The following is a 71140-nucleotide window of genomic DNA, read 5'->3' as shown; positions in this document are numbered from 1 at the left end:
TGCTGGTGCGTTCGCCTAAAGGTTTCGGTAGCAACGTAGCCATCTAAAGCTAGGTTTCAAGTTTTTCAAGACTAGAAAAAGAATGCAAGAAATGTTCTCTAGAACCTGCATAGTGTTTAGACTGCCTTGCCAGATGTCACTATCAGCGTAACTGTAGCAGGCTACGTCAACATATTCCTGCGCACCGACAGCACGTACATGATCGTACGTAAAGTTTTTGCCAATTGGAGTGAAATTCGGAACCAGACCTCGATGCTGAAGGCCGCACTTATCAAATATTCCTGAAGTGATAATTGCGTCTGCCCATCTGTGTCGTTGTGAGAAAAAAAAATACCCTTTCTTTCCAAATAGAGGCCTGCGAGAGATGGATTGCTGGGTTGTTCCGTTTGTGCGTCTCTTCCTTTCCTTTTTTTTTTGTTCGAGGTGGCAGTTGTGACGGAACTGGGGTGTTACGGGGCCCTGATGCGGGCGCGCAGAGGGAAGCTGACGGCGGGCGACGGTGGCGTCTGTGGTCGCTTCCGGCTGGGGCTGCAACGATTCAGGAATTCCAACTGCTGAATCTCCTCTAGAACAACGCCAGCAATTGAGGCTCTTCCAGGCTGCATCGAAGAAAACACCCTGCGCAGTCTTTCGCTTACAACGGTTCTGATGGTCTTTCAGAGTACGTCGGAGCCTTGTACTTGGATTTCGCTTTTTGGCGAGAGACTTTGGCGGTTATATTACCGAGGGCGCATTTCCAACGTCTCCTCGATGCCCGTGGCTTCCGTTAAAAATTACGAGATGGCCTTGAGTAGGTAGTGAATCAATCGGGCGAAGAGCTCGTGCTGTACACCGCGCATAAGGAAGCGAACATTCTTGCCTTCAAACTTGTTCGGGTCGGCGTGGTATAAGAAGCGGATCATCTCTTCAGTGTAATGTTTTCGGCAATGTTTCGATTCGGGAGCTTCACTCCAGCTTCTAGCAGAGCTCCGGAACTTTCATTGCGCACGATGCTTTAAAGGTGTGCAGAAAGCTGTTCCTAAACAGGTCCCACCCCGATAAGGTCAAGCGCCAATTCTCGAACCAGGCCCTCGCGGCGTCTCCCAAAGCGAAGTATAAACGGCATAATTTGTCCTGAGAATTCCAGGTGTTGAACTTCGCGACCCTTCCATACGTCTCCAGCCATTTTTCCGGGTCTTCAGCCAATGGTCAGTGAAAGGTCGATGGCTCCCTGGGTTGTTACACCATGATGGGGGCGAGGCTGCTGTCATTTCAGCTGTTGAAAGGGTTTGATCCTCCTGGAAGGTTAAGATAGAAGTAATCTATGCTCCGGGGTTAATTTTTGCAGCCTCTGCGACTAGCACGACGGTCCGTGACGACGTTGATGATGTCCTCACGGCTTTAGCTTGCAGGGGGTTTCCGGCGCACTACGAAGCACTTCTACCAAATGTCACATTTTAGTGATGGTGAAGAGCACAGTAGCCAAAACTGAATCCCGAAACTAACTTAATTTGGTGAACCTGTGCCCTGAAAGACAGGTTACATCCAAAGCACAACGATAGAGGTGAGAACCGTCGGCGATTCTACAAAATCTGATCAGCGGGTGAAGCACGTCGGCCTTTGTACATGACTCGACGAAAGTTCCAGTGTAATCGCTGATTCCCGCATGCCTTCCATAAAGTACTGCGCAATTCGCGTCATGCCTACAGTCAGATTACACAAGGTTCGGTGACGACGGAGAATGTATAGAGCCAGTGATAACATTCTGGAAACTTCCGATCCACAAAGGCGCGTCTTGCACTGAGCGATAACATTGGAACATAGACTTGTGAAAGATCATTCACCGAAAATAGAAACAATTTAAACGCGTGTCAATATAATCGCGAAAATGAAACGTTTTCAGGATCGGCGATAGCTTTTGATCACGCGGGCATGCAAACCGAAGTGGGCGCCGTAGAAAAGAGGTGTTGCTTGTGACGTGCTACTTGAGGCCTGAAGAACAGTGCGCGCACAATTTCGAGTCTGCACTATCGAATTTCTGTACAAAATTGATGCTGTTCCCCAGTAACCATTATTACATCATTCAAACCACCATATTCTAGTTTTAGTTCAAAGTATTTGTTTCCCCGGAGTTGAACCGGGACTGAACAGTTTTTAATAAATTGGGACAAAAGAAAGCTCCGGTTCGGGAAATCAGCTTAATATTACCAATGTGGTGCATTTAATACTCATGGATCTGAATTCAATCCGCGCTTATTCTCCCAGGATATATCCTGGGAAGGAGCACGGTCTACAAGTTCAATTAACTGAACCAGGCCCATCCGCCGCGGTAGCTTAGTGGCTATGGCATTGCGCTCCTGGGCTCGAGGATGTGGATCCGGCCACGGTGGTCGCGTTTGAATGGGAGAGGAACGCAAAAACTCTCGTCTACTTAAATTTAGGCTCACGTTGAAGAACCAAAGGTGGTCAGAATTGCGGCACTCCGATTGAGGCACACCCCGACTACGACGTGCCTCAATCAAATTGTGCTTTGGCACGTAAAATCCCAGAAGGCAATTTGTGACTATGTGCGTAGACCCCCTATACAAAGCAGTTGCGTACAATAAGACGTGGACGCACGCATTTAAAGTGCACTGCGCTTTTAAATCATTAAGTAAATAGCAAATTGTGCATTAATTATGCCACTAAATAATGTGCATAGCCGTCTCACAGGACACGGGGCACACAAATAGAAAAGCAATAATCCTTTCTCGAGATGAGTGTAAGCTAGGGTGGTTGCTTGGGCTAGTTGGTAATTCATGATAAAAAATGACGTACAGCGCGAAGGACAAGGACTGCGAGAGGCGACACACACTGCGCTGTGTAGGTCGTCTGTTGCAGTTCTTGTCCTTCGCGCTGCGCGTCATTTTTTATCATGAGCGTAAGCCTTTCTGCGCAGCGCTCACCTTCATTCGCTGCACGTAGAGCCATAGCTCCTCCTTGTGGCCGTCGTCCAGCTCGACGCCCCTCTCGGCAGCCAGTTTTCCCACGCGCTCGAAGGAAAATTCGAGGAGCTCTTCCATCTGGACACCTTCATCTGGAACAGGGCACAATGCGCGCGCTTTGACACCGCAGTTTCTAACAAACGCGCACCCATTGGCGTAAATAACCGTCGAAAAGCTTGAAGGTCAGCGTGATTGTCGCTCTTTGAACCCTATACGCTAACTCGCGCTTATACAATGCAATTTCGCCTAACGGCCTACCGTGACACTAGCAATTCATCAAATTTTTTAAAATATCACAAGCAGACTACCAGGCGAAGCATTCAATAAAACCCGGCGTAGTGTTTTTGCTAACAAGAGCTTGTCAGACGCACGGAAGGAAAGATAGCAGAGAGGGCCGACAAGCTTACGTATTCTCTGAAATACGTAAGCTCGTCGGCCATCTCTGCTATCTTTGCTTCCGTATGTGCACTCGGTGCGTCCTTCCGTGCACTCGGTGCGTCGCATGCTTGACACCGCGAAGACAGGATAAATCAAGCAAAAATTAAGAATGATGCCGTACCCCACAGAATCTGCAGTATCTTCTCGTCTAAGCTGAAGCATGGAAGCGAAGCAACGCTGACGTCGGCCATTGCTCGAAGGAAGGGGAGTGCTTAACGCCGAGATGCTTTTTGCCGCGGCCACGAGATGAAGTGATAGCTGGCCGTCTTCGGATTACTCTGGATTCTTATGTCCCGGTGCTGATTCATGGCATTTAGGCGCTTCGATCGTGTATCTTTGTGGCGGAAACGGTTGCGCCGCGTTCCAAAATGTGGTCATGTTATTTTTTTACGACATTAGCCCTTCCATGCCTAATATCCCATATATGTTGGAGTTGTTAGATATGTTTTCCTCATAGTCTGGTAAGCCAGAAACATTTGCTAAAGTAATATTAACAAAAAGTAAAAAAAAAACGATCGGGTTGCTGTTCTTTAAAAGCGATAATGGCAAGCAAATCTCGCACGAGAGAAACTGCAGCCCTGTCTTTTTTTTCCCTTACCGATGTAAATGTCCTGTGCCTGTAAAGCCAGAAACAGTGTCTGTTGTACTTGAAATGAAATAACGAAAAGTTAGTATCTTTGGTCGAAATAACTGAAAGATGAACGAAAGTAAAAGAATTCGTCGTAGAATAAATGGGCCGGATAGGAACATTTAGAACACCATAAAAGCGGGGTGGTTCAAGTTACAGTATAGACCAGAAATATATGTCTGGCATCAGTTACGAAACATTTATTCTTGATGTGTATGACATACTTTGGTTTTTCGTACAGACTACCGAACTTTTGAAATTGCAATTTCAATGACGAAGCAAGCATGGTAGCGGTATATTAGGAGCTAAAGCCATTAACTTTGGCTTTCGAAGCAAGCGCTTGAACTGTAAGATGGGTGCTGAGCGTTACGCTGCTATTTTTCTTTTTCAGATAATATATGACCGCTCTCATTTGCGTGCGGTATGCAAGTATAAGCGTTTTTATGCCACATTTAATTTTTTTAATTTTCCCTCTTCAACTTTCCGGAGAAGAACGACATACGAGGACAGTTCATGCTGCAATTTTCTATTTCACTGAGTGCAATTTTTCATTCCCTTGATTTGAGCAGATTATTACCACTCTATGATCTTGTCCCCAACCTTTATCTTCTAGTTCTTCGTTTCATTATATGCGCGTTTCTTACAACTACCCAGGGCACATCACCATCACGATTATCGAAATGACAGCAGTATCGCATGTCTTTACGTGTACGTCAGCGTATTTTGCATACCATAAATTAGGATAGAATACATGTGAATACAAAGCGAAAAACAGCAGCAACAACAAAAAGAAACGTTAACTACATTCTCCTATATGAATGACAGAAAGGAGCGAAGCGGCTGTGTAAACAGGACAGCGTAATTCAGTGTATCCCAGTGTTCAAAAAGAAATGAAAGCAATAATACGGTGATTACCACGCTGGTGGAAAACTCTTTATTAGATACCACTGGTGGCTGGATTAAAAAAAAGAAGGCACGCATGATAAGAATGAATACTAAAGAAAGCAACGCAAAAGAGTAAAGAAAAACAAGGTATTTACGCCGATTCCTAATTTTGTATTCAATGCAGCACTCATCAACTCAGGCTTTTCGGGGTTCAAGCTGCGGATATGCAACTGATACAGAGTGGCATTGTATTATTTTGCTGAGCTTCTGCGCAACCACAAGTTCCTTGTATGAGCAATCCTATATGAGCATTGAGTCTGCTGCAATAAATAGGAGAACTGGTAATAGTTTTCGTGTGTTTTATTGAGGTAAGCACGCTTTACATTGTCATGTAAAAGTGACAATACAAATGTACATAACGATGGTCTAACAATTAAACGCAGTCATGCGTGGCTTGCGGAATCAAAAATGCGCGCTACACGCTGGCACAATCCGTGGGTTTTTGTAAGACTCGTCAGCAAGGGGTATTAAACATACCGGACTGACTGGCGTGCATAAAAATAAACACAGATATGTACATTTGCGCAGAGCAAGTATTTCACCGTGATGCTAACAGACATGGGTGCTGTGCTTTAGGAACTGGGCTATTAGCTGCAGGCGTAGGTCATACCTTCAAATATCGAGTGCTAGGCAAAATGAACTGTCTTAATTGCTTTGTTTTTTTGCCATTAGCTCAACTCAGTAGCGAAACGTTTTGAACACCGATCGTCTTCGAAAAGGGCCACTTTTATGTGACCTTCTGAGTGCCTAATATAGACACCAGTAATATATAGTCGATACACAGTGTTACAATGTTGAGAAGCTTGAGCTTGGAAGCGAAGTGCATACTTTTTTTGTGCCTTTTGAGCACGGTAACGTCTACGGCAAATGTGAGCGAGGATTCTGTACACGGTAGGATTTTCGTCTGAAGGAGCGTCTGAAGAAATCTGGAAAACGTTCTGGCAGTGGCCGATGTTGAACACTCCGGGCTCGGCAGGTAGGCTGAAACAAAGGAAAACAATGCAATTTATTTAACACAAGAACAAAGAATGACACTGAAAGAAGATGGCATCGAGGTGCGCATTTGCTGCACTTCACGATAGAAAAGAGTATCCGCATTTACCGTTACTGAAATGAGTGTGAAATATTATTGAATGGAACATTTGAGCTTGTGGTAGAAATGTTCTTACAATGTAGTGAAAGAAGCGCCGTGAAAAAAAGAAAGACTGAAGCATTGAAACACAAGTTCAGAGAGCGGCGTTATCCTGTCGCATGCCGGAACCGAACCTAGGCTGCCTCGGCGCAAAGTATTTCGTTTTTTTTTTTTTGCAAATCTTCTTTGAAAGAAACCTGGCGCGCTTACACTTTGGTCACCGCGAAATGAGGGGCCTGCCTTTATCACATGGTAGTCGACGTTACAATCTCTCGGCGCTATGCGTCGAATGCACAGAAGGCATAATCGAGGTGCACCACTCTTTGACCGCTCTGTTGTCATACGCTCTTTTCAACACTGCAAAGTGCAACTTGAATGCGACAGGTGAAGACACAGCATTGTGGGTGTCGCTTCCGAAAAATACCTGGGAAGGCTTTAGGTCATGGCCAACTTCACTGCCGCTTATTAAAGTGCACGTGAAAGGCAGAAATGCATTTATGAGACAACCGTTGGACCGACATGAATGCAATTTGTTACCTTTGAAAAAGAAACTGACATTGTAGTTACTATAGCGATGAAATTTTGGTTTGGGAGTATGCAACATTTAAAAAAAAAGCTTCAAAATATTCGTAAGCTTGAAATAAACTGAATAAAATTGAAGCCCGAAGTTTGCCCCCTCCCCCCCTAACCCTATATTCATAACTCTGCAACGAAAACATATCGCAGTTCTGTAAGCTACATTCATTAGGCTATCTAAAGCTAACAAATCTGATGCACAAATTTACAAGTTGCGTGAACTTGCTACAATTTTTGCAAAAATTTTGCAGCGTTCTACTCGCAAATTAGTGGTACATTTCAAGGCGGTGTACATTGATAAATTTTGTCCTCTTTAGATTTATTATGAGGTGCAGTTTATCGAGTTGTCGTGTTCTTTGGCTAATTTGGTATTTTAAACTTAACAGTTCATTTCTTTAAAATTACCTACAATCTTCAAGAGTTACAATAGGTCATGGTCCAAATATAAAAAGAAATGTACTTTCTACGGTCAATATACTTGACCTTATCTCTTAAGTGCAACAAATCTAATCAAAATAAATGCAGTCGCTGCAAACAAAAAAAAAAAGATTCCATTCTCGTGTATTTAGATGTCATTGAAGCAGGGCGAAGCTGTATACCAGGCTCTCACTCGTATTCTCTATTTCGGCTTGCCATGGTACCGGGGAATCTCGTGTTTTGCGCGAGATGACGCTACTGTCACTACGCTCTTTTGATGTGAAGCTGTCTATGCGGACCCTGTGCTGTCATTGTCGGAGTTCGCTAAAACTGTCACCATAAGCAATGGCTCGATAGTCGTCGTCTACTTCCACAGCTGGCTGCGTTGCCGCTCGTCATTCGAGCGTAGAATTTCACTTCTGTCGTCTTAATGGGGAGGCCGCGTTTGCGGGGGTATGAGTCATTGCTTAAGGGAGTATGAGCGATTCATTGCCTTACGTGACGGACAGATTTAGTTTTGAAGCACAAGGCTGCGATTGTGAAATGTACACGCCGTCATCAGACGTCAACTCAAGAGCAAGCAATGCAAGCTTCAACGTGTGCAGACAAAGCACTGCAAGCGGAGGAGGTACACCGAGCAGTGCAGACACAAGAGATGACAACTAAAGATCAAGTGGTAGAAGAGACAACACAAGACCAAGCAAATACAAGATTACACACAAAATGAATAGTGAAAACAATTAGATGGTTTTCATTTCACGCCAAACCTTGCTCTCATGAGGGTTGTGATGTGGGATTGTTGGTAACGCATCTTGAGTAGGTGTACGGTGGCGAGACTAAAAGACAGGGCAAAAGACACACAGGGACTGTGTGTGCCCCTGTGTGTCTTTTTTTGTCCTGTCTTTTAATCGCACCACCATACGCCTATTCAACTTGCTCTCATTACTGGCGCGTAAAAAAGGGGCGGAGCAACTAGTACGCAAAAAAAAAGCGCGGCAAAACACAGACAGAAACCTCACGCGCAAATAAAGAAACTGGAAGGACCGCAAAAAAAAAAAGAAGCACTCTTAAAGCATGCTCACCACGCGAAGCACGCAAAGGCGAAAATAAGGTGAACGAACAGTGAAACAAAAGATTTACGATATAGACTGCTCGCCAAGTTTGACTTGCATGGTGTAACACTCGGTTTAACTAACACAGCTTCGCTGTTCAACCATCTTCATGCACTGGAAGAGGCGGTGATATTTTTTTTTTTTTTTCAGTGCCTCGACTTAGCTGCTTCGATGAATTCCACTCATCGTCGTACATTTACCGGAGCTATAGCCACAGGAACTACTTTAAACGCAGAGTCGGCGGCTTTCATTTAATGGCAATGTTCACGTAGAAAATTTACCTCTGCACCAAGTTCAATGGACAGCTTGAATTAATGACTGCACACACATACCTTGAAAACATGCTTGTCTTAGGAACTCTGCCAAAGTGCTACTAGCATGCTTTGCCGAAGTGCACGCAAAACAGTGCGACTAGGCAATGAAAATGAAAATAAATCACGAATGCTATAATTTTTGGCAGCGATTCACTATCTATCGCAAATAATCACTTTTGCGCGATTGTCCTTTTTTAGTTTTAACTGTGTAGTTCTTATGTACTTTAGCCACACCGATGCGTTATGCTCACGATTCGCGAGTTCACCTAGCTTTCATAGGCCTTCGAGGTGCGAACGGACAATTCGACAGGTCTAAAAAAATAAATTTGCACTTACTGTCCACATATCGCCTGTCACGTACGTGGACGACAGCTCCAGTTCCTCCTCCTCTCGTCCACCATTGCGCCTGAACATGTCGATAACCTTGTTCTTGAGCGTTGACGGGGATTTCGAGGTATCCCTGGCCAGCTGAGAAGCGCATTTCGTTTGTTGCGCGGGAAGCGACCTACGACTTGGTCGCGGTGGCGTCGGAGCGGGTAGCTCACACAAGCTGGGCGCTTCGCTCGCGGTCGGCGCCGAAGCGCGCGTCGACTGATCTGCGGTTGCGCTAACCTCGTTGTAAATTGCCCACAGGCCGCTGTCCACAGAGCTCGATCTTGCGCTTTTCGAGTCGCGGTCTTGGAACAGCCGGCGGTTAGTCTTTTGCCGGCAGGTGGTCGCCATTATGGTGCACTCAGCAAGAGGCTTCGTCGTAGGCGTTTACTCACAACAGCGTTTACTTCGCATACTGGCACGGAAAACCAGTGCTACGTAAATTAACTGCGCATGTGCGGAACGATAAGGTGGTGCAGAGAACTTTGCTTGCGTTGGGCCGATAAGACTCAGTATCTTCGGTTAAACGCAAGACGCCTTTTCTGAGTTATCTTATTTTAGAGACCATGCAGGGCCGCTATTTTGTAGCGATGCCTTATGCCTTATTATATGCTATTCTTATCATCCACCACACATGGCCACCTGAGCCCTTTGATAACGTGGACAGACCGCCGCTCTGACCACTGGCCAAGCGCGAAAAGCCTGAAAAAGCATAGAATCGGAAAAGGCATCGCTACAAAATACCGGCCCAACATTTGCCGCCTTCTAGTGTATGTTCGAAAACATGCTTGCATGGGATCCCTTGGAGCCGGAAGACTGGCACCGAAGGAGAGCAAGCACAAAAGGCTTGCAGCGGTGAATTGTAACGTCGGAGGACAACGAATGTACCCGCAATGCAAAGACCATCACAGTACCAAAAGGATTGAGCAGATCTGCGCAAATAGCAACAGGTACACTTGACAAAAGCGAACAGCTGTTATATTGCAGGCTCAACAATGGTAACACATTGGAATTAGTGGACATCGAAATGTTCTGGACCACGAATAGCATGGCAAAGCCAGTTTTACTATCATAACATGCTACATATAGGGTTTGAAGCTGCTGTGGTAGATTAGAGTGATGATGACCTCGAAATTGTGGCACATAGCCCACTAAACAAGTTAGGAATCGAGTGGTGTAGACACAATTAAATAATTGAATATTGGAAGATAATTGCGAAGCTGATATTGCTATGTTGTGTAGCCCGGGAATAATTTGCAGGCGCATTGTGGCCTTACTTTCTGAAACCGCGCCTCCGATCTAAAAAAATAATTATTTATAGTCCATACCCCCCTAGCTTTATAGTTCCCAACTTTTATAGTCAAATGACTACAGTGCGGAAAATACGGTATTCGAAAGTGACATTCAAACGCACCGAAAGCTGAGCACCCACGAAGTACAATTAGGATATATTGCCGAGCAAGCTTCCATGAAAGAGGACGCCATGGAAAATTGGCTGACAGAAGTTTTACTTGCAGTGCTAAACGGGAAAGCTTTAATTGGATGTTCTGATAGCGAATAAAAATTGAATAGCTATACACCTAAGGCTCGAAATGGCTCTGGCAGGTAAGCGTTAAGCGTCGCGAAACTTGCAGTCCTGCCGATACAACGTCCGTTCGACGACGCAAGCGTATCAGGCCAATATATACTTGGGCCTCCTTTCGGGGGCGCTATCCACGCACGTCCTCCTGCAAGCGGCCTCCGAGAGGAACCGGTTGGAGCCAATCAGGCAACGATGGTCGAGCAGACGTGAAGCAGACGACTTCAGGCAGCGTACGCGGCCGCTGCCGGGCGAAATGTCCGCGAAGTAGGGAAACTTGACCACGCCCACGTCGCAGGCAGCGCCCGCCTTGGGCCTTCTGCACGGAGCGCGGGGCCTCCTGCCGGCGTGCCTCCGGACCGACACGCGGCGCAGCGGGAAGCAGCGGCGCATGCACTCTTGTTGGCTGGCGAACACGTCCGTCTCCGCGAAGTCCGGACAGAGGCCCTTGGGAAAGTGCCACGGCCGGCAGTGCTTTCCGTCGAACGACCACCAGGTTGCGCTTACGTCTTGCCTGCATTGCAACGTACAGGCGATAGTAGCTGTTGCTGTAATACGAGCCAATGATGGAACGTGCTTCAATGAAATGTACTTCCCATTATACAAAGCTGCAAGCGGTAGAAGCGAGCGCATGGATCCGAGAAGCAGTGGGATTTAAAGACTCCCCTGTGGGAAGATTATTACATGCAATAGATAGGCTCGTGGTGAACTATCGGGGTGTAAACTAAGTAAGCGCGGTCTGTGAGCAGGAAAATGAAACATCTATGCGGTTTGGTAGCAGCTCCGCTGCATCAATCTCTAAAGGGATGTGTGGTATTCGCAAGGTAATTGAAGGAATGCTCTGGTAACAAGCAATTTTTCTGCAGACATTTATTGCCACCCTCAATTTTCTTCCTTAAAAGTACGAGCTGCGCGTTTTGCATAAAAATTGTTTGGCTCGACTGCTTCGAAGCACTTCCACGCAATTGGATTTTTTGTTGTGAGTGCAGAATCTCACAAAATGACAGTCGGTGTGACACGAACATCTGTTTGTATGTGGTGTCTGTGTTCTGAGTATAGCGTAGGCAAGTGAGAGTGTCCTAACTTGGAAGGGAACTTGCCGCTCGTCTAAAAGAACATGTGCAACTTGACAAACACAGCCATAGCCAGGCTTGGTACGAACTCATGGGCTTCACATTACATTTAATGCGATGGTGTATACTTCACGAGACTAACTTGATTGCCTGCTCTCTGGGCCACCATAAAGGAGTGGTCTAAAGCGCTCGTAGATGCTTATTTGCACTGGGACGGAGCATGGAAGTAGTGAATGCAGCGCGGAAAACTGACTTGCACTTTCGATTTAACCCCGCAGAAGAAGGCTGAAAATTCTGATTCGAAGTGGCTAGAAAAGCTGATTCTTCAAAGCTATGATAATAGAAAACAGTAAACAACAAGTGGAAGAAAAAGAAAGTTACCGCCGTCTACAATCGGAGCTTCGACGGTGCTGTAGTGGCGCATACTATGACTGCAACGGCATTGTACGAGGGACGTTCCGAAAGAAAGTTTCGTCACTTATTTTCCCACGGAAACTTTCTTGCGAAAAAAAAAATACACCATGGAATCATGAACTATGAACCTCTCGCTATTTTTTCGCATAGTCGCCACCGACAGTGATATATTTGTCGTAGCGTGCAATCAGTTTGAAGAAACCACTCTGGTGAGACTCAGTGCCCTGCGATGCAAGGCCTCAGACATGACCTTTTCACCATACACAATTTGTAATCTTTCATGGATGATGGACACACTAGTCCCACGTGTCCATTCATGCTGGATAACAGCATGCACTTATATTGGCGACCACGTCATCACCACACGTATGTCTGCCATCGTGATTTGCACTCGAATAACCTCGGGCACGCCGGTCTGCTGCTACTCTCTCTTCTTCGGCACTCTGCGCATGTGTTATTCCTCCTCCGCTGACGCTCCTTTTGTCGTTGAACGAGAAACTGGCGTGGATTCTTATGGCTATTGTTTGATTCACCTGGTGTAACACCTTCTGTTTAAAAAAATGACGGAACTTACTTTCTGAACGTCCCTCGTAGTATGCAATATAAGGCGGAAATGTGACAGCATTTTGTACGCGTTGTTCCCACACAGCTGCCATGATATAACTTACGGCCCACTTTCACTGCTAGTTGTTCTAGAAGCTCCGACATTGCCAATGGCACATATTGTAAAACCGACACGTCCTCACCACTCAGCCTAAACAATATAGCGCATTCAGCTCGGCCTTTCACATCGGTCTCGCAGCATTTCCCTAGAGCAGATTGCGTTACACTCAAGAGATAGAAGAAGGCTATACAATGAAATAGAAGCGCGGCCGCAACTCCACTATGCAGAAAATGCAATTCGAGGTTCAACTTTTGGTCGACTCTACGGAGAAAGACAGCGTCGGCCCCTGACATTGGGTTTCAGTAGCGACAATGGTCGATTTCCTCAATGAGAGATTGCTTGTGAATCAGCTTCAGACTTCTCTGCCACCATGTAAGCGCTGTACAGGGATGGACAATGTGTTGGTAGCACTTATCGTACTTTTCGCGACGAGGAGTTGCTTGAAGAATGCGTCAAGACTCCTCTGCCACTCAACAAACGCTGAACGTGGAGGTTTTGCTAGGCTGAGAAGTGCTACTAAATATAGCAGCGCCCGCTTCAGCAGCTGGGTGGTGGCTAAGTAGCTGAATTGAAATGTCAAGTAGAGGGAAAGCACACGTAATAGAAACTGGTGTGAAGACTTCTGTCTCAAGCGATATCTCGTAACAGGAATCGCTATATAGAGCGCGTCAGTGAAGCACCGACGTTATTCAACGAAGAGCTCCAAGTTGAGATCAGCTAATGCACTTGACATTCCTTGGGTAATTCACGTATTTTGCGGGGCCTGCCTATCTATGACCCTAAGCGTTTTCACGCCCACATGGGCCATCGGGTAGTCCATGGTTAAATGGGTAGCACATTAGGTTACTAGGGTGGTTGCTTGGGCTAGATGGTTATTCATGATCAAAAATAACGTACAGCGTGAAGGACAAGGACAGTGATAGACGACATACACAGCGCTGACTTCCAACAATATTTTATTGCGTTGCCACATCGTGTGTACCTATACAAGAAGAGGCATGCGCAGAAAATGTACGACAGTCACATGGGGTGTTCTAACAGCAAGTCAGCAAGTCAACAGTGAAGCTGATTTCATCAGAAAACATGGTAGTATTTGCGTTAGTGCGCCCTCAATCGCGCTGACCCCTGGTGAAGTCGCGTATCTAAACAGATAGAAATCGTAATGCTTAATTTCTTATTTTCATTTTTTTATTTTTTCAGGTGACCATGTTCTTAGTTCAATGACTTGCTGTTAGAACAGCCCATGTGACGGTCGTACATTTTCTGCGCATACCTCTTCTTGCATATATAAACACGATGTGGCAACGCAATAAAATATTGTTGGAAGTCAGCGCTATGTATGTCGTCTATCACTGTCCTTGTCCTTCGCGCTGTAAGTTATTTTTGATTAGGTTACTGTTCTGAGGGAACAATGGTCGAAACCAACCGTCGGACCAACTTGGATCCCTTAGCATGTCCCGCTGTTCAACGAACCCCTTTGACCCAAACATCTGGGCTGCTCTTCGATGAACCTCTGATACTAACTTCGGTCACTGGGTATGCGCCTCGGGTGTGTGCCGGTCTTCAAGGAAACTTTTGACGTTGACTTCGATAGCAGGGTATGTGCCAGTATACAGTGAGAAAACTGATCCTTTAAATTGTTGCGTAGCTCGGCGTAAATGAGCACTCGCCACGCGAGGATTTCACAGCCGTACCAGAATATGGAGCAACGTTTGCAGTAAGGAGCGCCAGACAGGAGCCCGGCTGCATAGACGTTTCGGCGTTGGCGATGCAGTGTATTGCTGCAGTACTTCAATGTTAATCGCATTAACGCCAACATTCATACAGAGGTCGGTTCTGCCGGATTTATTTTTCTCTATAAGACGGCGGGACGGACTACACTGGCACTGTGAACCTCGTAAATAATTTCCCATTGCTTCGCCCGTTTTCCTACCGTGTCGTGCCCCCTATATCATGTCACGAACAGTCTTTCCTTGCTCAAGGCTTCTGTGTCCCAAGCTAATTTTAATACAAGGTATAACGAGACAAACTTCCCAAGAAAGCTTATGGTCAATGTAATGTGAGTGAATTAGCTACATTATTGAAATGGTATATAGAGACGAGGTGTGTCAGATCTCATGCTCCTTCTCGGTTCCACTTCAAGATGACTCGCCACAATTAGAGCGATCGTGACACACCGTTTGAGGAGCACTCGTACAGCGACTATTGAATGTGTGTCACAACGAATGATGTTCTGTACCTGCTGCACCAGGAGAACAGCGTCTTCTCGAAACACGACTCCGAAGGCAGCTCACTGTGGATGCAGCTCTGCTGGCAAGCCTGCAGAGTGGCGAACCTATTGGGCGAATGGTTGCAGACCTGCACGTGGTCTGTGAGCGTGGGCACGCACGACCGGGTGGCGTGCAGGTAGTAGACGTCATGACGGGTCTCCGAGCAGTAAGTGTAGAAGGCCACGCCGCACCTGTGCTTTGTCTGGGACGCCAGAAAAGAAAAGAAGCGTGAACCAGCAAGGCTATATCTTAGGTGTGTAGCTTGTTTGTTTTATAAAACCCTCGGCAAGTCGATGCGAATCAGCGCAACTGCGGCACGCCGAAGACATGGAAGTTTTGCGTGACCTTTCATACTTTTCGTTTCGTGTCTTTATTTCGCTCTACTGTAATTTTAGATTAGCTCTGTAAGTAAAAACCTCCACTAACGTGCTGAGCATGCTACTAGCGTTAATCAAATGTTGCTGCTGCCGCGTCCTCGTGGCCTTTTTTTGCCTTTTCGTTCCTCAAACTGCAAACAAACCTTATATAGTGCTACTTGCAATGCGCAGCTCGCTAAGATTTGATCTTACAAGCATTAGTAAGGTCAGTTCAGCGGGCGCGCAAGGATAGCTCTTAAACGTTTAAAATGTCCTTATTGTATGTACATGCATGTATATGTATTATATCTGAGTACATGCACTCGGATATAGACGGTGAGAGTAAAAGCTTCCTCTCCGAAAAAGGAATAATTAACTTCAGCCCATTTATGCAAAATGTTAGCAGGAATACATCGTCAGGGCCGTCAGTTGAGGTCGATCCTCTAGAGACCCGCAAATATATTCAAGTACATTGTTTATCTAATGCGGAAGTCTTCACGAATATATAATTATCACTCAAGCCCGCAGAAGTTTATTCCAACATGATTAGAAACTGCATGAAAGCTCTCATCCTGCATCCGCTTTGCCGGTCTGCTCTAACAACGTTTAAAGTAGTGCTTAATCGCGTCCTTTTAATCTGAACTGGAATATCTACTATATACCCGTCTGCTTTCTGACACGTACCGCTGTATTCCAGGCGCATAATAGTAGGACTATCGGGCTTCGTTCTATTCCTCGTTCGAGGTTTCTTAGCTCCTTCTGCAGCATGTACGCTGCAATACTGTGGCTCTATAAAAACAACCCCTTGCCTGTGAATCTATAGCTTGCAAATATTTCTGGGTGTCAGTAACAAAACAAAGAACTTAATGATTCACAGCTTGTGAAAATTACTTACAGGCTTCTGTATTGGCGCCGACAGGATATGCGGGCGAGACTTGGAGGCAAATGGATTTGGAGAAGTCGTTACCAAGCTCTGACTGCTGTAGTTCGCGTACAAGCGTCCAGGCTTCGCGAAGCTGGGCGTATGCGTTATTATTACGCGTCCCTTTGTCCTTCTGCCCGGTAAGTCGACTGCGCCTTTCGCCGACAAAACCGTGACCGACTCGCCATGTTCTCGCACTTCTCGCTCCTCCAGCGGGCCGACATTATTAAGCGCCAAATATCTCTTCCCTAGCTTCCGTGGTACGGGCGCCGCTGTCGATATTGGCGTCGCTGTCGATATTGGCGTCACTGTCGATATCGGCGCCGACTCCGATGAAACGACGTGAGGCTTTTCGGGGTGGCTGTCTGTAACTGAGGCAGTGGCAGGCGCATCGGCGTAGCCGACCATTAGGCTCTGGTCACTGCCGCCCTGGGCGCGCCATCTTATGTCGACGAAGGCAGCTGTGGCGCATACGACAGCAAGCACCGTTAGGAACATCGCCAACGCGAACCTGGGGCACGGATCTTGATGACCGCTGTGGTGGACTGGGGAGAGCGCGCGTTGCATTGGCGTGGCCTGTTCGAGCTGATCTCCATTCTTAGTGTCGGATGGCCGGTAATTCGCTTCGAGTAAACTCGAAGGGAGCTCGCAGGATGCCGAGAGTGACTTGCGCTCCTCGCCGTAGGCGTCGACGTCGAAGTGGCGACCGTGCGGCAATGGCGGTGGGGGGTGGAACCAGTGTCGGCCGACGTGATCGAGGGTTTGCTCAGCGAAGCTCGCCTCGGACCACTGCGTCCTCGCCTTCTCACCTTGATGGCTCGCAGGGGACGACCCTCGATCGCTCGCGCCGTTTTCTGCGGACCAGTACACGGGTTCGCTGCTGTGTTCGAGTCGTTCGAAGGAGTCTCGCTGCGCGATTTCTTCTGAAGTCTGTTCGCCGATCGCAGTGAGATCAGGGCGAAAGCGCGCGGTGAACAGCACTGCTGGCCAACGTTCCGAATCCATGACGGTTAATTTGTTCATGAGATGCAATCCACCGACGACAATATTTGGACTGCTTCGTGGGTTCGTAGGTCTTCATCGAAATGGCGCGACCCACTATGGAAAAAGAGCCCCGAAGCAGGGCTCAGAAGTGCAAAAAAGAAAGAAAGAGGAAGTTAAAATAAAACGAATAAACGAGTGAAAGGTCACAAAGGACGAACTAAGGCGGCATTCACAGCGGCTAGTCGCAGAAGTGGCACGGTATAGTTCGTCGGAAGTAGTCGCATGTGGTCGAAAAGCGACAATTCTTCGTGAAGACACTCACTAACCAAATCTTCAGCTTCGAGACCGGAATCGCAAATCTGTTGGACCAATCAGCGGAGCAGGAGCACGACGTCGATACTCTCTGAGGCCTTTTTTTATGCGGTGGTGGCAACGTGAGCGGCTGTGAACGGCACTACATCGCTAGATATTTCACTGCAGCGACGGGCAGGTCGCGTTTCCCGGTGGGAACCTAGGCCACCGTGAGTCACTCCTCGGTCGCCAGTGGCAGTCCGTAGCGCCACCTTTGTCAATCGCCTGTATGAATCGCCTGTGTGGGAACCTATGAGCGATGCTATAATAGAATTTGAATTTGAACTGCGCTGTCATTGCCGTCAGCAGAATTGGGATTTGAACACTGTGAAAGGCTGTAAGAGAACCGGGCAGCCTACATAAAGTGCACTAGAAAGGTTATCATTTTGTTGGATTTCGCCATTAGTGCTTATAATAAATGGCGCTTCGAACGGCAACAATGCTTAGATAAGCTTTGAAGCGGTATGAGCCTTCGAATAGAAGATGAAGAAGCGCGGGAACCGGGGGGACAGAAGAAGAGAAAAGAGAAGTGAGAAATAAATGTAGACGAGATGGACGCCAGTTCCACAGCAACGCTTTAAGTCTACTGTGTCCTTTAACTAGGAACGCTACAATATTTTGGCGCAGCCGACAACTGACTCCAACATGTGGGTGACATTTTTCCTCGAGGAGACCTCCGCAGAGAAGATCATCTTTTCGAGATACCAAGCTCAAGACGAACCAGCGGTGGAACTACCTCGCGAACTCAACTCGGCAGACCTCGTGAGCCTGGTTTTAGAGAAGGCTTCCATAGACATTGCTGAACTACGTCGGAAGGGTGCGGTGAAAGTGAACTTGCGTCTGGCGATCTTCGACGAATTAGTTCTTGAACCCATGCGTCGAAAGGACACTGCATCACGGTCTTCGACAGAAGAGGTGAGCCTCGTTTTGAAAGCTCTTCAGCTACAACAAGAACAGATGGCGCAACAAAACCAACTGGTGACGTCACTTATAAGCTCTCTAAACGCTGAGAAGCCGGCGACTAAATTTGTCGAACCCGATACTTTCGACGGCAAGTCTTCAAGCCCAGAAAGTTGGCTTGAATTCTATGAATATGCCGCTGGGAAGAACAAATGGCACTCTAATGAGGATAAAATTACCAACATGCGTAGTTATTTAAGAGGTGTTACACGTAAGTGGTACGATCTGCACATTATTGAAGATGTTGGCAACTCTTGGCACCAGTGGAAGGAAAAATTCTTGAAGACATTCCGAAGCAACCCAGTGCAAAGATGGGACGCCGCGCTCAATTTCAAATTCACGCAGGGCTCCCCCGTCGAGTATTTCTTTGAAAAACGCCGCCTTTTAAAGCTGGCCGAGCCTATGCTTCCTCCTTCTGCCATAGTAGCTCTAATAATGCACGGATTGCCCGCGGAAGTCCTGAAGATAGCGCAAGCACGATCACCTAAAACTATAGACGGGCTCTTGGAGTGCCTTCACGACATACCATCTACTTCAGACGAAAATATAACCGCTGGCTCAAGCAGTCGCTTCAGACGGACCGGCGCGGATTGGTCAAGCCGTAATCCGCGAGAACCGAGCCGCCTTGCAGGCAGTACAGAGAGCTTGGGTTGGCGTGCTCCCAGAGGTCGAGTGAATAACGTCGACAACGACCCTGTCCCCATACTTTCAGACGCTCAAGAGTCTCCGACAACAAAAAACTAATAAACAAGGGTGATCAGTCCGACCCGATGACCACAACTGAGACTGTTTATTTAACTTGCTCTAGCTTACTTCACATTCCTGTCAAAGTGGGAAATAGACATATGATGGCTTTGGTTGACAGCGGTGCTTCTGTGTCTATAATAAATGCCAAGCTGGTAGATTCAAGTCACCTGCATAGTGGAAGAGTACTACGGGTGCAAGGGTACGATGGAAAAGTGACAATGCATAATCAGTGGGCCTCAGTAAACATCGAGTTCCAAGGTCATGAAATAGAGAGTGACGTACTGGTGATAACGGGGGTGACGTACGACTTTCTGCTATCCAGACCAGACATAAACAAACTAAAAATCAACGTATATGGGGACGATGCAGTTTTAGTGGAAGGACTATCAAGGGAAGAGACACAGCAAGATAGAAAAGATAACCTGCGAATTGTCAAGTGCGCGGAAGATATTGCAACGACCTACCCTGAACTGGTATGCGTAGGAAGCTATCCACAAGAGATGAAGTCGCACAAGGTGCCTTTCGAACTAACTGACAAGACCGTCATCCGAAAATCACCTTATAACATGTCACGAGAACGTAAGATATGGTTGAAGAAAGAATTGCAGGAGATGCTAGACGCCGATATAATCCGGCCTTCGGTGTCACCCTTCGCTTCTCCCATAACTATTGCGCCGAAGGAAGATGGAACTTTCCGACTGTGTACAGATTACAGGGTTCTCAATCGCCAAACAGACCTTATACCATTTCCCATGCCGAAGAAAGACACGATTATAGATGAGACAGGTGGTTGCCGGATTTTTTCACGCATTGACTTGTGCAAAGGTTTCTGGCAGATCCCGCTAACCGAAGAAACAAAAATGTACACTGCTTTTATCACGCCCTTTGATCTGTACGAGTATAACCGGCTTCCTTTCGGCTGGAAAAACTCGCCAGCATGGTTCCAGAAGATTATGAACGAAGTCCTGAAGCCTTTTCTGGGTATCTTTTGTAACGTGTACATAGACGATATTATCGTCTTCTCCAAAACAGAGGCTGAACATCAGGAACACCTTTCTCAGGTATTAAATACCTTGAGCTTGGCACAACTCAAGGTTAATTTTAAGAAAAGTGCATTCTTTCAAAGAAAAGTTGTGTTTCTTGGAAGAGTATTTGATGGGACTACCAAAAGCACGAAACAAGAGTCCGTCGAGAGAATATCCCAACTGGTTAAACCGTATGACGTCCACTCATTGCGTGTATTTTTGGGATTAGCAGGACATTTCAGACCTTCCATAAAAGACTTTGCTATAAAAACAAGATGCCTCACGCGCCTAACGCAGAAAGAAGTTCCATTTGAGTGGGATGAGGAATGTGAGAGAGTCTACCGTGATCTGGTGCACAGAATCTCTGCTGACCCTATTCTACGCATACCAGATTTCACTTTACCCTTTGAACTGAATACCGACGCCTCACATTATGGAACAGGTGCAGTCTTGTACCAGAAATGTCCAGAAGCATCCGGCCGAGAAAAGCGACATGTAGTAGGCTACTACAGCTACACCCTCAAGCCACCTGAAGTCAACTACACCACTACTGAAAAGGAAGCTCTTGCTGTCCTTAAAGCAATTCAGTACTTCCGTACGTACCTAGAAGGTGCGAAGTTTACTTTGTTCACGGATCACCAGGCACTCACTCATCTCTTGAATATGACCCAACCTAAGGGACGTATCGCCAGATGGGTGAACTACTTGCAGCAGTTTGATTTCACCATCTCCCACAGACCTGGACCCCTTTTGACTGATGCAGATGCATTGTCTCGACTGATGATAAAGGCCAATAAAGAACAATCGGAAGAAATCAATGAAGTAAAATTGTGGGAAGGCACTGAACAATTAATTTTTATGGCAGGTCGCTATCAAGTCCCGCCAACGCTGGTTCCCAAGGTGCTTTATTTGTACCACGATAGCCCAGAATCTGGAGGACACGACGGATTTTGGCGCACATACAACAAGCTAGTCAAGAGATTTACGTGGCCTCACATGAAAGAAGACGTCAATCAATACGTTCGTTCATGCCACATTTGTCAAGTCAACAAAGTGAAATACAAGCAGCCTACAGACGCCATGATAATACCTTGCCACTCGAACGTGCCTTTTGAAGTTATACACCTGGATTTTGCCGAGCTAAATAAGAAACGAGAAGGAGTCCGAAAAACGCAAGCTTTTCTTCTGGCCATAGATGAGTGCACCAGGATGGTCGCGGCACGGGCAGGACAAGAAGATGCGAATAGTGTCATCGCCCTCCTCAAACGGGATATGTTTAGGACAACCAGAAAGATCGTATGTGACAACGGACCAGCGTTCAAGAGTAAAAAATTAGCAAGATGGGCTCGAGACCACAATATATCAATCAAATTCTGTGCACCATACCATCCCGCGGCGAATGGGCTTGCAGAGCGTGCTATACGAGATGTGAAGCAATACATCAGGATGTACGATAGTTTCCCTGGTGGATGGAAATGCTCTTTAGAAGCAGCTGTAAGACATCACAATCGCTCCTACACCAGTGGCTTGGGATGCAGCCCGCAGTTCGCTTCTTCAGGAGAGACCCCTATTCTTCAAGCGGACCTTGAACTGGGGCTGTTAGACAATCTCAAGATCGTCGAGGAAAGGAAACAAAAATCACAGGAGGAGAGGTACCGTAAACGAATGAAAAAAAATTTTGACAAGAGACATTGCTCAGCTATCCCAGACATTCAAGTCACCGACCTCATCCTAGTTAGGAAAGGAGTAAGAGAATCCAGTGCCAAATTTTATGGTCCTTACTCTGTGACAAAGACAGCCACTCAGAAAGGAATATTGAAGACTGCGTGGTACATTGGTGAACGGGGCTCAGTTGAATGTGCTTCGATTGGAAACGTTTTCAAGTATTACCCCAGGAGGGGTTAGCAAAAGAAACCTGGAAGGGTGAAGCGGTATGAGCCTTCGAATAGAAGATGAAGAAGCGCGGGAACCGGGGGGACAGAAGAAGAGAAAAGAGAAGTGAGAAATAAATGTAGACGAGATGGACGCCAGTTCCACAGCAACGCTTTAAGTCTACTGTGTCCTTTAACTAGGAACGCTACAAGCTTTTTATTTTTTCCTGTTGTCTACTCTATTATATGACTGCTATTTCAAATCGGCCAGAATTTCGAATGTCCAGTGTAGTCATTATAAATATGAAATACATTTGAAATATTTTCCAGTTTCAATGATGTCATCGACTGCCCCTATGAATGAGTGCATGTCTTTACTCGACTTTGTGCGTGCCATTACTGTTATTTGTTTGTTCCATTCAATATTTCATTAACTACGACAACCTTAGTAACGCTGAGTTATCCGCACCTATTCTGAACTGGCACAACAAACTGTAGCAAAGCAAATCATTTGTACGGAACACATCATCTGTTGTTGACTATCATCATCGTTGACTATCGTGATCATCATTGCTGACTCATGATGAACCACAGTGGTTATGGGCCGGAGGCATCGAGGAGAGTTACCTTTCGCCATCCCAGCTTTTTACGTTGGTCTACTATAAGTAAAATAGAAAGTGGTGCGAATACATTGGTACACACAATTGTCTTAACGCATGCTTTGCCACCCACTATTCTATTGAAGTTATGTGCCAAATTGAGTAAAGCTTGTGCATAAAAAAATGAAAATAAGATTCCAATGGCAGTCTACGTGTCATTTGTGTTTCCTGCTATTACTGTTGTTCTACTGACCAGCCGTGGTAGCTTAGCGGCTATAAACCGTCAGCCCTGGTAAGCACGGAATCGCGGGATCGAATTCCGGTCACGGTGGCAGCATTTCGATGGCGGCGAAATGCAAGGACGCTTGTGTGCCGTGCATTGGGCCCACCTTAAAGGTTTCCGGGTGGTCGAAATTTCCGAAGTCCCCCTCTATACGTGCGTGCCTCATAATCATATCGTGGTTTTGGCACGTAACGCCAAACGATTTATTTTACTTATTTTTGTGCGCCGGAGTGCTTTTTCTTCTTCCTTTAACAAAGCATTTTTACCTTATTTTGCAGAACGAAGACCTATCACATCTAGACGGTCATCTTTTATAAACCTGCCATCGATATTCACGCAACAGAAAAGAGTTTTCAAAACTCTATTCCAAGAATTAGGCATCACTGTACACACTGTAAACACTGAGACTACTCTTTCCATTGGGTCGTCTAGATTTGATTTTAGACGCAGGAATGTATGCATGGGCGTCTGCGTATTCCTTTGCGACATAAGTGGAACGCCTGGTCACCTTCCTGATTTAATAAGTGATGTTTCACAAAGTTGTAATTTGAAGTTGATAACAACTTATGACCTTCCAATATGCTATGCTTTGTACAACAGACGTTTTCCCCTATGAAAAAGCTCAAAATTAGCTTGTATACTTTATTATTTGTTTTTTTTTTTAATTTCTTATGCGATTTCGACTTTTCTCGGATAATACCCCCTAGTGGGTACGTGCCATCATATAGAGAGCAAGCAATCAAGCAAGCAAGCAAGCAAGCAAGCAAGCAAGCAAGGCGGTCCCTTTTCCATTTCCAGTTATTGCCATATTCCACGCAATTGCGTCATTTAACGTTGATCTAATCGACCAGCCCCGTGAAATCCGTTCTCTTCATAAATCTCAGCGATCAAGAACCAACAAAAGACAAGAATATGTCCGTGCCTCAGGCCTACTTTTTTAGGCCGTACGATAGCAAGTCTGTAAGGGCTATGCGGTCCGGTTTTCAAGGTGCCCAGCCACAGCAGACACATTCCGACACGATGGAGGGGAACCAGGATGCCGCCACCGCACAACCAGGTAACGCAATAACAGGAGGCAGCTGGTTTCTTTGCAGCTAAGCCGTTAAGGTAATCTCCGCAGCCGTTTACTTGAGGCGGTCAAGACCGGCGTGCAGCAGCGGCCTCTGTGTGTCGCTCAAAGAACTGCCGCAGTCCAAGATGTTTGCTTCGAAACGTAATGACCAATTATAAAATAAAAATCATCTTGCGTATACCTCATTACACAAGGCACAACTTACGTAACAGTTTTTATAACCAGTAATTTGTATTTTTTGTTTCTCACGTCGCGTTTCGTGGACTCAACGTTGTAAGTCAGCTGGGAGCTTATATGGTTGCCGCGGTGCAACCTGACGGCTTGGTGTTGCAGTACAGCTTGCGTGGCATCCATCATTACGAAAAGCCGGCAAACAGACACAGTACTTCCGAAGGGTGCGAGAACTCGCCTATACAGTTTCGCTGTCTTTGATGTATTTGTTGCTGAGCTATACGCATACATCCACAGTATAGCTCAATCTTGAAGGCATCTTTCTTTGTTTTTGAAAAGCACATGTAAATGGATAGAGTAACAACTATGTCGCGACATATGCGGCATCAGAACGTCACCGCAATGCCTGATGCCAATTTAGAGCTTATTTGGGCAACGTGATCGAACTAAAGTTTAGGAGTTTCATGACATTGTTCTGTAAATAGGCACAAAGCATTTACACACGAGTTTCATGTCACTTGTACGGAATCTGCTGAGATCGTCTCTTATAGGCTTTCACTTGCCGGCAAGGTGCCCCTACAGAGCCCAACAACAATACCGTCATGCAATCTTCTCGATATTTTTGTTCTGCAGAACTAAATGTTTCACTAAAGGAACATGTTTCTATCGAAGCCTCTTTTCAGCTTTTGCAGAGCTATCATGTTTGAGTAGTTCAGAGAACCACCCAAGCTTTGACATTACGGAACTGCTTGCCTTCAATAACATTCTTCGGCGTCTCCACAATTTAAAGCTCACCTGGCTTGACACATGAGTATGAACGTGTGTTCTTCTGTATTGCATAAGCTGGTCCAATTCTACGAAATAGTTAGATTGACCACAGCTGACATAGCATTCACAGTTTAGAAAGCTTAGATGAAAAGAAAGGCACTGTGGCAGTGATGCGCACTGTTACAACAACAACGACGAAGTAAAATAAATACGCGACTGCCTCAGTAAAAAGCGATATTTAAGCTTTCGGAATTGGTAATCTTCCCTTCATTCGCCAGAAACGGAAGCAAGTGCCTCGCCCGGGCCACAGGCGCTGGCGCCTGTCCCGCGGAACGTTGGGCACGAAGCCGCAGGACGAGAACCAAGCACTGCGTGCACATCATCCAGCAGTGGCCAGCCTTTGCCCTTTTTGGCTTCCAACTCCACGTCCACTACGGATGATGGCGGATCGTTCGAGTGCAGCAGCGCGGCGCCGTACTGGATACCGGACGAGATCAGGCACTACTTCTTGCACCGCCACTCGCTGGCGGGGATGGCTGGCGGCGGCGGCAGCAGCAGCAGCCGGAGGACGGACTGGGCACTGCGCGAAATCGGCCGCGAACAGCAACTCCCGATGGACGAAGGCGACTGGTCCAGGTTAGCCGATCGCACATCACTTCGCTCTCGCTCCCGGCGCAGGTGCTTCACTTCAATTTTAGAGCCCAGCTCTTCGGTGCCCGTTCTCACGGCGAGCGTCGGCGCGAGCCGACGAACCGAGCCGGGTCGAAGAAAAATGTATCATGCCCGCTTGGTCATGCAAGGGTATTTATGTAAACAACTAACGCAGACTCAATTTGGGATATAAATATTTTCTCTTTGCTTCCTTTTTCGTGAAAAATTCCGTTGAGACAGGAAATTTTGCAATCTGCAAAGGCTATTGGCAATAAATACACCTAAACTACACTAAGCTTGACTACGGACTTACCTGCTCATTAGGATGCCATTTTGCGGTATGGCGACATGCGTTTTCTTTTTTTTTTTAAGCGTAGCTCTTAGGCACCCGTTCGTGCGGCGAGTGTCAGCGTCGCTTCTAACTGCGTGAACGAGCACAGCGAAAAATGAGAGCGAAAGCGGACGCAGTAGGGCATGAGAAAGCGGCGAGAGCGAAGAGAACGTGAGCGGGAAAGCGGAGGAGGAAGGTATGGCGAGAGCATGAGAAGAGAAGCGTATGCCGCGCACCAGCGTAACGAAGGGGTTTGGGGCGACGATGGCTACGAGATGGCGCCACAGTAGCGCGCGTCGTCTGTATGGAAACAAAGCGCTGCATGAGCGTAGGTTGTCTGCGGTGGCTGCTGGGAATCGCGCCCACGGGTCACCCACGCGCTTCCTCTCGCGATCCCCCGATCAGCGAGGCGGTAGCGCTACACTTAGCTCCGTTTGCAACGTGCCGCACGAGGCAGATTGTCCGCGCCAGCCAACATATCGCGAAATGAAAACACGTACGCAGCTCCTTTCAAATTTTGCATCAGGGAGTATCGTAATCGTCGGTGAATTTTTTTTGGTTGTTGTTGTTGGTAGAGCGTGGAAAACGAGGCCACGAGAAAGAAATACGTGCATGTGCTTATTTGTATGATTGCCTACTTATACATAATTTTTCCACGCACTGACAAGCTACTATTATACTGCCATAACGACGTCAGTAAATTACAGAGTTCTGCAGCACATTTTCTCGCTGCGAAAAAAAAGTTATCCATCCGCCTAACTGTAGCACATTGACACAGATAGATCGGTTTGTGGAACCAGCGTCACGTGGGACCTTCGAAAACAAAACTTCGTAGCTGAGCGCAGTTCATAGTTTGGTGGTCCATCGCTTTCTGCACTGACCAACCGCTATTGTACTGCCATAACGACGTCAGTAAATTATAGAGTTCTGCAGCACCTTTTCTCGCTGCGAAGAAAAAGTTATCCATCCGCCTAACTGTAGCACATTGACACAGATAGATCGGTTTGTGGAACCAGCGTCACGTGGGACCTTCGAAAACAAAACTTCGGAGCTGAGCGCAGTTCATAGTTTGGTGGTCCATCGCTTTCTGCACTGACCAACCGCTATAATACTGCCATAACGACGTCAGTAAATTATAGAGTTCTGCAGCACCTTTTCTCGCTGCGAAGAAAAAGTTGTCCATCCGCCTAACTGTAGCACATTGACACAGATAGATCGGTTTGTGGAACCAGCGTCACGTGGGACCTTCGAAAACAAAACTTCGTAGCTGAGCGCAGTTCATAGTTTGGTGGTCCATCGCTTTCTGCACTGACCAACCGCTATAGTACTGCCATAACGACGTCAGTAAATTACAGAGTTCTGCAGCACCTTTTCTCGCTGCGAAGAAAAAGTTGTCCATCCGCCTAACTGTAGCACATTGACACAGATAGATCGGTTTGTGGAACCAGCGTCACGTGGGACCTTCGAAAACAAAACTTCGTAGCTGAGCGCAGTTCATAGTTTGGTGGTCCATCGCTTTCTGCACTGACCAACCGCTATAGTACTGCCATAACGACGTCAGTAAATTACAGAGTTCTGCAGCACCTTTTCTCGCTGCGAAGAAAAAGTTGTCCATCCGCCTAACTGTAGCACATTGACACAGATAGATCGGTTTGTGGAACCAGCGTCACGTGGGACCTTCGAAAACAAAACTTCGTAGCTGAGCGCAGTTCATAGTTTGGTGGTCCATCGCTTTCTGCACTGACCAACCGCTATAGTACTGCCATAACGACGTCAGTAAATTACAGAGTTCTGCAGCACCTTTTCTCGCTGCGAAGAAAAAGTTGTCCATCCGCCTAACTGTAGCACATTGACACAGATAGATCGGTTTGTGGAACCAGCGTCACGTGGGACCTTCGAAAACAAAACTTCGTAGCTGAGCGCAGTTCATAGTTTGGTGGTCCATCGCTTTCTGCACTGACCAACCGCTATAGTACTGCCATAACGACGTCAGTAAATTACAGAGTTCTGCAGCACCTTTTCTCGCTGCGAAGAAAAAGTTGTTCATCCGCCTAACTGTAGCACATTGACACAGATAGATCGGTTTGTGGAACCAGAGTCATGTGGGACCTTCGAAAACAAAACTTCGTAGTTGAGCGCAGTTCATGGTTTGGTGATCTATCGCTTTCTGCACTGACCAACCGCTATAGTACTGCCATAACGACGTCAGTAAATTATAGAGTTCTGCAGCACCTTTTCTCGCTGCGAAGAAAAAGTTGTCCATCCGCCTAACTGTAGCACATTGACACAGATAGATCGGTTTGTGGAACCAGAGTCATGTGGGACCTTCGAAAACAAAACTTCGTAGTTGAGCGCAGTTCATGGTTTGGTGATCTATCGCTTTCTGCACTGACCAACCGCTATAGTACTGCCATAACGACGTCAGTAAATTATAGAGTTCTGCAGCACCTTTTCTCGCTGCGAAGAAAAAGTTGTCCATCCGCCTAACTGTAGCACATTGACACAGATAGATCGGTTTGTGGAACCAGCGTCACGTGGGACCTTCGAAAACAAAACTTCGTAGCTGAGCGCAGTTCATAGTTTGGTGGTCCATCGCTTTCTGCACTGACCAACCGCTATAGTACTGCCATAACGACGTCAGTAAATTACAGAGTTCTGCAGCACCTTTTCTCGCTGCGAAGAAAAAGTTGTCCATCCGCCTAACTGTAGCACATTGACACAGATAGATCGGTTTGTGGAACCAGCGTCACGTGGGACCTTCGAAAACAAAACTTCGTAGCTGAGCGCAGTTCATAGTTTGGTGGTCCATCGCTTTCTGCACTGACCAACCGCTATAGTACTGCCATAACGACGTCAGTAAATTACAGAGTTCTGCAGCACCTTTTCTCGCTGCGAAGAAAAAGTTGTCCATCCGCCTAACTGTAGCACATTGACACAGATAGATCGGTTTGTGGAACCAGCGTCACGTGGGACCTTCGAAAACAAAACTTCGTAGCTGAGCGCAGTTCATAGTTTGGTGGTCCATCGCTTTCTGCACTGACCAACCGCTATAGTACTGCCATAACGACGTCAGTAAATTACAGAGTTCTGCAGCACCTTTTCTCGCTGCGAAGAAAAAGTTGTCCATCCGCCTAACTGTAGCACATTGACACAGATAGATCGGTTTGTGGAACCAGCGTCACGTGGGACCTTCGAAAACAAAACTTCGTAGCTGAGCGCAGTTCATAGTTTGGTGGTCCATCGCTTTCTGCACTGACCAACCGCTATAGTACTGCCATAACGACGTCAGTAAATTACAGAGTTCTGCAGCACCTTTTCTCGCTGCGAAGAAAAAGTTGTTCATCCGCCTAACTGTAGCACATTGACACAGATAGATCGGTTTGTGGAACCAGCGTCACGTGGGACCTTCGAAAACAAAACTTCGTAGCTGAGCGCAGTTCATAGTTTGGTGGTCCATCGCTTTCTGCACTGACCAACCGCTATAATACTGCCATAACGACGTCAGTAAATTATAGAGTTCTGCAGCACCTTTTCTCGCTGCGAAGAAAAAGTTGTCCATCCGCCTAACTGTAGCACATTGACACAGATAGATCGGTTTGTGGAACCAGAGTCATGTGGGACCTTCGAAAACAAAACTTCGTAGTTGAGCGCAGTTCATGGTTTGGTGATCTATCGCTTTCTGCACTGACCAACCGCTATAGTACTGCCATAACGACGTCAGTAAATTACAGAGTTCTGCAGCACCTTTTCTCGCTGCGAAGAAAAAGTTATCCATCCGCCTAACTGTAGCACATTGACACAGATAGATCGGTTTGTGGAACCAGCGTCACGTGGGACCTTCGAAAACAAAACTTCGGAGCTGAGCGCAGTTCATAGTTTGGTGGTCCATCGCTTTCTGCACTGACCAACCGCTATAATACTGCCATAACGACGTCAGTAAATTATAGAGTTCTGCAGCACCTTTTCTCGCTGCGAAGAAAAAGTTGTCCATCCGCCTAACTGTAGCACATTGACACAGATAGATCGGTTTGTGGAACCAGCGTCACGTGGGACCTTCGAAAACAAAACTTCGTAGCTGAGCGCAGTTCATAGTTTGGTGGTCCATCGCTTTCTGCACTGACCAACCGCTATAGTACTGCCATAACGACGTCAGTAAATTACAGAGTTCTGCAGCACCTTTTCTCGCTGCGAAGAAAAAGTTGTTCATCCGCCTAACTGTAGCACATTGACACAGATAGATCGGTTTGTGGAACCAGAGTCATGTGGGACCTTCGAAAACAAAACTTCGTAGTTGAGCGCAGTTCATGGTTTGGTGATCTATCGCTTCCAAATGTCAATTGATTATGCTGTGATCTGTTGACTTTTTCGCAAAGCGAAGATCCTACTCCGGTAGTGCTATTTCATTCGTTTCGATAAGAGGGCCAACCTTCTCATAAAAACTGCGGAGTTTGTTTTTCGTCGAAGACGCATGAACTTAGCTTTCTACCAATACGCTGTTGTCAGGCGAATGAAATTTTGCCGTGTTGAAAGATCCTCCATTTTGGGGATTTCAGGAGAGCCAGTTTTGAAAAACCCTTGTGTGCTCCTTCCAACCTCCGAGTCTTTCGTAACCTTTCCTATGCATACTGTCACTTGGAGCTCACAAATGTGTCAAGGAAGATGGGAACTACCCCTTCGTGAATATTCTAGAGGAGGTCAGAGCACATCCATTATGCGATAAGAATAAGAGAACACTGAAGAGACGGCAGGCATTAGTAACAGGCCATATAAGCCGTGCACAGACACCATGCAAAAGCTTACCATTCGCATTTCCTCTATGCTTTAGGTATATATTCCGCGCAAAGAATACTATCATTGTGTCGGTTTTCGAGTTGTAGAATTTAGTACCTAAAATTTAATGAAATGATGGGGTTTTATTTGCCGTAACCACTATTTTATTATGAGGCACGCCGTAGGGGGGGACTCCGGCAATTACCACCATCTGGTGTTATGCCAGCTGCGCGCCTACATCGAGGACAGGGCGCTTCGCCCCTCCCCACCTCATTCTTCGGAAGTGGTTGCCCTTGGTGACAACCGGCAAAGTTCTAGGAAACTGCCGAACCTTTTCCGTGGGTCGAACTGAGTTGTACGGGGGCACAGAGCGCCATGACGAATCCACTGGCGGCCTTCAGAATTCCACAGAACTGCTGACCCTTGCCGTGGAGATCGCTTTTATGCAGCTTGAACTTCTCCTTTGACGAAAATGAAAAGCGACGCGGTTGACGTCAGCATCAGTCCTGCCCCGTTCTTGCCGACGACGGGCGGCCAAAGGGATTTAATACCCGTGTCACACGGGCACATTTGGAAGGACTCCCAGTCGACGGCCTTCGAAACGCCAGAACTCTATTGACTCAAAGGAGTTGTCGCGCTGCTACACGGCACTTTTGAAAGGCCGTTGAGTGGTTCCGGCGTTTCTCGCCAAATGGTGTGGCGTTGCGTATCTTTATTTTCGTTTTCATGTCACAAAAAGTTAAATAACATTAAAACCACTTAAAAGCACTATAATTTCTTTTATGTTTGTTTATAGATTAAAACAATTGTTTATACATTGCCTTACATGTATGTTCAGTTTTTAAGTTGTTGAGTAGCGAAACTGCGGCAACGTTTGCGTCGCTACACGTCGCTGTTGTCGAGAGTGCGTGTAGTTCGCGCATATCAAGTGGCAAAAATAATTTATTGAATAATTGATAACACTCATATATAGTATTTTTAGAGCATTTTAGTTTGATTTGTTCTTTCTAACCGTGAGTTGGAGCACACTGTGAGCGAGAGGGCATGTTCGCGCCGTTTCCGTTTCCGTTGCTCAAAGGCCATCGAGATTTCGATAGAGTTGTAAGGTACTCCGTTGACTCGATAGACTATTGACTCGGCGGCCGTCGAAACCGCCCGTGTAGCAGTTCCAACTTGACCTTTGAGTCAACTGACTATCGGTTGGAAGGCCTTCCAAACGCCCGTGTGACACGGGTATAAGGCAGAGTCGGCCCATTGTTAGAAGAGAAAGTCACCACCAGCCACCCCGTCGGTCGGGTGCGCTCTTTGTCTTCGCTACTGTATGCAATTACCTGCTATTGCCTGTACATTGTACACACTGTATAAAGCTTTTCCTCTCCTCCTCGTTTGTTCCAAGAGTCCATTTCTCAGCCTCGATCCCAATCTTTAACGTGCCCTGTCGGAGTTGTCGGACGATCTCGCCGCTGCCACCAGTTGTAAGGGTTGTAGGTCGTAGGGAGGAACTTGGGGGGGTAGGACTAGGCGAGCAGGGTTTATTTAAATGTTTTTACAATAGAACAAGACACATTCGACAGCCTAGCGTGACTCCAAAATGGAGCACGCAAGACGAAGCATACAGCACACGAGCACGAAGCTCCAATCACGCAGCACAGAGCTCACGAGCACACTGACGAGCACAATCACAGAGCACACTGAGAGCACACTGTAGCAGCGATAAACAGCTGCTTATAAACACTCCGTGCTCTTAGATCAGTAGGTGGCGGAAACGACAGTTCACCGCCAATTCGTAGCGTCCAACGTGATGGAAGTTGACCCGCCTTTTGGAGGAGGAGGGCTCACACAGACACGTACGCACTCTGGATTCCCAGAACCCGAGTTGAGCACGTCCTCGTAGCCAGGTGGTCACGCCTGAAGAGGTGGTCACGCCGTGTAGAGGCGGCGCCTCTAAATTCCAGAACTGCCTTTCTCCTGTAGTCACCACGAGTGTCAGCACACTGCGACGAATCTTGGGGCCCGAGGAAAACGTACCGCAAAGCACCCTTTTGTTAGGGAAGCTCTTCTTGCTGCAGAGAGACCATGAAGACCCGGCAAATCAACCAACAATACACGGGGCGCCAAACGTGGCCAGCCCTGCTGCCGTCGCCGATCCTCCGAACGAGGCGCATGGTGGATTAACGCTGCCGTAGTCTCCAGTTCTTCGAAGGAAGTTCATGGTCGGCTAGCGCTGTCGTCCTCGCTGGTTCTCTGAAGGGCGCCACCACCGCGGATCGATCGAAGCAACTGCAGCGGGCTGAGATAGTTTTGCAGAGCACTACCCCTGCAGGCCGATCCTAACAGCCCCCAATGTATGGGGCAAGGGCATTCTTACATTTGGCCCACATCGAAATGCTGCCACCGCGGCCGGGATTTGACACCGCGACAAGAATTTCATAGTTACCATTCACTTAGAAACGGGCAGTTGGTCGCAGCCCGCCGTGCGATATTCATACTACTACTTCAGCTGGCCGAGATACATATCACTGAGTGGTGGCGGCACCTTGCGTACTGCTGGGCATGTCGGCATTTTCTAACCTTTATCCTCTGCATAAAGGCAACTCCCCTTGCGTGGTGCAGCAAGTGAGTCGTCAATTTAATTGTCATGGTTGTTTCTTATTGAGATAGCAATTACATGGACACTCCAGGCTCATTTATGCTTGTTTACAAAGAAGGCGCCATATAAAACAACAGACGAAGGAAGGAGACACGAGACACTCTCCTTCCTTCGTCTGTTGTTTTATTTGGCGCCTTCTTTGTAATCATGCATAACCAATTCGCCCACCAGCACGTGCTCATTTATGCTGTCGTCGTGAGGTTCCGTATAAAGTCCAAGGGCGATAACATCGTCGCCGCGCGCCGTATGCTGTACGTGCGAGTGAAAGGATGCGAGGGTAAGCAGTCGATCGCGGCTCAATCTCGCGCACGCAAGAGGAAAGGGTTTTTCCGCCGCGCGCAAGGCTTCGGGGGGGGGGGGAGGGAGGGTAGGGAAGGCGGGACGCGTTCTACTCCTGGCGACCGGAGCAGCCGCCCACGCCCGTCCCGACCGCTGTATCTTGAAAGTCATCTGCGATGAGGAGAGTCCACCACACGCTCTATTTTCGCGGCTTAGTTCGCGTCGATGCGAGATGCAGCAGGAAGGTCAATTGGCGCCCTGCTGCTGCCGCGCTTCCTCACTCCAGTGTTTCGACAGCGAGTTTCGGCAGTCATCGAGGGAGATATATGACACAATGCTTTTTAATTTAGTATTCCTGTGCTACAAGTTTACACGGCGGGTAAAAATGCTGTCCTTCGTACAGCTATCCACTAATTTGCTATTGCAATCGATGCTTCGCCTTTTGGGTGAAACTGCGACTTTTTTTCACTCCTTCTTTCTCTTCGTTCTTAGACTCTGAGCCAATACAAAGTGGGCGCGATTCCTTACTAAGCGACCACCTTAAAGGGACATTAAAGAGGAAAATGAGCAAACTTGTGCAGGTCGATTGTCCTTCAACAAAATAAAAGAGGACACTTTCGCCGTTAGAGAAGAATAGCTAAGGCAAAAAATACGAAGTCTTACAACGGTACGCAAAACCACCTTGAAGTTCTTGTACTAGCTGGCTTCAACGTCATAGACTGGGAGTTGTCTATTGGGGCCTTGTCATTTGTTACCCGTAAAGCTGGAATACAATGTGTTCTAAAACAGCCAAATACTTAGCAAGTTTCAGGGACTTTTACCGAGCCCACAGTGGCCACAATAAGAAAAAATATTTTTCAATCCGTGACGTTACACTGGCGTTCCGGTTCCGGCGCTAAGGTTTCGGCGAAAATAAAAAAAAAATTGACTTTCATTTTCTTTACTATACTATTCTATCTTTTCCTGCGAACTTATCGGAAATACACATTTGAAAAAATATTTTATCAGTCATAACTGATCTCTTGTCTTTAGTGTCCCTTTAAAAAATCACACAGGTAACGTGCAGCAATCGTCACCTTGCAGTAGCATATCGAAGCTTTATGAAAAAGAATGTATGAAGTCTTTAAATCGTTTATCGATATTTTGTAGGCCACTTTGCCCTATTATAGACTTGTCCTTTAGGCTAATGAAGAATCCATGACCCTTAGCAAAGTACGTAACAAGTTTTTGTGTGTGTGTGTGTGGGAAAGCGTCAAATGGACAATTGAGCGAGGAAACTGACGTGGGTCGTCTGTAGCAGTGAAACGGCGCCTAAAATCACATTGCCATTGGCTGCGACGCCACGTCACGAGAGTGCCTCGACGGAGTTCACCTTGGTTGCGGCGTCACCTCCCGATCTGTGCCTCGACTGAGCAGAGTGGGTGAAAAAATACTCCTGCTGCAGCGATAGCGCGCCTGATGTTGCGCGGGGGAAGAGGGCGTTGCCACGACGCCACGTCACCCGCACTCTCGGCACCAGTACTCCTCTACGGAGCACAGCGAACGCCTCCTAGGTAACAGACCTGTGCACTCTCATTTATGACGTCATGCTACTTTCACCGAAATTTCCACTGTCAAGCCCGGCATGACGAAAACGGTGACGTCAATATTACCGCGGCTTACTCGGGAGCACCCCCGTCATATTCTATGGCAGTCGGGCAAGGTAGCATCATGGGATGGATCGAAGTGCACATGCCTTGTGCTATCTAGGAGGCGTTCGCGAAGCACGTGAAAAGGAACACCTGCCGCGGCCGTGGCGCTCAGGTGCTGCGTGAGGCTGCGTAGTCGAGATGCGTCGATCGATGGGCATCGCCGCGTTGTGGCATGCGGCGTTGGCACGGCAGGCTGCTGCGGCTTGTTGACTCGGGCAGCACGTACCGCTAACGGTACATTGCTCGCAACGCAAATCTCGAAGGACTGCACAGCACGGTTCAATTGGACGTTATTCCTTTCATATTCACAACTCATAAAAAAATGCTTACGTGTCCTCGTATTGTTTCTTCGTGGCATTAGGGCCCGTGTATACTTTGAAGCCACTTGTTTGCAGGAAGTGTGCAGACGTTATTCCACAAAACCAATGTATACGGCAATAAATCCACAGGCCCTCTTTGGACAATCGGAAGACTTCACAAGAGTTGTTTACAGACACATTAGTGACTGCTAGAATAAACCTTATTGAGAGAACTTCACCTAGATATTGCTGAGCGAGGTTCGTCACGAAAGAGGCAGTTTCTCTGGAGTAATATGCCTTTCCCTTTGACAGGGAATGAATTATGCTTTACTATGTAACAAACAAAGGGGAATTATTAAACTTTGTCTTGTATTACGCGACATTGCGCTGCACGCACCACACTACACTGATTGTGTCTGTCTTCGGGCTCTCCTTACGTGTTGTCGATATACCATACCAGCTCAAAAAAAAAAAATATGGGATATTACGCGCCAGACTTACGGTCTGATTATGAGGCACGCCGTAGTTTGGGACTCCGGATTCTTTAACGTGCACCTAAATCTAAGTACACGTGTGTTATCGCATTTCGCCCCCATCGAAATGCGGCCGCCGTGGCCGGTATTCGATCCCGCGACCTGGTGCTTAACAGCCCAACACCACAGCCACTGAGCAACCACGGCGCGTCCCATACCAATTCGTACCAGTATCACGTCTTGCTGGTACTTATACCTACATGACACAGCGTCATTACAGGTGGACCACGGAGTGCCTCGGCGCCGGAAAGAACGCCGTCCTAGCGTTCGTCGTTACATTCGCGGTCGTCATTCTGCTGCTGGTCCTTGTGCTGCTGGTGGCTGACCTGCCGAGCACCGGGGCAGGAGTTCCCGCTGCGGCCGCTCCCCGTAAGGACGACTCAGGGGGAGCTCATCACAGTGAATTCCAGCGGCCGTTGCCGAACGACGACCTCGATAAAGACTACCCAGACCCGAACAAGGCCGATAACGGGTCCATTAAGCAGGAGAGCGACGAGTACGATCGCGACGAAGTTACTGGCAACGACGAAAGAGGAGACACAACTGCGACGGGTTCTGGAGGCTCGCGAGCGAAGGGGAATGCGGCACCAGCTTCCGGGAAAGCGGTCGAAGAGCCGGACGAACTCGCTCGGTCAAGCTTCCACGGATCGGTGAGAGTACATTTCACATGATTTCAGTGTATGAGAGTATATATCACCTGAGTATATGTCACCTGTATCACCTGTACGCACGGAGACTGAAGTTGCGCAAAGTCGATTTCTAATGTTGTGCCTCTGCTTCTGCATACGGAATGGTTATACAAATACGGCACGTTGGTCGCAAGCGCCTTTTAACGTACAAGGAACCGGAAATTTCATTTACATGGTTCTGCCTTCCTGTCAGAAATGGTTGATCAAATATGATGGCATAGCCTTCCTCCCGCCATGCCCCCTTTCCGTTTTTGTTGAACAAAATTTAAACAATTCTTTTTGCAGCATTGTTCGGGCCGTGCTTTGAACTGCAAATAAGCTTACTTCTGATCAAAGAGAGTCAGCTTCTGGAATCAAAGTGGGTTGGCTAGGGTGAATTAAGCAGCGCCGCTCCCTGGTCATAAGCGGCAGCTCAGCGGTACGCTTGAAAAAGATGAAAAAGTAATCTATTTTGTTATATGCAAACTTTATATATATATATATATATATATATATATATATATATATATATATATATATATATATATATATATATATATATATATATATATATATCAGAACGGTTATAAAGCATTCCGACGTTCCTCGACCGAGACGGCCAAGAGTTTGGATTGACAGTTCGGGTTACATTTCAAGTCGCGTCGTTGTGCAGGCTTCTTTTTAAATCATCATTTCAGTATTACATTTTGTTTAGTATGCTAAGACTGGCTTACCTGCTTGTACGATATTCTTTATTACTTGCCTGAGTACACATCCTATTTACGCCCCCTATACTAACTGGTTGTGGCTTCTAAATGGTTTGTGCATGTTTTTTACTGTTCTAAAGGAAAGTAAAAATTAAATTAACAATAACTGCATCAGTACAATAAAAAGCTTTTTGTTACTTGGATAATTTCATATTGTTTCACGCAGTTAACAGAGCTGCGGGTGATTTCAGTACATTAACAAAACTGAACTCAGACCGTGCAATCAACAAGTCTGGCAGTACATCTTATGACGCTGGTTAAGTTATGAAAGGCAACTTGTAACAGCACTAGCATCTGCGCAAGTCGGTATCCATGCATGTGGTAAGAAAACGTAAATAATGGATGGTAACACGGCGAATGGCATCCATCTCTCAGCATCTAATCTTGTGTTTCGTTATGTGCAAATCGCCACGACATGCCTGTACAATTGCTGGCGCATTGACAAAATGTACCACCTAAGGGGAGGCTGCAGCATATTCACCGCGACCTGGTTAGTTAGTGTGAGTATTATCGCTGCTAAAAAGGCGGGCATACAAAAAAATTCACCGATGATTCCGGATGCTCCCTAATTGCAAAATTTTACTGCAGCTCTATATGTGTTTTCACTTCGCCAGATACTGGCTGGCGCGGACAATCTGTCTCGTGCGGCCCGGTGCAAACGGAAGGAAGCATGTCGCGACTGCCTCGCAAAAACTTGAGGATCGCGAGAGGCAGCGCGTTGGTGACGCGTGGCAGCCGCTGCCGACACGCGTAATCCACGCCTGCCGCAGCAGCCGCCGCAGACAGACCTCCCAGGCGCCACTCTGGCGCCATCTCGTAGCTATCGTCGCCGCACTACGCTTTTTTTCTCGCCTTTTCGTTATACCCTCCTTCCCCACTTTCCGTCTCGTGGTTACGCTGCACCCTCGTCCTCCGTTTTCATCCTCGCGTCCTTCATCCCCCACTGTGCTCCCCGTTCGCTCTTTCGTCCTTCGCTGTGCCCATTCACTCGGTTACGCCGACGCCCACATCAACGCTCGCCGCAGGACGGGCGCCTGAGAGCTGCGCCCTGAAACACAGATATATCTGTGTTCTGTATATCTTCGTATACGAAGAAAAACTATCACGTCGACACGAGTGGCTGTCTCGTATTGGTTGATAAGTTAAAAGGGGGAAAGGAATCGAGTGCTACAGATTCTTCCTGTTCATCTCAAACAGCTTGTTGGCATTAGCGCGATAGAAGTATACATGCGATTCTGGCTTACTGGGTGGACCACCGGGCTGCTTGCTGGGCTGGGGAACGGATGTTCTATCCACCATCGGGAACACAATTAAAGAAAATTAACGTGTGAGGCATTCGGCAGGAGAGCAACGGCACCCCGCAGCCACGGTCAGGAAAGTCCAGGAGGGTTCGCAGAGAAAGCTAAGCTTTCTTTCGGCATGCATCGGTGGACGGCATCGCGATGATGGCGGTGTGACGAAGACGGAATGACGACGATGGAGTTGATGACACCGCGATGATGACGGCAGCGCGACCAAGATGGCGTCACAATAACCGGATCACGACGACGGCTGCGCACTCGCGCTTTAATCTTAGCCGTGTTTATTCCACAGAGGCCAGATATTGCTCCAGCCGCTCGGTTTAACATTACGCAGATCCCACTCGGTGTGGGAGTCGGTCTAAGCGAAGCCGTGGTCAGCTGGCAAGACGAAATGGTGCATCTCTGACAAGAGGGTCAGCAGTGGACTTCGGCAACGTACACGCGCCTCGCAACCGTGTGCCCAGGCAGCGCAGAAACGCCGCACAGTGCCACCCACTGGCCACATCCAATTAAATGTTCACACGCCGCAAAGCTCTTGGGCGACAGGGCGACTGCCTGAAAAGGGCATAATGGGCGTCCGGCGACGAACGTGCCCTACAACTCAGTTTCGCGAGAGAACGGGCCCGCTGCATCGACAGTTTTGTATAGGCAGAGGAATTCCGGCCCGGCGGCCACCAACCACTACGAAAACGGGCGAGAGAGGCCAAGAAAAGCTTTTCAATTTAAATGTTGTCATGGCCCGCATTCGCACTAGCACCCTAGCTTGATTCGACGGGCGCATCCAGGAACAACATCGTAATATGCTCGCGTGCGGGAAGTGCACAAACAGTTTTCAATGGCGAACGAATATTGGTGTGCATGCGCATTTATTTGCACTCGTTTTGTAGAGGATTTAATGAGGTAATTCTTCAGATATGTTGACTGTCTTGGCGGGGCAATATAGTTCAGTTATGAGTTTGAGAGTAGTGCAATCACGTCCTTTGGTTAAGCTAATGTTGCTTTCTCATTTGTAATTAAGCTGCGCTTTCGTTTTTCTTCGAAGGTGCAGCGTTCGTACTTGACCTCCATGTTTTAAATGAGTTCTAAGACGCGTATTCTCACAACCATGTCATACGAGCGAAAGATAATGGCAATCATGAATACACGCGCTGTCATAGTTGCGTTCCCAAGAATGTATTCGGGAGATTAAATGAAGATAATGGTCGGCTATTGCACTGCGCTTAAATATGAATATGAAAATGCGGGCAGTATGTAAATATATGCGTGTTTTCTGCTGCCACGTGTGTCCTTCATTGGCCAATTGTGTTATCCGCCTTTACTTACAAAATTATCTTGTCTGCTGAATACTGTAAACTGCTGGCTGAAGCCTAAGTGAGGTTAAAGAAAACAGAAATATGTGTGGTTTCCAGCAGCGTTAACTCATATATAGATTTTTATGTACGTTTATTTAAGCGTAGGATGCATATTTATTTGTGTACTGGCGCTCGGCCTGCTTCGCCGCTCTACCTGCCCGCCCACAAACAGTGCGTGCTTAGACGTGGCAGTGAATGCGTGTTTGCTTTGAACAGCTATAAATATAATATCACCATTGAACGATTGTTTTGTTGTTTTTCAGATGCAGTTAGCATGCGGACGTTCAGCATTCGCACTGTGCCCCACTGGGCATTCCGAATACTACTACAGTGGCTCAGTCAACGCTTGCGTGGAAGTCACCACCGGCAGGGTGGGCCTTTGTGCTCGCGGTCGGAACCGCTTCTCTTCGATGGCGAGCTGCCGACAAAACTGCGTTGACGGTGAAAACGTCACGGCTCCAGAGTGCTACCAGAGGCCCATATTCGAAGAATGCCAGAGGTGCGCTTTAAGGCAAAACTGTGAAGTCTGCACCAGCTTGAAGTGCAGAAATATAAGATTAGGTTGTGTAGCACTCGTAGATTTGTGTGTGTCTGTGTGTGTATATATGTGTAGCTATAGTCGCGCAATGGGTGTCGTCATAAACACCCGCGGTAGCTCATTGGCTAAGGCATTCTGGGGCGCAGCGCCAGGTATAGGTGGTTCGATTTCCATCAGTGGCAGCCGCGTTTCAACGGGTGCGAAGCGCAAAAATGCTCGCGGACTTAGATTTCGGTGCACGGTTAAGAACACCCGGACGGTCAAGATTATAACCCTGCACTATTGTGTCTCTCACTGTCCCAAAATTGCATTGGGGCGTTGAAGCCTACGAGTGAATGAATGAATGAATGAAACCAATCATCAATAAATATTTTTATCATCTTTCACAAACTAGCAAAGAAGACGGATAGCGCCATCGGTCTAATCAAGCGGGTAGCTAACAGAAGGAGAGGCCTGAGCGAAAAAAATCTGATAAGGCTAGTCCACGCTTTCTTCTTATGCCCTTTCACGTACGTAGCGGCCATGTATGTCTGGAACAGGGCCGAGCGAGACAAGCTAAATGCCATGATAAGGAGGGGGATCAAGAGCGCCCTCGGACTACCAAACTGCACACGCACCGACCGACCCCTGCAGTTGGAATTCATAAACCCTGGAAGAAATAGCAGAAGCACAAGAAAGGGCACACATTCTCAGGCTCTCCGTCACCAGGGCGGGCAGACGACTCCTAACAGAGATGGGCGTCCCCCCCGCCACTGTCGAAGACGGCTACCAGGGCCTTCTGAAAGAGCCGAAAGATAACATCATCATATCGCCCGCCCCGCGCAATATGCATCCCCAGCGCAACGTAGAAAGAAAGAAAAGCCAGGGCGGTGGCGCTCCTATGCCGCGCGATAAAACTCCCTGGTGGAAGCTGCTTCATTGACGCGGTCCAGTATGGCAACAGCAACAATTTCACGGTAGTGTCGATCAACCACAGGGGTTCGATCGCTAACGCCGCTTCGGTACGAAGCACGTCGTCGCGTGCGGCCGAGCAAGTGGCCATTGTTTTGGCCCTCCTGGACGACAAACATGCCAATATCTTCAGCAACTGCAGGGTAGCCATCCGCGCCTTCAGCCTTGGCGCCCTGTGTAAGGAAGCCTGTCGCATCTTCGACTGCAAAAGTATCGCCACCCACACTTTCACGTGTTTCCCCGCTCACATGGGATCCATCATGGGAGGGCCCATAAACCTCAACGAGCTGGCCCATTCCAAGGCGCGAGGTCTCGCTTCCGCGACCATGGAGAACTCTAACGCCGGCGTGCAGTGGTGGAGAACAGAAATCAACCGATCACATACAATGAAATTACGCAGCACTTTCACTTCGGCAGGAGAGAGTTTCGCCTTCCACAGAAGAAGTTAAATAGAGCACAGGCATTGACCCTCAGATTATTGCAAACAGGATTGTATCCCAGCCCGACTGTATTCCACAAGCTTGATCCCGACACCTATGCCACAAATTCTTGCTGGCACTGCAATGACATCGCTAGCCTAGACCTTATGGTCTGGCGTTACCCCTCGTTACGAGGCACAAAACAAATCAATGAGGACAAGTGGCTCTTCGCTATCACGAGCGCAGATGCCGGGGCGCAACTATGGGCTGTCCAGAGGGCCCACGATGCGGCGGTCGGGCATGGCCTGACTGTCCCAACGTGGAAGCGGCCCGCAGCGCGTTGAATCGTGTACCTCAGGACCTTCATCAAAGTTTTGCGTCCGTCCGTCCGTCCGTCCGTCCGTCCGTCCGTCCGTCCGTCCATCCGTCCATCCATCCATCCATCCATCCATCCATCCATCCATCCATCCATCCATCCATCCATCCACCCACCCACCCACCCATCCATCCATCCATCCATCCATCCATCCATCCATCCATCCATCCATCATCTTTCACACATATTTTTCGGCGAAAGAAAGATAGACAGACGTTCCTACCTCTGAAAGTGCATCAAGTACTCTAACAATGCTAATCACATTAAAAGCATGCGTGTTCTTTCTTGTTCGTCCCTTCGAGTAGCGGTGTTCTCATTTAACCGTCTAATACTTGTAAAAGTGCTGAAAGTTGGACGCTCCGTGTGCGCCGCAGTATAACAGTGAACGTCTTACACCTTCTTGCGCGTCGTGACAGGAGAGACGTCCTGAAGGTCTGGTGGTACTCCGACGGCCGACTGTGCCGCCGCTGGCGCTTCCCTCGCGGCCTCTGCCCCTCCGGAGGCGCGCACGTCTTCCACACGTCGGAAGACTGCGCTCGGAGATGCGCCGACCGCCGACATCCCTGCCGCGTGCCGAAGACCGTGCACTGCGACGCCACCCACTTGCGGTTCGCGTACTTCGCTGACGCCGTCTCGAAGCGCTCCCGATCCAGGCGGTGCCGAAGGGTGCCGGCGGCCGGCGACGACAAAACTCGCCTGTGCCTTACCGGTGCGAACCGGTTCCGCACGATGAACGCCTGCAGGAAGAGCTGCACGCGCGCTCGGAACTAGTGTGCGCTTGTACCTCCGATAGCGAAATCTGTTAGAGTAAATACGAATGATATTTAAAATGAAGTTGAGCGCGCCGTTTCTAGCGCCTTGCCGACACGATGGAGTTCGGGGCAGCCGCGAATATATTGGCAGCTATCGCAAGCTACCGCATATTGAATTCGAGGCGTTGATTCAACAGTACATCAAGGCGCCATGCTAAAGCGTAACTTCGCTTTCTTTCATCTTTTGACTCGCAAGTATTATCGCTACTTGTAAGTACAGCTCAAAGTGACGGCCACAGCGCTCGCGTGTCTTGCTTTATTCTTTCGGTCCTGTGCATATCGTACTATATTAAACGCGCCGTGGTGCCGCAGTGGCTTTGGCGTCGCGCTGGTAAGCCCGAGGTCGCGGGATCAAGTCCCGGCCGTGGCGGCCGCGTTCCAACGGGGGCGAAATGCAAAATGCCCGCGGCATCGGTTGTGCGTTTAAAAGTCCCACGTGATCAAAGTTAACCCGAAGTCGTCCCACTACGGCGTGCCTCAAAATCGTCTTCGTTTCGGCACGTAAAGCCTCGGAATATAAATTTTACTATTTTATGTTTTTAGAGCACATGCAAAGTATGGAAAGTATGCACATGCAAAGTGAGCACTGTGTATTTTGGGCCCTGCGTCATCTAGGCCTGTGTGTCGATATTACGTGGTATCACGACTGCACTGTATTTTAGTTAAGAGAGTGCCCGGTCGGTCTGCTGACGAAAGGTGACATACAATGGTGCTCGTCCCATGGCAGCAATGACTGCTGCGCAGCGTTAAATAGGCTAGCTGACGCAGGCGACGCCAAAGCACATCGGAAATTTGCTTTAAGTGGTTGCCGCTGAACTGACCACGAGTCATTATCTCCCCACCACTCAAAAGAACAAGCTATTAATGCTCAAGGAATGGTGGAAAACGATGGACAGCAAGGAAAAGAAAGAACGAGAGAAAAAAAAGATTGAATACGTAGTCGTATTAAAGGACGGCGGCAGAGCTGGAGCATATAGGCGATGCTTAGAGTGAGCAGGAAAGGGGAAAAAAACTAAGACAAGGGGACAAAGTAGGCCACAGAAACGAATCACAGAATGCTAAAATGTGTCAATGTACTCAGTTCGAATTCCACAACACCCATTACTATGTAACACAGAAAGGTAGTTCCGTACATTGTCCACAAAAAAAGAAAAAGTAAGAAATCATCTAATCTGCAGTATTATTTTTGCACCGATCACGCATTACTATACTATTACACTGCGTACACTACCGCATGAGAAGCTACTGCACAACATATAACACACGATAACTTACTTTACATTGTATATTAAATAAGAAATACTCGAAGTACAGCTTTGAGAGGCCGCGAAGTTTGTTTTCAGATAGTCAACACTAATCGCCCTGCAAGGAAAGATCTCAGCAAGAATTGAGCGCTCTCAAAGGACTATGATGTGTGTAGCGTTAGTCTCTGAATATTAGCATTCTTGCGCCAAACAGTAAAACACAAGTTTTGAAAGCTCCGAATTACTACACATTTCACATTAGACGTACACATGCACTACACTCAGTTGTAAAAAGAGCAAGTAACAGGTTACATGTTAAAATATATTGAACAATTTCTCGGGTTTGGTTACTTAAATCGTCCCCTTAATTTTCAGTAATAATTTTTTATCGGAATAATGATTTTTCTTCGTGTGGGCGCGTGAAACAATTTTTAGTACTGTGAACGGGGCTGCTTTCGCAGTTAGCAAATGTTTTTATTTTACCGCGTGGTATTCCACACAGCCATTCTGTTGTTCTAAAGCTCTGCTTTGTTCGAGAGCGGCCGCTTTCAAAGTAACGCACACAAAAAAGAAAGAGCCTTGAGCACAGACGGTTTCAGATCTCCGTGGGCAGCTGTGTACGAAATCAAACGAAGTGCTTTACTAAGAGCTCTCGTGACACGGCTTTGAATCGTACTTTCTTTTGGGGGGGCATCACGCAAGGTATGATGTTTCTCCTTTTCTTTCGTTAACCTTCCGTGCATGTCAAGTAAGTACACGCGACAAAGATGCGAAGGGGATGGAAGACAGTGCTAGCGCGAAAGTTTAGGCACGGAAATCACAATACGTGAAAGAAGTAGATGGTAAAGAATCCAATGTCGGAGAATCACCGTACGTCTCTTACTAGCCCGTGAATTTTTGCCCTCAAGACTCCGGAGGAAGGACAGAACAGTTAATAATGTACCTCCTGCAAAGCTTGCGTGACAGATGCATTCACAAATTTGGGGCGCTCTAACGTAGAACTATTCCAAAACTTTTCTGTTCCATTTCTGCTATCAGCCCTTCGCCATTGGTCAAACACTTTTTTGGATCACCCCCACTTCACCTGTCTGTCACGCGACGTCACGAAAACCGCGATACCTCCCCATCTGATGTGATGTGTACACAGTGATTATGCATGATTTGACCGAAAAACTAAAAACAGTTATTTCTGATTCGACGCCTTTCTGCCATTAGCCCCCGGCTATTGGTGAAAAGTTTTCGGGCTGCACCCACTTCCCCTGCCTGTCAAGCGACGTCACAAAACCGCGAAAAGTCATCGCGTCAAAGTGACGTGCCCGCAATAAAGATGCAATAATATGCCGAACAAAACTGAATTTTTTTTCTGAATGGCCGCAGGCTGCCCCGTTCTGAAAGGAATAAAACATGGCTGCTGCCGATCGCTCAGGCGCTGGCTACTCGCACCTGCCAGACAGCATGGCTTTATTTGCGTATAATAAAGCTTCTTGCGTGGCCGCGTAACATTTTCGAGCACTTTAGGCTCGTTTACGAGCACATTCGGCCAACTCTTCTTTGCTGATGTTCCGTTTCAGCGTCATTCTTAAGCTTCCGTTGCATGCCGCCGCGATTTTTGACCAGCCACCGCAAGCTAAGTAAGGGAAAACGGACCAATCGCAGACGCCGGCACCACCCTCTTCATCGGTTTATCGACTTTCAGTGCACTGGCTCTGCCCCATCGAATCCCTCTACACTTGAGCTTTCTCCTCGCCTCTTGTCTGCCAATTAGATATGACAAGCCACTCAGTGTAGGCAATGTTATTTGTTTTTCAAGCAAACAAAAGTGGCGTCTTATGAACGAGGATAGCGTTTGATTGGTTTCATTGGTTGGTTTTGACAACCCTGCGGGTGGCCGCCCGGAGCTTGCGTTGGTGGTTACGCAAATTTGACGTCAGAAGATTGGAATAAAAACATATTGGAATAGTCTTACGTTATTGCGCCCTTGAAGTTATCTTTTTAGCCTAAGTTTAGCTTAAAAGCTAAATTAGGCGCCCCTGCGCAATGTATAGCAAAAGCGATAGCAGCGGCTATCCTGTATTGGGGAAAAAATGAATAAATAGACGTTTGACAGCGTAACTTCTAACCCAAGAGGGCTGGGCAATTCGAACAATTCTACACTGCCTTCCTTGCTAAATAATTGCCTAGCGTATTTCTTCTTCATGAGAGTATTTCTATTTTGCGGCATGTAGGCACACATTAAAGGTGACATAATATGTATACAGACATTCACGACATTTAATATGTCGGTTTTCGACAACGTTAAAATGTTTTTGCAACAAATATTGTTTAAGCCGTGGTGAAGACAGTTCATAAACCTTCTAATAGATATCGTCTTAGGTGACACTCATGAGTCAATGGCTGCAGCTCTCTAAGCTAAATCTTGTGACTTACTCCAGTAATCCTTGTGTGCTCGTTTAAGATATCGGCAAAATACGTGAGTTGTAATTCGAAATTGTTTTTGTCTTGGAGTGTCGCTTCCTCGTACCAATCTGAGCCAAAGCGGTTGCCTGTGACTAATTTATAATTATCTTCGTAATTCTTTCCTATTTAATTCACGTTACTTACATCTCAAGAAAGTTGATTGTAATGCTCAGATTGTTGTGGACAAATTAGCATTTATTTCTTTTCCTGTTGCAGTGATACAGGAGACATGCGAAGTGCTGTAGTCGCTGTAATAATGTGCAGCATTTTGGTTTGCCTAAGCGTTGTTCAGTATTCAGAGAGTGATATGAAACCGGTAAGTGTTGCTAATGTCCTCTTCTACGAGTCTATACAGTATGCAAAATAAAAGTTGACGCTTGTGATTTCTCAACTAAGCGAAGGCGTACTTAGATGGTATGCCACTCAATCGCAGGCAATTAAGACGGGAGTCGTTTAAACAGAGCCGTTCTAATGGCTGTGCTCGTATTTTCTCCTGGTCTCATGCACCTTAAACGCCTCATAATGACGACTTACGCAAAAAAAGATCAAATACTACATTCTCGTCGGGAAACGATCAGCCTAGAAAACGATCTAGTCTACTGACTCGTACGCAAGACAGCCTAACGATCGAGATTATTTCAGTCTTATTCATTGGCATTACTCTAGCACTAGGTAAAACAGCTATACATTTTATGCGAAGCAAAAGCTTCCTCTAAATGTCACTGGGTAGGCGTAAAAACACGGGCGGACGGACGGACGGACGGACGGACGGACGGACGGACGGACGGACGGACGGACGGACGGACGGACGGACGGACGGACGGACAGACAGACGGACCAGACAGACGGACCAGACAGACGGACAGACAGACAGACGGACCAGACAGACGGACGGACGGACAGACAGACGGACCAGACAGACAGACAGACGGACCAGACAGACGGACCAGACAGACAGACAGACAGACCAGACAGACGGACCAGACAGACGGACCAGACAGACAGACAGACAGACAGACAGACAGACCAGACAGACGGACCAGACGGACCGACAGACAGACAGACGGACCAGACAGACAGACAGACAGACAGACAGACAGACAGACAGACAGACAGACAGACAGACAGACAGACAGACAGACAGACAGACAGACAGACAGACAGACAGACAGACAGACAGACAGACAGACGGACGGACCAGACAGACAGACAGACGGACCAGACAGACCAGACAGACGGACAGACAGACAGACGGGCCAGACAGACAGACAGACGGACAGACAGACCAGACAGACGGACAGACAGACAGACGGGCCAGACAGACAGACAGACGGGCCAGACAGACGGACCAGGCAGACCGACAGACGGACCGACAGACGGACCAGACGGACCGACAGACGGACCGACAGACGGACCAGACGGACCGACAGACGGACCAGACGGACCGACAGACAGACAGACAGACGGACTTTACAGACAGACAGACAGACAGACAGACAGACAGACAGACAGACAGACAGACAGACAGACAGACAGACAGACAGACAGACAGACAGACAGACGGACAGACAGACAGACAGACAGACAGACAGACAGACAGACAGACAGACAGACAGACAGACAGACAGACAGACAGACAGACAGACAGACAGACAGACAGACAGACAGACAGACAGACGGACGGACGGACGGACGGACGGACGGACGGACGGACGGACGGACAGACAGACAGACAGACAGACAGACGGACGGACGGACGGACGGACGGACGGACGGACGGACGGACGGACGGACGGACAGACAGACAGACAGACAGACAGACAGACAGACAGACAGACAGACAGACAGACAGACAGACAGACAGACAGACAGACAGACAGACAGACAGACGGACGGACGGACGGACGGACGGACGGACGGACGGACGGACGGACGGACAGACAGACAGACAGACAGACAGACAGACAGACAGACAGACAGACAGACAGACAGACAGACAGACAGACAGACAGACAGACAGACAGACAGAGACAGACAGACGGACGGACGGACAGACAGAGAGCCGTCGAACGAGCCCCTCAGCCACCCTGATAGGCTTTGCAGAGCGAGCAGAAGTTTTAATCAGCATTAAAATTTATTGAATAACAAGGCACGACGTGTCGGATCTTGAAGAAACGCGCCACAGCACCGCAGTACTATGACACGCGCAGTAAATTTCGGCAATCGATGCGTCCGGTAACTTCTAGCTTCATCGTCAGCTAGAAGATGCGCGTTCGCTCGCTCGCACGCACGCACGCCGTAAAAGGCCAAAATTCAGACCTATTGGCTTGCTTGATGAAAATTTGTAAGAGACTGTAAAAAAAAAAATGGTGAGAGATGAGAATTGTTTTTTTTTTTCTACATTCTTCGGCATGCGTCTTGTCCTAATGGTTAGAGCATCAGTCTTATGCGCCGAGAGAACTGGGTTCGAAACCAACAATCGGACCTGTAACTTTTATCTTTATGTCTGTATACTTGGCGGCGCAATTTTTTTTATTTCTAGCAGAGCGGCATTCTGACGTCAGCGTGCACCTGCGTGGTTAGTCAACGTTTAGATTATACCTTCAAGGGGCCGGAAGAGGCTGAGGAAGCTTCGCTTTATTACGTCAAAATTTTTCTCATGTGGCCCAGAGTCCAATCGGTTCAAGGTCGTCCGAAGCGAGAGGCGTTGGATGCCGCACCGAGGACCGGCACACAATAGGAGTTAGATGGTTTCCTCGCACCTACCATGAGTCGCACGTTGGACTACTGGTCATTTGAATATGAGGCAAGCATGAGCGTTCGTAGAAGTCGCCTCAAGCCACAAGCGGTACAGCAATGTTGTTTTGCAGCCACCCTCAAGCCTCAAATACCAGGGCCAATGGCAGATTAGTCGCTGCCACAAAAAGCTATTTTGCGCACTACGGAAGCTTTTGGAGAGAATCCCCTAGAGGGCTTGCTCTGGTGCATCTGGTGTGCACGCGTTGAACACTGTGTATCTCTTCCTCTCATACCTTCGGTGTATAAGGTTGCAAACCTACTTTTTCTCTCCTTGCCTTCTCCCCACCTTCGCTCACGTGATCTTTTGCAAATGTTCATATCTATGAATTGCTGTTTATATGCTGTAAGAAAAAGGTAATCAGAAATCGTTATCCGCTTCCCGTTTGGGTGTGTACACCTCGCATGTGCTATTTGGCAGGTCATGCTCATATTATCGTTAGTGGCGCAACCTAAGCAGCTGCAATTGGACTTTTATAGTTTTTTTATTACTCCGATTTCAGGACATTTTTTCGATTTTAACTGGAAAACGTACACCATTCAAGAACTGCTACAGAGCCGGAGCTATTGTGAGTAAGAATTGTATGCATTTATGTTAGGTGGCCACTTAGGCAGAATGTTCGAATACTGCCTTGTCAAAATGTATCTTGCTCCGGCAGTCTTCTGTGCTACAAGTTAATATTGCCTACTACAATGACAATTTTATATTGAACCACACCAAGCAGAGGGACACGCAACACTATGGCTACGTACAGACTTGTGCCGGAACGTAAACGCGTTGTATCTACATCGTGACAGTTAGGTCGCTTTTGTTCAGCTCATTTACCTGAACTTCTTGGCCACTCCTTAAGGCGGTAATGTCATGGCTTCCAATTATTTTTTTGTAACCTTAAATCTGTATATTTAAAATAATCTGACCAGAAACTTCTGTAGAAAACTAATAGCCGTATACATGGGGCGTTCTGCATGTCACAAGCACACGTCGTAGCCTTTTGGAGTATTCGCACAGTGCGCTACAGCGGTGTTTCGTTCGCTTGGGGTGAACCAGTGTCATGTTTAAATGGTACAGAATCTTAAACCTCCACTAAAATAGTAAACAATAAATGGGGAACTAAACCTTCTTCTTAATGGAAACATGTATTTGACAAAAATAACGAGGGGTGTTCATTAGTGTGAGTCATATATAAAGGTTGTTGACTTGCGTCGCAGAATTCCGCATCGTGTTACCTGCCACAGTTTCTTGCCCAAATAGCGTTTATCAGCCTTCTTTGCTTGAAAAATTAAATAATGTTTGTCTGCAGAACTGATAAACATGATGTTTTCATTTGAGCCAATGTCTGCAGACACGTCGTGAACGATTGTCGGTTTGGTAGCAGCGCCGTACTCTCCATTTTGTGGCACTGCTTCCCCACACTGCACCGCATATCCGCATTCACAACCATGAGCGCTATCTATCTATCTATCTATCTATCTATCTATCTATCTATCTATCTATCTATCTATCTATCTATCTATCTATCTATCTATCTATCTATCTATCTATCTATCTATCTATCTATCTATCTATCTATCTATCTATCTATCTATCTATCTATCTATCTATCTACCTGTCTGTCTGTCTGTCTGTCTGTCTGTCTGTCTATCTGTCTATCTATCTATCTATCTATCTATCTATCTATCTATCTATCTACCTGTCTGTCTGTCTGTCTGTCTGTCTGTCTGTCTGTCTGTCTGTCTGTCTATCTGTCTATCTATCTGTCTCTCTATCTATCTATCTATCTATCTATCTATCTATCTATCTATCTATCTATCTATCTATCTATCTATCTATCTATCTATCTATCTATCTATCTATCTATCTATCTCATTCCCCCTCCCCTCCCCATGTCTAGGTTAGCTAACTGGACTCGGTCTTCTTAACCACCCAGCCTTTCATCCCTCCTGTCTCTCTCCCTCTTTCTGAACTCTAGCTTCCAAATGGCACTTATACCATTACCAACGGTATCTTGCACTTTTCACGGGTATGCCCTAGATGTCACTGCCAGCCGGGCCTTTGACTGAGGGCCCCGACATATCACCTTTCTCTCCTTCAAATAAAATGCTTTCTCTCTCTCTCATAAAAAAAGGAAAAAGGACGGAGAGGTTATGTTTCTGGTGGGGATGGTGGGGTGCTTTGTAAAAATTCTGTTTTTGCTTTTTGTTAATTCTGGCGTGACCTGTGTTTTTTTTTCTTTCTCTGAACAGTGCAGAAGTTTCATTGACTGCTGCCAAAATTACTCGTGTATTGATTTTACATGTTTATACGACTACACTACGCCACAACCGGGCGTTACGACTCAGACTATCTGGTGACTTGCCATCCAGAATTTCAAACAATAAAATCTGATAGAAAATTATTCGTTGTTGTTTATTCGTTCTTCGATTGTCGCCTAATAAATTCAGTAGCGTCACCGCCGAAATCTTTATTTTACATGGCTGCTTCCCGCCGAGGTGACAATCTAGCATAAACCGGTGCAGTAACGATGCTTTCTACGAAGTAACGTAGCGCTCAACAACCAAAACAGCAGCAAGAGTTAACTGTTTCGGCAGAAATCTTCGTAGTGGAGCATGTTTCATGACTCGGCAAGTTGTAATCTTCTTGAAAGGAGTAGGAAACTACGCTGGAAACGTGAACTGATAATAAATAAATAAATAATAAATAAATAAATAAATAAATAAATAAATAAATAAATAAATAAATAAATAAATGTCCACTTCAAGAAGAATCTAAACGAATAAAAAATATCTGCACCGAGCTCGACAAGGTTTCTGAGCCTTACGCAGTTCAGCAGCGGGGTGCATGGAACACCACATTAAGTAAACATAACCCTGGGTACAATATGAGCAGACATGCTAAATATTTTCACACATATAGATATACCGCAAGATGATACGAGAAAGATAAAATAAATCAACAGTGCAGTGAATAAGGGCGCATTGATATTTTTTTCCAAAGGTATACCTTTCCCCTCTCCAAATGCAAGGTAGCCAAGCAAGAGCAATTCTTTTTAGCCGCCATGCCTTTTTCTTTGTGTCTCCGTAGCTCGTGCGAGTTCATCGGATAGGAAGCTCCACCGTGAAAAAAAAAAACAATATTCCGGTAGAAACCACGTACCTCACGATGAATGTCAACGACTCGACGTTAACGCGTTAGTATTGAAGCAATGTGTAGCCACATGCCGTACTGCCAACGGCTAAACGCGTCATGCGTACGGTGTGTATGCAGCCGGGTTCCTCTCTTACGCTATCCACTGGACACGCTGCGCTATCTAGCGGTGAACTCCGTGCGTGGTGCGGGCGTGTGAATGTACTGTATTCACACAAGATTGTCGAAATATATATGACGCTAGTTGGATTCTGCCAACCACCGGAGAAAAAAAAGAATTGTCGTTCATGAGCGGCCCATACCCTGTGACACATACACAGTGACCCATGGTGGCGTGAAAGAGGTCCATTCATCAGCAGCACACAATCAGTGCCAAATATCCAGAGACCGAAGTTGGCGGCAACATTGGTCGGCACATACGCATACATGTACCGCATAAGAGCGGCACATACCCAGTTACCCCCATTGGTGCGAGAGAGGTTCGGTAAAGTGTAACGCATGGTGGTGTCACTCTTACCAAGTGACGCGAGTTGACCCGACGGTGGGTTTTGAACTAGATTCCGTCAGCGCAGAAGCGCGATGCCCTACCAATTAGACGATGGATTACCGAGTGACTCCAGTTTACGGAATATGTGTTAGATACACTAATATATATATATATATATATATATATATATATATATATACATATATATATATAGCTGCCGAAAAGTGCGCGAAGTGTGCTAAGAATACTAATAGCACTAAACATTTTTGCATGCTTGGGGATGAGTTTTACCAACTGGGCCGCCTTCTGCCGGTGCAAGCAATCTGAGTCTCTTTTGCAGCTTCGAAGTGCTGTATAAAGACCGTCAAACTTCCTTGCCATTTCATTCCTTTCACTGAATGGTTTCTGCAGAATTACATTACTTAAGTGATTTTCCATAACTTAGCGTTCTCATGCGATCCCCCCTAGGCATGGCGTCTGCCAGCCTCCCTATTCGCGCACTTTCGACCGCGGCTGCCGTAGAGAAACAGTGCAGCTGGGCTCGTTTTACCAAATCACGACAGATACTTTTTTTATTCTACGGCTTAACTTTTTCGCTCTGGAAACATAGTAGTACGCCTTCTCTCTAGAAACATGGTGTTTCTTTCCTCGCCCGTTGTCGTTTGCGCGGTTACTTGATGCATTTCAATACTGACCACCAACTAGCCCGCATCTCCCTGTTAATCATGGGCAACTTTGGCAAGCGAGTGCTATGTAGCAAAGGTGCACGATATAGCAGTATGCGGTGTGCACTCGAAGCAACGGGAGTGTCAGAATTGCCACTACTCGTGTTGAATAAACATGGCTTCAGAAATATGCTCTGTCGTTACATTGCTCGAAAGCTTTTCGCATTACTGTTGACACTCCACGAGAGATGAGTTCTGCGGTAATTGCTTTTGGTAAGTGCGCTCCTTCTTTCCTACCCCAGTCTCTCTTTCATTATTTATCATTTCTTTAATTAAATTAATAAGTACAAGTAATTTCCCCTAAGCTGTCCTTGGTGTCTGTTTGTTGGCGTCTTACGCGTCTAATAAAAATCGGGAGTCTCCTTTTCCTTTGTTCTCGTTCATATATATATATATATATATATATATATATATATATATATATATTGTCAAGTTGTCCCAAAGCTGGTTGAGGGCATTACATAACGGGGGGGGGGGAGGGGAATAAGTGCAGGCGTATACAACATTTATACAAAGAATAATGGAGTAGAATAGGCACAACAGAAGGTTATAACTATTGCACATATATTTACATGTTACATTAACGACACACAAGCGCAATAACTCAAGTCATTGGTTGTTAAAGGAGTACGCAAAAACGAACTTAGTCAAACAAAGGTACAAAGTTCGGTAACGACTAAAGTACAGAGAAAAATTATAAAGTAAATTGAATAAAAGTGCAAATTACAATTAAACATATAGAAAAAAAGGTTGTGAATTAGTAAGCACACTATGAGAAGAAAAGAACCAGTGGAATATTAATTAGGGATGGTTGCATGCACGTTAAGATGAATTAGGTCTCGAAATTTCCTTATGTTAATTTCTGTAACGATGTCTGATGGCAACTGGTTCCCGACATTTGATGTGTGTGGTATGAGAGATTCCGAGTAGTGTTTTGAGCGGCACATTATCTGTTTTACTTTGTTAGGATGGTCCCGGCGAGGAAAGATAGCTGCATGCTGATTGCAGGAAAAAGTCGTCATGGAGGGATGTGCCATGATAACGTCTATGGAAAAGTGATAAGCGATGAAGTTTACGGCGATGCGAAAGCTCTTACAATTGAGCGCGACTTTTTAAAGCAGTGACAATAGCGAAAGGCAAGTATACCGAGTAGATGAAGCGAACAGCATGGTTTTGAAGGGCTTTGATGTCGTTAATACTGCAGTGTGTATAAGAAAGGTAAAATAAGGTATGATCAACTTTATTGATAGAACAACAACTTTAGTACCGTATAGAATATGCGTGGTTCAGGATTATTTTCTCGGCCGTGGACTCCGATGCCGTCACTGGATTTTCTGCGACACAGGGTCCTTAACAATATTGTGTTAAGATAGTAAAGGTCCACTCACACTGCCCTGGGGGACACCAGAAGTGACATGTCTGAAAGGTGAGGTAGTGTCATTAACAGAGGTGAAGAGCTGATAAAGAATCTTTTATCCTTGCTAGAACGTTAAGGTGAATGTTAAGCTCTTCCAATTTAGTCAATAGCCGGTGGTGAGAGACGCGGTCAAAAGCCTTTTAATGGTCTAGAAAAATTGCATCTTCTTGCAAAACCAGGTCGTTTGAATCTTATGGATGAAGCCGGCAAGTTGCGTGTCCCAATAGTATCCTATTCGAAAGCCGTGCTGTCATTTGAATATAATGTTATGTTCTTGAGGTAGTTAATGACCCGAGAATGTATAACGTGTTCTAGATGTTCACAGACAGTACTAGTTAGGGAAATGGACTATATAAAAAATAGAATACCAAATGGAATATATATATATATATATATATATATATATATATATATATATATATATATATATATATATATATATATATATATATATATATATATATATATATATTCGCGAACTGTTTTCTTTTTGCCTGATTAGTGTCTTCTGAATTATAGTCAAACCTTCCCTTGGAATTCGCCTCTTAATGCCTCGAATAATTTATCGCCTGTCACTTCTGGCGTTGCAGAACAGGATAGTTTTCCCGTTTCCGGAACAACCACTGAGTGCTGAAGAAAAACAAATAAACTTCATTCATTATGACGTGCCACTCCCTGGTATAGTACGGGCAGAGAAGTAGCTATCTTTACCTTCTCTTTCTTATCTTGACCACGACACTTTACCGCTGACTTCAATTTAGTCACTTAATGTCTGTGCTAGTCAGTAGGTAAACTGTAGTTTTTTGTCAGCCAATAATAGTAGTTAGTTCCCTGACCGCACTCTCCCGGTGCAATATTTTCCTCTGCTGTAGAATTGATGGATAGATTGAGAGCTAATACGTTCGACTTTCACTCTGTTGATCGAAGTTTAATTCAAGTAAGCGTCCTGCGCATGTATTTTTTATTTATAAACTAATCGCAAAGGGCTCCGGGAATCCTGCTTCGGACGCCGGCGTCAGTGGTGGAGATGAAAACAAAGGAGCTCTTAAGAAGTATTGTTGGAAAAGGGTACAGCCGCGATATTAGGTGGTATAAGAACCCCAATTTATTTCTAGAGCGGAACGTACATTAATTCTTACCGAAGGTAATGCACACTGCGTACATCAGTACGGTCTAAGTAGAACGGATACTTGAAACAATATAAAATAAATAGAAAAAACGTACGCGGATCCTGTGCATGATGGAATAAAATGAATACTTTCGGTAGAGATCAACCTGGTTGTGAACAATAAGTGGATTAACAACTAAAAAACTCGAACCAAGGTTTATTTTCAGAAACCCGGCGTTTCAGAACCAGACTGACTCCTTCTTGGAAGGGTGAGATTGCGGTAAGCTTAGCATCGCTTATATGTGTTTGTGAGGAGTTTGGCAGGAATGCAGCGACCTTCCGGAGTCCTTGGAGTTACGCTGCGGGAAGAGTTCATGACGAGCGACTGCTGTTTCCCGACGTTTTCTGAATGCCCTCAGAGCCGGCCCACTTTTCTGTTGCACTATAGTTAGGATAGGTCTGCTTTTCTCGATGAGAAATCAACCAAGCAAAAGCGCCAGATCTTCGGAAAGTTGGAATATTCGCTTGAGGTCTTTCCTTGCTGCTAAAAATGTGCTTATTTCCGGCGCTTTTATGATTTAACGTTTTATTTCAAGATGCATTAGTCGGAACGTATACCGTGATACGTAAAATGGTATCCTAATCACTGGTGTTCTCAATGGAAGTGAAGCAGAAATAATTGCTTGGATAGCTTTTGAGAATTGTTGCGTGAAACTTCAGAGAAGCACTTCAAGAATCCTGAATGAAAATAATAATTTGTCATTTTTAGTACAAATACTGAGGAGTAAAAAAAAAGAATCTGAAATATACAATATGTGAGCCATGCTTCTAGTTTACAACTTATGTAAGTTACACCACACGAAAGAATATTATGCAGGATTGGTGTCGGGATAATTAGCCCTCGTGATGCCCATGCTTTGCGGGAAAGCTGTGGTTTGACAAATGTCAAGACAGGTGTGTGCCTAATGTGCAGGAAACATTTCGTTTTCACTAGTTGCAGAAAGCACCTGGCTCCTTTTCTTACAGCGTTCTTTAGGCTTTCAGAGGAGTGGTTGTCAAGTACAGAAACATGCACAAGCCTCCTAATATTTGATTATTATGTTCGATCAGCTTTTCGGTACGAGGAAGCCGGTGTAATCGCGTGCCTTGAACTGGCGCTGGAGCCTTTACGTGATTTGTCGAGACGCTGATGGATAAAAGCACTCCGTGGTGGTAAGAAACAAAGTTCCAATTTGATATTAGGTTAAACGCAATGATCAGAAGAACACGCACGGCTGGGCATGTACCGACGTTTGAGACACTGGGAAAACCGTGTTAACGTCCCATAGGGAAATTAGGCCACTCGACAAAAGCCTGTGTGTCACCATTGCTGCTGTCATTTAAAGATTATGTAGTCGAGTCGACCAAAGCTCAAATTTGACGCGCTTTCATTCGGACGTACTAGGACCTCTGGATACTAGTTTCTACGAGACCTCGTCTGAAAGTCTTATTTTCCCAGGCTCCCCACTGCGCCGAAAATTGTTAAATCTGAACAGTGGTTAAAGGGCAGTCATCACGTCATGCGGTGCATGGCGTTGCTCATGGAAGAATTCCGATGACAATGTTTAACAACGTGTGAAAAAGGTATTGATCCAATTAATTGATTTCTTTGGGCCCGGTAACGTATGAGCTAAAAAAGAAATTAGGCGCTTCAAGGCGTATTTTTGTTGCATGCAGATATGACGTACAGGTAAAGTTAGCTGTTTCACTGCGTAATTTCTGAGGCAACGGAGACGTCACAGGACGCGCATTATAGATGGGGTTACATACAAGCCGATTTGCTAGATGAGAGCTGTCTTAATTTTTCGGCAAGGCACTCACAGCAGTAGCAGCCACGGTCCAGGAAGGCCTTCTAAGAAAGCTCCGAGAATAGAAAAATACTGCGCATGACAAGGTATTATTGTTCTCTTAATCGCATGGTGAGTAACGCTTACAGAGTCTAACACTGTGTGCGTAGTGAAAAGGAATGCGTACAATATTAGTTTTAGTTAAGTATGGAACCTGAGCATCATTGGCGATTATGCGAGTGTCTTGTATACTGAGAAGGCAAATATACCGCGGGGCCGAGGTCCAATTTATAGTTAACAAGCAAGTTAAGCATGCCTTTCTCTCTTCTAGCCCTCCGTTTTTAATGTTCTTAGTAACAATGAGCTAGATTCACAAATTCTGACTTGGATTGACAAACTCATTGATGTGACAAATTTTCATGCAGCAAACAATATAGTAAATGACAAATTCCACTCTGAGAGTACATTTATTAGCCACAAGAGTGATCATAACTTCGCGACTTTGTGGAAGTGTAGAATGTTTGGCACTGATGAGAGTAGACAATATAATGTGTCCGACAGTGGTTCGAGTAAACGGTGTTGCAGGCACTTAGATCCTTTGTTCCAAACGCATCATTCCAGACATACATGTGGCATCTTTTAGTGCCTAAAAAGAAAAGTGTTTTCATTACTTGGGTCTACCTCTGGCTACTTGCACACAGCAGCGAAATCGCCCGGTTAAGAAAACCTAGAGCACTGACTTCCTGAATGGAAAGCTTAAGGCTATACGGAAGCGTTATGCAAGGCTCTAGAGTATTACTATTGTTATTGTTTTGGTATTTTGGGTATGAAAGCAAATAATTCATGTTCATGAGTAGCTGATAACAAGATATCAACTAGGTTTGAACTTATCCCGCTAGCTGTGTAATGACGTGATAGCATATTTAGATTCGTTGTCTCGAGCGCTGCGCGCGTGTGCCCCACGGATGACGCTGCACTTTCGGATTTATCAAAGCGACCTCGTATGCTTTATAGACATGCGACGATTAAGGTGAAAGTAAACAAAATTGTACGCATCTCCGTTATTACAAACCAATCATTTGTAGTGCATTAATTTATTCGCTTCATTAGCTCCGCTTGACATCAATGTCTTTATGTGCGCTGAATCTGTATTTTTTTTCGTATTAAACATTCGTGCATGCAAACTGCCCCCGGTTACGCAAAACAGTTTTTTAAATGCTGAGCTTTGCAATCGTTAGCAACCTTGCAGCAAACGATTTATTCAATACTTACAAATCAGAATATTCCTTACAGGGCATTGCTTGTTAGAGCAGACTCGCGCATGCAAGCCGTCCTAGCAGCACCAAAGTGTCAGTTATACAATGCACCATTTATGCGCAACCCACATCGCATAGACGTCTTTTACAATGCTTACATATTGTTAATCGTAAGAGCCAGGCTGACCATGAACGGTTTCAGGATGCCCAGTATATCTTTCTCAGTGATTACGCGATTGTTGACTGCGTTTGCGGTGCTCAATGTCTCAAATATTTTCCTATCCATCCACCTAAAGAGTCTGAAAATAGGTGCGCACTTAAAACCCCGAATGCGTTAAAAAATTAACATCCAATTCTGCAGCCTCACCCGAAAAAAAGAAAGAAACACGATATGGTTGCGAGGCGCGTCGTAATGAGGGCTCCGGAATAATTTTGACCACCTGTCGTTCGTCAACGCGCACCTAGACCTAAGTACACGAGAGCTCTTACATTCCGCCTCCATTGAGATGGGGCCACCGCGGCTGGGATTAAACCAGTGACCTCAAACTCAGCAGCGCAACGCCGTAGCCACTAAGCTACCGCGGCGGATCCCGGAGAGCGTTCGCGTCTACGGCAATGATCAGCGAGATAGAAGCCCGCCACCAAAAATGACAGCTTCCACGTACTTTCCTAGGTAGTCACACAAGAGGGCCGATGAATAACGACTTCCTACGGATTGGTGCTTCGTGGTAGCGGGTCCCAAAAGGCGGTCAGCTAAAAGTTTCTGTTCGTGCTCAAAAAATGTAAAAGTGTTTTTTCCAGAATTAATCCAGCTGTAGCTTATAAAGGAACATATATCAGTCAAAATTTGTTCAGTGTTGCAATTTGTATGTTCGTCTATGCACGCCGACCCCAACAGCACCCTTATCGCATTGATGCTGAAGGAATGCAAGTCGTGGGCCGACAAAAAGGAGGCGTATGTTCCACGAATAAAAAAAAGTTAGAACAGAGGGCGTTGAAGTTATACCGTTTTTTGGAATTGCCGCTTATAAACGATTCTTCAAAATGATCTGCACCCATCGCCATGCTGTGGCGATGTGAGGCTGTGTAGAATACAGTGACGTGACTACGCAAAAAGAAAATGAACGTTTACAACTTGCACAGCGACTACTTGTCACGGCATAAAGGCATCTTATGCTGCAAACATGCAGTTGAAAGAAACTTACCGTGTTCTTTAAAGGTGAAGACACTGCACAGATTTTTTTCGTCCCAGTACTCAAGCGTGTATGTAGTGTCTACGTGACCTAAAAAGCAAAGCAAATGTCATAGCTTACACTCAAAAGAAGACAAGTATCATACATGTACGAATTTACCGTTGTGTGTCTATTCTGTTGTCCGTGTCTAATGAGCTGGGAAAATATCGATTACGAATTGAAGCTTGAAGTAGCGGAAGCAGCATGAACAATTTGAAAGCATTCAAGCAGGTATATATATTATTACTCATGCTCTGGAAATACACTGTTTTATACCCTTATGACGTACAAATGAACTGTTATTCTTTTCCATGCTATGAGTACTTCCACTTGTGACAGTTTACTCAACGCGTAATGTAATAGCATTCTCGATCAATGGCAGTTATTACCAGATCGACATAGCAAAACTCGAATGTCCTTTTGCTCAAAATATGCATGTAAAGTTATAGGCAGTACGGAAAAATATAAATAACGCCATTTCGCCCAGGGTGCAAATTGTCACAATCCTTACCAAATCGCCCAACTATCAGTTCTACTTAATACGAAGCGGCGACGAGACAGCTGAGGCAATATACGCCATAAGTCTGGCACTACTTCCTCTAGTGTCGGTCGGAGTAGGTATACCCGGATGCGCGCAAGCGAACTGCTGCGTTAAAGAATAAAATTTTATTAAATTTGGTGTTGGTTGTGAGAGCCTGGTATAGCACATTACTAGCGCCACCTCAGCTTCTCTTTCACAGCCCGACAACGCCAAGCGCAAACGGCGCACGAGGCTATTCGTGCTCTTTTATTTGGTGTCCATCGGCGCAGACACGCACGTAAGCTGTGTTCAGCCTTCATGTATTCGTGTAATAAATATGATGTTTCTTATATGCATCCGCTTGTTCTGCAATGCCTGGTCTATACGCCTCTAGCCACACCATCCAGCCCTCAACATCTGGCGTATTCGACGTCTGAGTCATCGCTAACCCACTCGTTACGCCAGCCGGCCAACAAATCAACCCTTGCTCGGTCATTGCTGCTTTCGCGTCAGACGCAGTTCCTGCCACGCGCTCATCACCTGGCGCTCGTACGTGGAGCCTCCTGCTACCAAAGGCAAAACGAACATTCTCTGGTGAACCACATCGACGTTTAGTTTAATCTAGCGGAGATAACACGCGCAACGCTCGCGTGTGTTGCATAGCGCTTGGAGTACTTCAGATACCACATGGTCGGGAATTATGTGGGAACAACTTGACCCTTTTTGACTATGTCGTACTACGGAGGAGACCCTACAAGAGACGAATTTGAACGTCGCGAGCTGGACAACGCTGGTTCTAAAAGAAAACTGATTCAGCAATCGCAAGCCGACTTTCAGCAGCGCCGAGAGTCAAAACCTACAGCCTCCTATTGGCAACCAAATTCCCTACGCGGTCTAACCGTCCACTACAGCCTCCATTGACAGGTGTGCCAACTTCAATCAACGCGCAGCATCGACCAGCTTTGCACTGTGCTCGCGTTTCCAAGGACGGCTCAGCGCAGCGGTGTTGCCTTTTCGACGCTGTTATTATCGGTGTCGGTAAGTGCGAAGCGTTCCTGGACTCGGGATCTAAGGTGAGTATAGAATCCTAGACCAGTGTCCCAGCTAGCATGCGATTCCCTCGACTGAGCCGCTGCTTGCTGTTGTCAGAGGGTGTACAGTGATACCTGCCGGCGCTGCCCTTCTAAAAATGGCCATTGGTGCCATTACTGGAGTTCTTGAGGCCGCCTTTCTAGAAGATATTGTACTTCCTTTTATCCTTGCTTAGGATTGGTTTTCGGCCGCGCAAGCACATCTCATCTTTGACCCTCTGAAACCAACCAGCTGCATTATTCTTCTGCAGATCTTATTATTGCTACAGGCAATCAGAGCCTCGTCTCAGGATTGACAAACGCTGTGATTCTTGTTCCTTCAAGCTTTCTGTCCGTAACGAAGACATAATTTTAAAAAAAAAGCTCAGAAAAGAATCAAGCCCTGTAGCCACCAGAGCAGCCACCATGGTAGGCTTTAGCGACCCATGCTTAGTCCTTATGAAGCTTCTGGAGAACGCCACAAGCCCCTGTAGGCAACACGGGGCCTGTGCGAATCTGCTTGCACACTTCACAAGCCAACATCGGCAGCCAGCATTTTTCTGGGCATTGGTCACTCATTCAAAACATATTTATCTAGCATAACTCTGCTATTACTTACCATGATGACAATCTCGACCATTTTTACTTACAAGCAGCAGCAGCGCCCAGGCCTTCATTTGGCCCTTACTGAGTGCACCTTTGATATGACAGTGCAGCCCCAGAAGCAACCATCGATTGCTGAAGCAGCGTAGGGTGTGACCAAAAAGCTCGATGATCACATTATTAGTCTTTATACGTTACTCTGACCAATTACCAACCAGAAGGCGGGGCTACCGCCTCCCTTACCAAATGACGCCAACAACCTTTAATGCTTTCCCTATCTCGTGTTTTGCATCTCGTATTAAACCGACATTGAACAGTGTACGTGTCCCAGCTGAAGACCGACGTGCCTCTAGTGACTCGTCAGCTACAAATGTTTTGTCCCCCTTGTAAAAGTGGTCCAGAATTCCAGTATGACGAACGCTCGTTTGTTGCTGTGTATGCTTGAGCCGCTTCATGCCAAACCGCTAACCACATTTCTTTTTTGTTTCAAAGCGAAGCTTTTCTTTGCGAACCTCGCCGGGTTTCGTGACCGTGGGCGCTGCGATCTGGCTGCTCCCTTGTCTAATCGGCCAACCAAACACAGCGGAGAACACGCGCCTCTGGCTTCCTTGCAGCAGATGGCGCCAGCCTCCGCGCATCCGCGGCTACATAGCAATGAGGAAGTGAAGGCTTCTTGCGCACAGGATGGATTTGAATTGAGCTACGTGTGTATGCGATTGCTGCCTCAGACACCATGATGCATTCAAGGCGTCCGTCATACTCGCTAGTAGTTAACAACTCCGCTTAACAAAAAGCGTGGTATAATTTATGTGCACCTCGGCTTTTGTGTGTGTGCGTGTGTGTGTGTGTGTGTGTGTGTGTGTGTGTGTGTGTGTGTGTGTGTGTGTGTGTGTGTGTGTGTGTGTGTGTGTGTGTGTGTGCGTGCGTGCGTGCGTGCGTGCGTGCGTGCGTGTACTCATGGTTTGACTCTTTGTGTACTGACACAAATTTCGCTTCATATAAATTCCAGCTCAGTGGATCTGCTGCGTCTTTAGGTTCAGGGTCGATTCCTGTTCGAGCAGGTTCCAATAAGATTGATTTGATTACGCTTTTCCCTTTGGGTTAGGGTTCATTTAAACACCCTGAATACAAGCTATCTGAATAAACATGAACGTGGATGCACCTCCATACGTTCTGATGGTCCCAATGTTTAAGAAGAGACAAATTGTGGTTGCTCACCAAAACTCTTCCCGACCTTCATCACTCCTTTTTTGCTAGTGCGATTCTGGCAGAGGGTTGCGTATAACACAGATTCGCTGGAAGAATGGTTTCCGAGAACGTGTTAGTCAAGCGTAAGGAAGGGAGGGAGGTGACGCTCTAAACGCTGGAGCAAATCAACGCAACCATTCTCAATGGTAATATTCTAGCATTACTAGGTACCACTAGCACTCCATAATATTATCGCGCAAAAAAGAAAATATCAGACAATGCATGGACATTCTCTATAGGTGGGTACGTAGTATGCTTATAAAAGGCAGCGTTATTCGTTTCTAGTGGCATCGACAATTTTATTTGTAAGTGCTCTTTGCCGTTCAGCCATCGCCTTCGGTGCCATGATGCCGAACTTCACATTGGCTGACGTCACCTTTCGCACACTGATCTAGCGCAACAACTTTTGCACGAATACGGGGCGCGACATTATGTTAAGGGGTTAATTCTGCTATGTTTCGGCGTAAGTTGATAGCAGAAATACTATGGAAAGGCTCTGCCTCCTTCCCAAACCCTGCATATAATCTAATCTTCCTTGTGCTGCACTTATCGTGTACACGCGGCCTTCTCTCATGCTTGGAAAAATAATTTTGTATACCATGCATTGAGCAATACAAATCAGGATAGGAAGCTTTTGATGTTTTTCTACAATTTCCTTATTGAGACTTTTAATCTGATTATAACATTTGAGAAGTTGATATATAACTAAGAATAATTGTAATGCTAACTGTGTAATGTAATGTAAATGTGTAATGTAAGGCGTAATGCAAGAAGTACTCTGAATATCTCAGAGCGACGGCAAGCATCATTACCTTGGTTTTGTCCAGCTGCGTGGCATGTGCATATTTAAACAATTTGGCTAAAGTTACGTGGGGCAATCGGTATATGGCTATTAGGGACCAACGAAGCAAGGCAGCGTTCAGTTTTCCATTCAAAAGGAGCTAAACATTGCTTCGAGAATGCGCAAATATCGTACGTATGTAAGTGTTGTATTGCAAGTATTTATGCAAGTGTGTACAGTAAGCGCAGAGCTATGTCAACTTTTAAAAAAAAATTCGGCAGATCCAACGCATATTTGGGAATAGTTGATAGGCGAAGCTTTCATTGATCGCTACTGAAATGTTGATGTTGAGTACTTTTGAACATGACAACCAAGAGGAGGATTGGCCACACAAGTGATAAGTTAACTTAAGTAAACGAGAGGTGCAATTGAACTCAAATTGAAATACTAAAATGTATTCATTTCACTTCTTCATTTCTACGTTGGCCAATGCTGGCCAATTAGCCAGATTGGGTATGTGCCCGTAACACCTAGGATTTACAGCTACATCTACATCCTCGCCGAGTGCAATGCCTCTGGTGGTGGTGATAAACTTTATCAAAAGGGGGAAGGATAAAGAGGGACGTGGCTGAGTGTTAGGGCTCAAGTAAGGCCCTGGGCCTGCTTGGCCTTTTCCGCCCAGTCCACCAGTTCAAGTTGTCGGTCGACGTCCCCGGAACTGAGCCAGGCTGTCCAGTCAGTCTCGCTGCTGACGGGGGGATGGGAGAACGGGAGCGAGGTGCATTCCCACATTATGTGTGTGAGTGTTCCTGTATCTGAACAGAGCCTACATTTGTCGCTTTCCCTGCTCCCTGTGTGGTGTCGAGGAAACAAAAGAATATTGACTGTGCTACTGCCAATCTTTTCAAAATGAAAGATATGACCTCTGCACAGCTCTCAATCAGTTAGATAGAAAACCGTTCACCTTGAACAAGACCTTGGGACCGTGGCCTCGCATATCGCTGCTACAAAAGGCCACAAAAGCGCTGCTGCGATATTTGAAAGCTACCAGATTGAGTCAGCGTCTGTGATCCGGACTGAGTGACTGAATGATATCCCCAGTTTACTTTCTCTTCTTCTTTTAATCTTTCCTTCCCTTTTTCCCTTTCCCCAGTGGAGGGTAGCTAGCCGGGTTCAGTCTTGGTTAACCTCCCTACCTTTCATTTATCATTTGCTCTCTCTCTCTCTCTACATCCTCACTCAAAGTACGATCTCATCCCATCTTTTTTTACAGTGTATCTTTCTGCGTGAGACAAAGCGAAGTGCACGTTAGAATTCTTCAAAATACTTATCATGTCGACAAATCTCACAAGATATCTAGATAATTGATTATTCATACCTGTAACAGCAGACATTTTAAATCCCATCTGCAATATACTTATTTCATTTCGCCCTAATTTATCTTAAAAAATAATAACAGTTCCAACACCACCCGATTCATGGTCGATCCCCCAGAGTGGGTTGCGCCTTTTCTCCAGGGAACAAGAACAAAAACTTCGTTCTCCCCACTCGGGTGCTTACTTTCTAATTTTTATAGTTACGGTATTTGCCGCAAAGTCACATATAGTAAAACAAACATAAACAAAATGGCATCAAATAAAGGCATGTAGCCTTGCGTGACACAGGCGCTGCAGCAACGAGTTAACGCATTTGTTGTGAGTTAGCAAACGAGTGAAGTGGTCTGCAACATTAATCTTTTGTTCAGCCTCCCTGAGCACTTCGTGCCTAATATACTGTCTTCTATAACACAGCCAAAAAAAGGCAATGGATGTCCACACAGCTGCGCAGGTGTGCTGTAAGCACAGGTGTCGGGAACATAGAACACGTTGCGTTGTTGCCGCTTGCAGATACTCGAGCTCAGGTGAGACCAAGGGCCCTATAACGTAAAACTATTCCAATATGTTTCTATTCCAATCTCCTGACGTCAAATTTGCGTAACCACCAACGCAAGCACCGGGCGGTCACCCGTAGGGTTGTGTGAACAGACCAATCAAATGCTCTCCTCATACATAGGCGGTCACTTTTGTTTGCTTGATAAACGAATAAAATTGCCTACACTGACTACACTTGTCGTATCTAATTGGCTGACAAGAGGCGAGGAGAGCACTCAAGTGGAGAGGGATTCGATGGGGCCGAGCCACTGCACTGAAAGTCGACAATTAGGTGAAGAAGGTGGTGCCGGCGTCGACGATTGGTCGGCCTTCCCTTACTTAGCTTGCGGTGGTTGGTCGAAAATCGCGGCGGCACGCAACGGAAGCTCCAGAATGACGCTAAAACGGACCCTCAGCAAAGAAGAGTTGGCAGAATGAGGGGGTAAACGTGCCGAAAGTGCTCAAAAACGTTACACGGCCACGCAAGAAGTTTTATTATACGCAAATACACCCCTGCTCTCCGGCAGGTGCGAGTAGCCAGCATCTGAGCGATCGGCGGCAGCCATCTTCTATTCCTTTCGGAACGGGGCAGTCTGCGGCTATCCCGAAGAAAATGCAGTTTTGTTCGGCATATTAATGCATCTTTATCGCGTACACGTCACTTTTACGTGGTTAGTTCTTGCGGTTTTGTGACGTCGGGTGACAGACAGGTGAAGTGGGTGCAGCCCGAAAACTTTTTACCAATAGCCGAGGGCTAATGGCGAAAAGGGGTCGAATTAGAAATAACTGTTTTTTTTTCTGTCAAATCATGCATAAGCACTGTGTACACATCATATCAGATGGGGAGGTATCACGGCTTTCGTGACGTCGTGTGACAGACACGTGAAGTGGGGGTGCTCGAAAAACGTTTTTGACCAATCGTGGAGGGCTGATAGCAGAATTGGAATAGAAAAGTTTGGAATAGTTTTACGTTATAGCGCCCCAAGTGTCAGATCACCCCAGACTGAAGCATACGAAGGTACTCTACCACTTTCTTCAATTTTTGTTATTGTTGTTAGGCTTAATAATCCTGGCGAATAGCCATAGCGGGGGTATTCGCCATGAATCAGGTGGTTAAGAGGAGCGAACTACAACAGGGAAACAAAAAAGCAAATTGAAATTTCCGCATATACACAGTGTTTTTTTTTATCTGAACCAAATTGATAAGAAATTCTCCGCGGCAGATAGCTCAATTCTAATCCTTGATCAAGATTGCTCGATGTGGTGGCCATTACTTCTACGAGAAATCAAAATATCTAATTGATCATTTAGCATAAATACGGAAATTAGCTATTTAATTAATTATTTTACGGCACATATTTCAATTTACGAATGGTGAGTTCGCAATGTATATATATGCTAGGAACAAATTGTCAGGACTACGCCAATTTGCAGATACTAATTTTTAGAGTGTCCGGCAAAGTGCATTCGCATTCTAGACATTTTTGTGCTTCAATGCATAAAACAGCTTTTTTTTTAATAAGCGGAACAGCGCATTTCTATTGCAAATTTGATGGTGCAAATCTCGAAATCGGTGATACACTGAGAATTCGTTCCAAGTTGATATGCCTTGCATACTCACTAGCTACAATTCGTATGTTTTAATATGTGCTGTCCTTTTAAAATCGAATTAGCATTATTATATCAATCTTCAGTTCAGCATAATGATCACACGTTGAAATAATGGCCACCTCACAAAGTAATATAAATCATGTGTTAGAATTGTACTTGCAACACCAGCCAATAAAAACAAATTGGTACAACTAAAGAAAAAGAGAGCACCCTGTAAATAAAAGGTGCAAAGTGGGAGAAGTAGTAAAACACCAAACGCTGAATTTAATAGTTGGAGATTAATTTACCAGAGCAATCGAGTGGGTTCAACAAGAAAATTTCGAACTTCACTTTTCCGTAACACACTTCTTCAATTCTGTGTAGCCCAGTGCTCTTAGTTCACGCACGCTCAGGTCCTATTCCATGCAGATCGCTCCCTCAAAGTATGATGGAAAGAAAAAAAAAGTACTTCGCTTTAATAACCACTGCCACGGGGCACGCCGTCATTTTGCGGCCACAAGCGCGTGAACTGACTCCCAACTGACCCCAAACACCGTCGCAAAACACCCGAGAACGTCCACAGCGAGTGCATTCCATGATTGCTTTGACATTTCAGCAATTGGATCCACAGCAAGTCAATATTCCTCCCTTGAACACAAGCACTTTCGGGAAAAGCAAAAAACTGAATAATAGCAGCAGAAATATTAATTTATTAGCGCGTACGATTTCCGGCAGCAAGGTGCACTGACGTTCCAGTTCTTTTTTTTTCTCCTTTTTTTTTCAAGGATAGAAGTGGAGTGTGTTGCCGAGAACAATGGTTCTGTTGGAGATTCGCCATGGGAAGGAAATTGTAGACATCAAAAATGTTACATAGCTATCCTACATTTCAAAACACCGCCAAAGCTTTGCCCGGGAGTAGTTCGCTGAATTCTGCGTGAAAATGTTAGCTTGTGAAATTACATATTTACAAATATATCTTAAGGATAACATTTTCAGTTGAGTGAATCTTTCTATGAGTCGAATTCAAAGCTTTCTTATTGGGGCAAGTTTGTGGGCGTTGTTGTTCGAAGTGTGAAGCCTTGAAATGCAATTATATTCATTGGGAGTCGATCCCAGGCTTTCCTTACCATATAACAAATGTGTGTCACAAATTGGGAGTTACATCGTACCTTTTTATCATCCCTGAATAAATAAGCCAGAAAAGCTATCATTCTCCGGCTGTAAGTAACTTATATTAAGCTATCTTGGCCCGCTCGAATGTTGCCAGAAGTATTGTCTCGTTGCCTCGGCAAACAGAGCGAATTGTTCGCGTAATGCGTCTTTGAACCTATACACCTTTCCATGACCAAAAAACGTGTTTGAAGATTAGAGATGATATTGAAAAAATATTCTCACCTTACTTCTTCGCCATAACCTTCAAGAAATACATAATATTCCTCACTCAAGTAGATTTTCTGATGATATAGGCACTCGTGCGAGTACTTTCCAGTAAAATCGATGTAACTTCTGTCATACAGCCATATCTTCATCGAGGTGTTAACAGACTGTAACAGAGACGTTGCCAGTTAGCCTCACTGGTACTAGCGTGAAAACGATGGCACCCACTTTAAGAAGCTTAAATCAAATGTAGACAGCTACAGATAATTCTGCTTCGTAGCAAGTGCTTTGCATAAAGCTCTCTAAAAGCGACATTAATTCATCTTTGTTGTTTTACGACTCAAATCCGGCGAACCAAACTTGGGTTGATATCTTTGTAAATGATAGCCTTACACATTACAAAGCACACGCTGTAGCTATCAATGACGAACGCGTCCCTAAGCCACCATGGTGGACCTTGCTGAGAACGCGGAACTTCTATGTAACATTAAAACGAGTTGAATGACAAGACATTACGTACTTGACCTTGTAGGAATGCACTACAGCGCCACAGTAACATGAAGGACCGCAGTGAATTTAGGTGATGATGGTTATGGTGGTTATAATAATGCTGCTGCTGATGATGATGGTGGTAGTGGTGGTGGTTATGATAGAAATATTATATGGCCTGTGCCCACTAAGAGGGATAGGCCAAGAACTGGGTGGCAGGAAGCAGAAGAACGCTTCCAATAACATCTTCGAGTATCTTCATCGTCAGCTAGAAGGTGCGTGAACTAATTTCTCCTAATTGTTGCGATGCGATGCCACTCACAAGTCAAGCGTCTCAAGGAACTAGATTGCACGAGGGAAATTGACATCGGTGACCGTGGCAAACATGCAGAGCGTCAGCGGCAGTGCAGGTTTACGACAGAAACCACCCGAGGTGGCACCTGAGACGAGCGGGGAACAGCGGCA

The 71140-nt window shown here is 46.2% G+C and overlaps 4 protein-coding genes and 2 long non-coding RNA genes across 6 annotated transcripts in view; 2 read left to right on the top strand and 4 right to left on the bottom strand.

Annotated features, from left to right (window-relative positions):
* LOC135906843 (uncharacterized) overlaps nucleotides 1-3695 on the bottom strand; it is an 8416-nt gene extending 4721 nt beyond the window's left edge. The window contains exons 1-2 of the mRNA XM_065438439.2: nucleotides 3523-3695; nucleotides 2925-3055 (exon numbers count right to left, since the gene is read on the bottom strand). Coding sequence (XP_065294511.2) covers nucleotides 2925-3055; nucleotides 3523-3592 — 201 coding nt within the window. The 5' untranslated portion in view covers nucleotides 3593-3695. The remainder of the gene's footprint in view (nucleotides 1-2924; nucleotides 3056-3522) is intronic.
* Nucleotides 3696-4932: 1237 nt separating this feature from the next.
* LOC135906907 (uncharacterized) lies at nucleotides 4933-9518 on the bottom strand. Its single transcript, XR_010565850.2, has 2 exons — nucleotides 8862-9518; nucleotides 4933-5955 (listed from the first exon to the last, which is right to left on the bottom strand). It is a non-coding gene; the product is annotated as an uncharacterized lncRNA (long non-coding RNA).
* Nucleotides 9519-10393: 875 nt separating this feature from the next.
* On the bottom strand, nucleotides 10394-17259 carry LOC135906906 (uncharacterized). The gene is made up of 3 exons (XM_065438538.2): nucleotides 16149-17259; nucleotides 14867-15099; nucleotides 10394-10990 (listed from the first exon to the last, which is right to left on the bottom strand). The coding sequence occupies exons 1-3, from the start codon at nucleotides 17196-17198 to the stop codon at nucleotides 10570-10572; spliced, it is 1704 nt and encodes a 567-aa protein (XP_065294610.2). The 5' UTR covers nucleotides 17199-17259; the 3' UTR covers nucleotides 10394-10569.
* A 6474-nt stretch (nucleotides 17260-23733) lies between these two features.
* LOC135906905 (uncharacterized) lies at nucleotides 23734-43405 on the top strand. The gene is made up of 5 exons (XM_065438537.2): nucleotides 23734-24052; nucleotides 25285-25642; nucleotides 36431-36860; nucleotides 40562-40797; nucleotides 42999-43405. The coding sequence occupies exons 1-5, from the start codon at nucleotides 23908-23910 to the stop codon at nucleotides 43351-43353; spliced, it is 1524 nt and encodes a 507-aa protein (XP_065294609.2). The 5' UTR covers nucleotides 23734-23907; the 3' UTR covers nucleotides 43354-43405.
* A 1782-nt stretch (nucleotides 43406-45187) lies between these two features.
* LOC135906904 (uncharacterized) lies at nucleotides 45188-52287 on the top strand. Its single transcript, XR_011514895.1, has 4 exons — nucleotides 45188-45340; nucleotides 47312-47411; nucleotides 50395-50460; nucleotides 52136-52287. It is a non-coding gene; the product is annotated as an uncharacterized lncRNA (long non-coding RNA).
* Nucleotides 52288-55632: 3345 nt separating this feature from the next.
* Nucleotides 55633-70758, bottom strand: LOC139060321 (uncharacterized). The gene is made up of 5 exons (XM_070539425.1): nucleotides 70707-70758; nucleotides 70205-70353; nucleotides 64499-64575; nucleotides 61061-61138; nucleotides 55633-55667 (listed from the first exon to the last, which is right to left on the bottom strand). The coding sequence occupies exons 1-5, from the start codon at nucleotides 70743-70745 to the stop codon at nucleotides 55633-55635; spliced, it is 378 nt and encodes a 125-aa protein (XP_070395526.1). The 5' UTR covers nucleotides 70746-70758.
* Between the last annotated feature and the right edge of the window lie 382 nt (nucleotides 70759-71140).

Source organism: Dermacentor albipictus, chromosome 5 (genome assembly GCF_038994185.2).
Source record: "Dermacentor albipictus isolate Rhodes 1998 colony chromosome 5, USDA_Dalb.pri_finalv2, whole genome shotgun sequence".
Lineage (NCBI taxonomy): Eukaryota > Metazoa > Arthropoda > Arachnida > Ixodida > Ixodidae > Dermacentor > Dermacentor albipictus.
This window is presented reverse-complemented; position numbering and strand designations above follow the sequence as displayed.

Excerpts from the sequence above, each read along its gene's own strand:
- LOC135906906 (XM_065438538.2), bottom strand. The coding sequence starts at position 17,198 with ATGAACAAATTAACCGTCATGGATTCGGAACGTTGGCCAGCAGTGCTG. Across the intron at positions 15,100-16,148 it reads CGGCGCCAATACAGAAGCCT|ACAAAGCACAGGTGCGGCGT; the intron begins GTAAGTAATTTT and ends CTGGCGTCCCAG. Across the intron at positions 10,991-14,866 it reads CTGTTCTCCTGGTGCAGCAG|GCAAGACGTAAGCGCAACCT; the intron begins GTACAGAACATC and ends GTTGCAATGCAG.
- LOC135906905 (XM_065438537.2), top strand. The coding sequence starts at position 23,908 with ATGTCCGTGCCTCAGGCCTACTTTTTTAGGCCGTACGATAGCAAGTCT. Across the intron at positions 25,643-36,430 it reads GACGAAGGCGACTGGTCCAG|GTGGACCACGGAGTGCCTCG; the intron begins GTTAGCCGATCG and ends GCGTCATTACAG. Across the intron at positions 36,861-40,561 it reads GGTCAAGCTTCCACGGATCG|ATGCAGTTAGCATGCGGACG; the intron begins GTGAGAGTACAT and ends GTTGTTTTTCAG.
- LOC139060321 (XM_070539425.1), bottom strand. The coding sequence starts at position 70,745 with ATGTTACTGTGGCGCTGTAGTGCATTCCTACAAGGTCAA. Across the intron at positions 64,576-70,204 it reads GGTTATGGCGAAGAAGTAAG|CGAATCTGTGTTATACGCAA; the intron begins GTGAGAATATTT and ends CCATTCTTCCAG. Across the intron at positions 55,668-61,060 it reads CTTCACCTTTAAAGAACACG|ACATGTCACTTCTGGTGTCC; the intron begins GTAAGTTTCTTT and ends CTCACCTTTCAG.